At 44.2% G+C, this 54,715-nt stretch overlaps 1 protein-coding gene across 1 annotated transcript; it reads left to right on the top strand.

Annotated features, from left to right (window-relative positions):
* Window positions 1-17,797: 17,797 nt before the first annotated feature.
* ces2b (carboxylesterase 2b) lies at window positions 17,798-53,047 on the top strand. The gene is made up of 25 exons (XM_035789714.2): window positions 17,798-17,972; window positions 19,167-19,356; window positions 19,479-19,617; window positions 20,251-20,384; window positions 21,416-21,569; window positions 25,903-26,007; window positions 26,170-26,271; window positions 27,891-28,034; window positions 30,184-30,261; window positions 30,346-30,493; window positions 32,177-32,323; window positions 32,447-32,516; window positions 37,819-37,998; window positions 39,546-39,746; window positions 39,967-40,105; window positions 42,585-42,718; window positions 43,684-43,837; window positions 44,109-44,213; window positions 44,336-44,437; window positions 45,291-45,431; window positions 46,836-46,913; window positions 47,020-47,167; window positions 49,508-49,657; window positions 52,366-52,438; window positions 52,527-53,047. The coding sequence occupies exons 1-25, from the start codon at window positions 17,894-17,896 to the stop codon at window positions 52,708-52,710; spliced, it is 3,279 nt and encodes a 1,092-aa protein (XP_035645607.1). The 5' UTR covers window positions 17,798-17,893; the 3' UTR covers window positions 52,711-53,047.
* The last annotated feature ends 1,668 nt before the right edge of the window (window positions 53,048-54,715 follow it).

Below are 54,715 nucleotides of genomic sequence, written 5' to 3'. Positions count from 1 at the left end.
ACTGAGTCAGGTTTGTAGGATCCTTGATCGTACACACTTTTTCAGTTCTCCCCAAAAATTTTCAATAGGATGGAGGTCAGGGCTTTGTGACGGCAACTCCAATACCTTGACTTTGTTGTCCTGAAGCCATTTTGCCACAACGTTGGAAGTTTGCTTGGGGTCATTGTCCATTTGGAAGCCCCATTTGCGACCAAGCTGTGATGTACTGTTCCTGACTGATGTCTTGAGATGTTGCTTCAATATATCCACATCATTTTCCATCCTCTTGATGCCATCAATTTTGTGAAGTGCACCAGTCTCTCCTGCATCAAAGCACCCCAACAACATGATGCTGCCACCCCTGTGCTTCACGGTTTGGATGGTGTTCTTCTGCTTGCAAGCCTCCCCCTTTCTCCTCCAAACATAACAATGGTCACTATGCCAAACAGTTATTTTGTTGTTTCATCTGACCAGAGGACATTTCTCCAAAAAGTACAATCTTTGTCCCTATGTGCAGTTACAAATCGTAGTCTGGCTTTTTTATGGCGGTTTTGGAGCAGTGGCTTCTTCCTTGCTGAGCAGCCTTTCAGGTTATGTCGATATAGGACTCGTTTTACTGTGGATATAGATAATTTTGTACCCGTTTCCTCCAACATCTTCACAAGGTCCTTTGCTGTTGTTCTGAGATTCATTTGCACTTTTTGCACCAAAGTACATTCATCTCTAGGAGGCAGAACACATTTACATTACATTTACATTTAAGTCATTTAGCAGACGCTCTTATCCAGAGCGACTTACAAATTGGTGCATTCACCCTATGACATCCAGTAGAATAGTCACTTTACAATAGTGCATCTAAATCTTAAAGGGGGGGGGGGGTGAGAAGGATTACTTATCCTATCCTAGGTATTCCTTAAAGAGGTGGGGTTTCAGGTGTCTCCGGAAGGTGGTGATTGACTCCGCTGTCCTGGCGTCGTGAGGGAGTTTGTTCCACCATTGGGGGCCAGAGCAGCGAACAGTTTTGACTGGGCTGAGCGGGAACTGTACTTCCTCAGTGGTAGGGAGGCGAGCAGGCCAGAGGTGGATGAACGCAGTGCCCTTGTTTGGGTGTAGGGCCTGATCAGAGCCTGGAGGTACTGAGGTGCCGTTCCCCTCACAGCTCCGTAGGCAAGCACCATGGTCTTGTAGCAGATGCGAGCTTCAACTGGAAGCCAGTGGAGAGAGCGGAGGAGCGGGGTGACGTGAGAGAACTTGGGAAGGTTGAACACCAGACGGGCTGCGGCGTTCTGGATGAGTTGTAGGGGTTTAATGGCACAGGCAGGGAGCCCAGCCAACAGCGAGTTGCAGTAGTCCAGACAGGAGATGACAAGTGCCTGGATTAGGACCTGCGCCGCTTCCTATGTGAGGCAGGGTCGTACTCTGCGGATGTTGTAGAGCATGAACCTACAGGAACGGGCCACCGCCTTGATGTTAGTTGAGAACGACAGGGTGTTGTCCAGGATCACGCCAAGGTTCTTAGCGCTCTGGGAGGAGGACACAATGGAGTTGTCAACCGTGATGGCGAGATCATGGAACGGGCAGTCCTTCCCCGGGAGGAAGAGCAGCTCCGTCTTGCCGAGGTTCAGCTTGAGGTGGTGATCCGTCATCCACACTGATATGTCTGCCAGACATGCAGAGATGCGATTCGCCACCTGGTCATCAGAAGGGGGAAAGGAGAAGATTAATTGTGTGTCGTCTGCATAGTAATGATAGGAGAGACCATGTGAGGTTATGACAGAGCCAAGTGACTTGGTGTATAGGGAGAATAGGAGAGGGCCTAGAACAGAGCCCTGGGGGACACCAGTGGTGAGAGCGCGTGGTGAGGAGACAGATTCTCGCCACGCCACCTGGTATGAGCGACCTGTCAGGTAGGACGCAATCCAAGCGTGGGCCGCGCCGGAGATGCCCAACTCGGAGAGGGTGGAGAGGAGGATCTGATGGTTCACAGTATCGAAGGCAGCCGATAGGTCTAGAAGGATGAGAGCAGAGGAGAGAGAGTTAGCTTTAGCGGTGCGGAGCGCCTCCGTGATACAGAGAAGAGCAGTCTCAGTTGAATGACTAGTCTTGAAACCTGACTGATTTGGATCAAGAAGGTCATTCAGAGAGAGAGCACGTCTCCTTCCTGAGTGGTATGACGGCTGCATGGTGTTTATACTTGCGTACTATTGTTTATACAGATGAACGTGGTACCTAATGGCGTTTGAAAATTGCTCCTAAGGATGAACCAGACTTGGATTCCAAGAACACAGGATGAGATGTTACTATCCTTTGTGCAAGCACTTCCAAGAGTTAATGAACAGTGAGCGTGGTGAAATTTGGGGAGCGCATCGTCAGTAGTGTACTGAGGTGAGAATGTGCCTGAGGTTGGCTGGCATGGAACAGAGGGCATAGTCCGGATCTTCACCATACCAATGGTGAAGATTAACTGGTGTTGGAAGGACGTCATATGTTGCTCTGATGGAAAAGCTCAACCGCCTCGCTTCCATGGCCCACAGATCCTTCTAGCTGATCTTCCTCTTCTCCACACTGTCCCATCGAGTCCACTGTCCCTGTTTGGCAAGAGAGACTGCCTTGGCCCACCTTGCAGCCTCCTCCTGATGGCTTACTTCCTGCACTACCATCTTCCGCCGCTCTGGTGCAGTGGCCTTACTCCAAGCAGCACGGCTAGTTAGCCCAAGGCCTCCTCTCCCTTGCTGAACATGACCCACAATGTCAGCATGTCTGAGGGCTGCTGTTGCCTCCTGGACTGCTTTTCCTGGCCTCCATTTGCGCCCAGTTGCCAAGGTCGGCGCGTTGTTGCTCACCACTGGGTCTTGAGATTCATTCAGTGTCATCTGGAGCCAGGTTTTTGCACACTTGAATTCCTCTGTTAGACTGGTGAGGGGCAGCTTGAGGACACCATCTCCATAGAGTCCTATGGTGGTAAGGCATCGTGGAACTCCGAGCCACTTCTTTAAGTAGCCTGTGACTCCTCTTTCCATCTTCTCCACTGTTGAGATTGGAACCTCATACAGTGCTAAGGGCCATAACACCCGGGGTAGGAGACCAAACTGCAGACACCAGGCCTTTCACTTTCCAGGTAGCTGGGTGTTGTCGATGGACTGTAGGCTACTACTGATGTCTTTGTGCAGCTGTTGCACCTGGTCTTTATCCTTCAGGCTTGCATCATACCACCTTCCAAGGCTTTTTACCGGCTGCTCAGACACTGTTGGGATTTGGTCATCTCCGATGAAGAATTTCAGGTCAGAGAGTACTCCCTTCACAATCGAGATGCTGCGTGACTTGGATGGTTTAATCTTCATACGGGCCCAGCTGATGTTCTCCTCGAGTTTTCTGAGCAGTCTCCTGGTGCATCGGACAGTGGTGGTCAATGTTGTAATGTCGTCCATGTAGGCTCTGAGTGGAGGGAGGCGGAAACCAGAGTCGACTCGCTGTCCACCAACAACCCATTTTGAGGATCTGATGATAACCTCCATTGCCATTGTGAATGCCAACGGAGAAATGGTACATCCCGCCATTATACCTACATTCAGGCACTGCCATGAGGTGGTGAACTCTGAGGTGGTGAAGCAGAACTGCAGATCCTGGAAGTACGACTTCACCAGGTTTGTGATGGTGTCCGGTATGTGGAAAAATCTGAAGGCAGACCACAGGAGTTCATGGGGCACAGAGCCAAATGCATTGGCGAGGTCGAGGAAGACTACATGGAGGTCCCTTTTCTCCACCTTGGCCATTTGGATCTGGTGCCAGATCATGCTGGAATGTTCCAAGCAACCAGAGAACCCTAATATTCCCTGAACCCTGAGATGTTTATTATGAGTCTGGAAGGAGAGTTACCGTCTAGCCAGACACCTAGGTATTTGTAGTTGTGTCACGACTTCCGCCGAAGTTGGTCCCACTCCTTGTTCGGGTGGCATTTGGCGGTCGATGTCACCGGTCTTTTAGCCATCGCCGCTCCACCTTTCAATTTTCCATTTGTTTTGTTTTGTTTTCCACACACCTGGTTTACATCTCCTCATGACTACTATGTGTATTTAGCCCTCTGTTCCCTCCATGTCTGTGTGGGGTATTGTTTATTGTCTAGGTCGGCATGCTTCCGGATGGGTTGCGCCGGGTTTTATTTGTACCCGTGATTTGTGGCAACTGGTACTTTGTACTTGGTTGTTGTACTTTGTGCTGCCTCACTCGTTCTTTGGGCATTTGTTTTTGTGACACAGTTCTGTTCTGTTCTTACTAATGCCTCAGTAAAGCACTTCTTTGTCCACTCATCTCTGCTCTCCTCCGCCCTCGTCTCGTGCCTCTCGGGGAAAGCCCTGGAGTGGGCCATTGCCGTGTGGGTGGAAGACGGTGCTGGACCACTTCGAGGAGTTCAACCGTTGACCGCCCGCCAGAGGGTAGAGTGGTGGGTGAACGTCTCTTCCACCTGCGGCAGGGGACGAGGAGTGCCCAGGAGTTCGCTATGGACTTTCGAACCCTGGCAGCCGGAGCTGTATGGAACAACAGGGCCCTGATCGACCACTATCACTGCAGCTTGCGCTGGGATGTCCGTCGAGATATGGCCTGCAGGGACACCACCCTCACATTTGACCAGCTGGTGGACCTGTCCATCCGACTGGATAACCTGCTGGCCACCCGCCATCCAGATCGGGCTCTGTTGGTTCGATCCTCCAGCACCAACGCTCCGATACCTATGGAGCTTGGAGGTGCTTCATGTAGGGAGGCCGGAGGAGGGGCCTTCGCCTGCATCATCTGTGGCCTCAGAGGTCACACTGCCAGCCGGTGTCGAGTTGGTTCCTCTGGGGGTCGAGGCAGCAGGCAGGGCACTCTAGCTTCATCACAGGTAAGTTCTCCCCTCATTCCCAGCATAAGGCGCTAGTCGATTCAGGCGCGGCAGGGAATTTTATAGACAGAGCATTCGCTCATAGTTTAGGGATCCCTATTGTTCTAGTGGCTGTTCCCTTCCCAGTTCACACTCTAGATAGCCGACCCTTAGGGTCCGGGTTTATTAGGGAGGCCACCGCTCCCCTGGGTATGGTGACACAGGGGGGTCACAAGGAGAGAATCAGTCTCTTCCTCATTGACTCTCCTGCATTTCCTGTGGTGCTAGGCCTTCCCTGGTTAGCCTGTCATGACCCCACTGTCTCATGGCAGCGGAGGGCTCTTACGGGGTGGTCGCGTGAGTGCTCGGGGAGGTGTTTAGGGGTTTCCGTTGGTGCTACTAAGGTGGAAAGTCCAGACCAGGTCTCCACCGTGAGCATTCCCCCCTGAATATTCCGATTTGGTTCAAGTAAGACAACTTGTCCACATATTCTAGGTCAGAACTGTCCAGAGTAGTAATGCTAGTCAGGCGGGCAGGCGGGTGTGGGCAGCGAACGGTTGAAAAGCATGCATTTGGTTTTACTAGCGTTTAAGAGCAGTTGGAAGCCAAAGAAGGAGTGTTGTATGGCATTGAAGCTCGTTTGGAGGTTAGTTAACACAGTGTTCAAAGAAGGGCCAGATGTATACAGAATGGTGTCGTTTGCGTAGAGGTGGATCAGGGAATCGCCCGCAGCAAGAGCAACATCGTTGATATATACAGAGAAAAGAGTCTGCCCGAGAATTTAACCTTGTGGTACCCCCATAGAGACTGCCAGAGGTCGGGACAACAGGCCCTCTGATTTGACACACTGAACTCTGTCTGAGAAGTAGTTAGTGAACCAGAAGAGGCAGTCATTTGAGAAACCAAGGCCATTGAGTCTGCCGATAAGAATTCGGTGATTGACAGAGTCGATGAAGACGGCTGCACAGTACTGTCTTTTATCGATGGCGGTTATGATATCGTTTAGTACCTTGAGCGTGGCTGACGTGCACCCGTGACCAGCTCGGAAACCGTGACCAGCGGAGAAGGTACGGTGGGAATCGAAATGCTCAGTGATCTGTTTATTAACTTGGCTTTTGAAGACTTTAGAAAAGCAGGGCAGGGTGGATATAGGTCTATAACAATTTGGGTCTAGAGTGTCACCCCCTTTGACGAGGGGGATGACCGAGGCAGCTTTCCAATCTTTAGGGATCTCGGACAATACGAAAGAGACTTGTAATAGGGGTTGCAAAAATGGCAGCGGATAATTTTAGAAAGAGAGGGTCCAGATTGTCTAGCCCAGCTGATTTGTACGGGTCCAGGTTTTGCAGCTCTTTCAGAACATCTGCTATCTGCATTTGGGTGAAGGAGAAGCTGGGAGGCTTGGGCAAGTCGCTGCGGGGGGTGCGGAGCTATTGGCCAGGGTTGGGGTAGCCAGGAGGAAAGCATGGCCAGCCGTAGAGAAATGTTTATTGAAATTCTCGATTATCGTGGATTCATCGGTGGTGACAGTGTTGCTCTAATTCTCCATGGACTTTACAATGTCCCAAAACATTTTGGAGTTAGAGCTACAGGTTGCAAATTTCTGTTTGAAAAAGCTATTCTTTGCTTTCCTGACTGACTCCATGTATTGGTTCTAAACTTCCCTGAAAAGTTGCATATTGTGGGGACTATTCAATGCTAGTGCAGTCCACCACAGGATGTTTTTGTGCTGGTCGGGGGGAGTCAGGTCTGGAGTAAACCAAGGGCTGTATCTGTTCTTAGTTCTACATTCTTTGAAAGGGGCATGCTTATTTAAGATGGTGAGGAAATTACTTTAAAAGAACAACCAGGCATCCTCGACTGACGATACCCCAACACGATACCCCAACGCGCACTGGAAAGGAGTGAGGTTAGTGTAGGAGTGGCAGAGGGAATTCTGCGAGTAGTAAGCCCAAGGTAGAAAATCCACCCACCCCCCTGGTCGGTCCTGACAGTAACACCTCAGAAACCTGCCCACTTCCTGATTGACCCTCTCCACCTGCCCATTAGCTTGAGGACGGTACACAGAGGTGAGATTGACTGTGACCCTCCAGGCGTTCCATGAACACTTTCCATACGCGTGAGGTGAAGATGGCCACGGTCTGACACAATGTCAGTCTGACGGGAGCCCAGGCAAAGGAGGCGACAAGCATTGGAAAACCGGTTCACAACAACGAGAACGATTGTGTTCCCCTGGGAGGGGGGAAGGTCAGTGACAAAGTCCACCGAGCGGGGAGACCAGGGTCATTGTGAAATCGGCAGGGGAAGGAGCATTCCATAAGGGTGGTGTTCTGGGTGTCTTTGACTGGGCCCAGATGGAGCAGGAAGAGAAGTAAACCCGGGCGTCCCTTGCTTTCCGTCAATAAAAATTTAATAAAAAAATAATTGTGCCGTCTGGTTTAATATAAGGAGTTTGAAATGATTTATACTTTTACTCAAGTATGACAATTTAGTCATTTTTCCACCACTGGATGTGGCTGGGTTTAAAGCATTTATTTCAGATTACCCATCAATTTCTATAATTGTGTCTGGGTAAGCATCATCTAAAATGTATAAAATATTTTTTTCTGGACACTTTGTTTACCTGGAATTTTTCCTTATTGTGGGCTACCACCACTTTTAGTATTAATCTTTACTACACTACTCACATGACCTCGTGTGAATCTTTAAATATAACTGTGAAGGACCTCGGCGTTACTCTGGACCCGGATCTCTCTTTTGACGAACATATCAAGACTGTTTCAAGGACAGCTTTTTTCCATCTATGTAACATTGCAAAAATCAGAAACTTTCTGTCCAAAAATTATGCAGAAAAATTAATCCATGCTTTTATTACTTCTAGGTTAGACTACTGCAATGCTCTACTTTCCGACTACCCGGATAAAGCACTAAATAAACTTCAGTTAGTGTTAAATACGGCTGCTAGAATCCTGACTAGAACAAAGTTTGATCATATTTCTCCAGTGCTAGCCTCCCTACACTGGCTTCCTGTTAAGGCAAGGGCTGATTTCAAGGTTTTACTGCTAACCTACAAAGCATTACATGGGCTTGCTTCTACCTATCTTTACGATTTGGTCCTGCCGTACATACCTACACGTACGCTACGGTCACAAGACGCAGGCCTCCTAATTGTCCCTAGAATTTCATTTCTAAGAAAACAGCTGGAGGCAGGGCTTTCTCCTATAGAGCTACATTTTTATGGAATGGTCTGCCTACCCATGTCAGAGACGCAGACTCGTTCTCAACCTTTAAGTCCTTACTGAAGACTCATCTCTTCAGTGGGTCATATAATTAATTGAGTGTAGTCTGGCCCAGGAGTGTGAAGGTGAACGGAAAGGCTCTGGAGCAACGAACCGCCCTTGCTGTCTCTGCCTGGCTGGTTCCCCTCTTTCCACTGGGATTCTCTGCCTCTAACCCTATTACAGGGGCTGAGTCACTGGCTTACTGGTGCTCTTCCATGCCGTCCCTAGGAGGGGTGCGTTACTTGAGTGGGTTGAGTTGCTGATGTGGTCTTCCTGTCTGGGTTGGCGCCCCCCTTGGGTTGTACCGTGGCGAAGATCTTTGTGGGCTATACTCGGCCTTGTCTCAGGATGGTAAGTTGTTGGTTGAAGATATCCCTCTAGTGGTGTGGGGACTGTGCTTTGGCAAAGTGGGCGGGGTTATATCCTGCCTGTTTGGCCCTGTCCGGGGATATCATCGAATGGGGCCACAGTGTCTCCTGACCCCTCCTGTCTCAGCCTCCAGTATTTATGCTGCAGTAGTTTATGTGTCGGGGGGCTAGGGTCAGTTTGTTATATCTGGAGTATTTCTCCTGTCTTATCCTGTGTCCTGTGTGAATTTAAGTATGCTCTCTTTAATTCTCTCTTTCTTTCACTCTCTCGGAGGACCTGAGCCCTAGGACCATGCCTCAGGACTACCTGGCATGATGACTCCTTGCTGTCCCCAGTCCACATGGCCGTGCTGCTGCTCCAGTTTCAACTGTTCTGCCTGCGGCAATGGAACACTGACCTGTTCACCGGATGTGCTACCTGTCCCAGACCTGCTGTTTTCAACTCTCTAGAGACAGGAGGAGCGGTGGAGATACTCTCAATGACCGGCGATGAAAAGCCAACTGACATTTACTCCTGAGGTGCTGACTTGTTGCACCCTCGACAACTACTGTGATTATTATTATTTGACCATGCTGGTAATTTATGAACATTTGAACATCTTGGCCATTTTCTGTTATAATCTCCACCCGGCACAACAAGACGAGGACTGGCCACCCCTCATAGCCTGGTTCCTCTCTAGGTTTCTTCCTAGGCTATGGCCTTTCTAGGGAGTTTTTCCTAGCCACCGTGCTTCTACACCTGGATTGCTTGCTGTTTGGGGTTTTACGCTGGGTTTCTGTACAGCACTTTGATATATCAGCTGATGTAAGAAGGGCTATATAAATACATTTGATTTGATTTGATTTAATGAGAGGGGTGGAGCTGGCTTCAGAGGGTGTGAACAATGCTGAATGGGTGTAGACAAAGGTGAGCTCTTCAGTAGGTATCAAATCATTCAAAGGCCCTTTTCTCAAAAGTGAGTTTACAAGTGTATCATCTTTCAAGTAGAAATACTTTCCTATTGTTCCTCAAATAGCTTTGTATGATATACCATTTTGTGACTCGGAATCTCTACTTTTATCCAATGTAATAAAAAATAAAAAATAACATTTTGCTACATAAGACAGAATCCAGTCACAAATCGTGTAAACCTAAATGGCGCCCAATCAACAACAAAAAATATGCTAACTTCTGCAGCTAAAATCCATTAAATTTAAAATGTTATTAAATACAAAAATGTGAAATTGCTCCATAATTCTTGGTTGCTAAAATTGTAATAGTTCACCTAATTTCAGTTTATGTGACAAAACAATAATGCATTGTGAAGATAATCATTGTACCATCTAAACTGCTGTGAAATATATTTTCCATAACCAAAGCTATTGTATTTTCAGCTGTTTGTATATGGTGTTCAAAAGTAAAAGACAAAAACGAAACTTAAGAACAGGAAGCATAGAAATAGTGCACCGAGATCAGATCTATCACTTCTTAGACTTGCTTTCAAGGAGAATGACAGACCTATAACACTTATTTCTATGTGAATTTGGTCACGTCATTCAAAAAGTTAAATATTGCAGCTTTAAGGAGATTTCTCATTTAATTAAATTAAAATTCATATAAAAAATTACAAAGTCAAAAAACATTTGCCATGGATTGGAGGGAAGAAGTCCCTGAACCAATAACAGTTGGGTGTATTTATGCAAGTCAAATGGAATGGAAGCAATTTAAGTTAAGGAAGTATTTTTTAAATGTAAAGTCAATTAAAATGAATAGAAAATAGACTAAGTCAAAAGATACAAAAGGAATTGCAGTGGATTGTAGGCGAGGTCAGTATCAGTACGACCAAGAATATGTTTTCCGCGACGCGGATCCTGTGTTTTGCCTTACAAACAGGTCAACGGAATTGATTCCATGCAGCGACCCCAAAAAACGACTTCGTAAAAGAGGGAAACGTAGCGGTCTTCTGGTCAGACTCCGGACACGGGCACATCGTGCACCACTCCCAAGCATTCTTCTTGCCAATATCCAGTCTCTTGACAACAAGGGTGATGAAATCCGAGAAAGGGTAGCATTCCAGAGGGACATCAGAGACTGTAACGTTCTCTGCTTCACGGAAACATGGCTCACTGGAGAGACGCTATCCGGGGCGGTACAGCCAACGGGTTTCTCCACGCATCGCGCCGACAGAAACAAACATCTTTCTGGTAAGAAGAGTGGCGGGGGCGTATGCCTCATGACTAACGAGACATGGTGTGATGAAAGAAACATACAGGAACTCAAATCCTTCTGTTCACCTGATTTAGAATTCCTCACAATCAAATGTAGACCGCATTATCTACCAAGAGAATTCTCTTCGATTATAATCACAGCCGTATATATCCCCCAAGCAGACACATCGATGGCTCTGAACAAACTTTATTTAACTCTTTGCAAACTGGAAACCATTTATCCGGAGGCTGCATTCATTGTAGCTGGGGATTTTAACAAAGCTAATCTGAAAACAAGACTCCCTAAATTTTATCAGCATATCGATTGCGCAACCAGGGGTGGTAAAACCTTGGATCATTGTTACTCTAACTTCCGCGACGCATATAAGGCCCTGCCCCGCCCCCCTTTCGGAAAAGCTGACCACGACTCCATTTTGTTGATCCCTGCCTACAGACAGAAACTTAAACAAGAGGCTACCACGCTGAGGTCTGTCCAACGCTGGTCCGACCAAGCTGACTCCACACTCCAAGACTGCTTCCATCACGTGGACTGGGACATGTTTCGTATTGCGTCAGATAACAATATTGACCAATACGCTGATTCGGTGTGCGAGTTCATTAGAACGTGCGTTGAAGATGTCGTTCCCATAGCAACGATAAAAACATTCCCTAACCAGAAACCGTGGATTGATGGCAGCATTCGCGTGAAACTGAAAGCGCGAACCACTGCTTTTAATCAGGGCAAGGTGTCTGGTAACATGACCGAATACAAACAGTGCAGCTATTCCCTCCGCAAGGCTATCAAACAAGCTAAGCGTCAGTACAGAGACAAAGTAGAATCTCAATTCAACGGCTCAGACACAAGAGGCATGTGGCAGGGTCTACAGTCAATCACGGACTACAAGAAGAAACCCAGCCCAGTCACGGACCAGGATGTCTTGCTCCCAGGCAGACTAAATAACTTTTTGCCCGCTTTGAGGACAATACAGTGCCACTGACACGGCCTGCAACGAAAACATGCGGTCTCTCCTTCACTGCAGCCGAGGTGAGTAAGACATTTAAACGTGTTAACCCTCGCAAGGCTGCAGGCCCAGACGGCATCCCCAGCCGCGCCCTCAGAGCATGCGCAGACCAGCTGGCCGGTGTGTTTACGGACATATTCAATCAATCCCTATACCAGTCTGCTGTTCCCACATGCTTCAAGAGGGCCACCATTGTTCCTGTTCCCAAGAAAGCTAAGGTAACTGAGCTAAACGACACTCACTTCCGTCATCATGAAGTGCTTTGAGAGACTAGTCAAGGACCATATCACCTCCACCCTACCTGACACCCTAGACCCACTCCAATTTGCTTACCGCCCAAATAGGTCCACAGACGATGCAATCTCAACCACACTGCACACTGCCCTAACCCATCTGGACAAGAGGAATACCTCTCCTGTACTCCCTGTTCACCCACGACTGCGTGGCCACGCACGCCTCCAACTCAATCATCAAGTTTGCGGACGACACAACAGTGGTAGGCTTGATTACCAAAAACGACGAGACGGCCTACAGGGAGGAGGTGAGGGCCCTCGGAGTGTGGTGTCAGGAAAATAACCTCCCACTCAACGTCAACAAAACTAAGGAGATGATTGTGGACTTCAGGAAACAGCAGAGGGAACACCCCCCTATCCACATCGATGGAACAGTAGTGGAGAGGGTAGCAAGTTTTAAGTTCCTCGGCATACACATCACAGACAAACTGAATTGGTCCACTCACACAGACAGCGTCGTGAAGAAGGCGCAGCAGCGCCTCTTCAACCTCAGGAGGCTGAAGAAATTTGGCTTGTCACCAAAAGCACTCACAAACTTCTACAGATGCACAATCGAGAGCATCCTGGCGGGCTGTATCACCACCTGGTACGGCAACTGCTCCGCCCTCAACCGTAAGGCTCTCCAGAGGGTAGTGAGGTCTGCACAACGCATCACCGGGGGCAAACTACCTGCCCTCCAGGACACCTACACCACCCGATGTTACAGGAAGGCCATAAAGATCATCAAGGACATCAACCACCCGAGCCACTGCCTGTTCACCCCGCTATCATCCAGATGGCGAGGTCAGTACAGGTGCATCAAAGCTGGGACCGAGAGACTGAAAAACAGCTTCTATCCCAAGGCCATCAGACTGTTAAACAGCCACCACTAACATTGAGTGGCTGCTGCCAACACACTGACAATGACACTGACCCAACTCCAGCCACTTTAATAATGGGAATTGATGGGAAATGATGTAAATATATCGCTAGCCACTTTAAACAATGCTACCTTATATAATGTTACTTACCCTACATTATTCAGAACAGAACAGGGCTCCGGGCAGCCGAGCGGAAATGGAGGAAAACTCGCCTCCCTGCGGACCTGGCATCCTTTCACTCCCTCCTCTCTACATTTTCCTCCTCCGTCTCTGCTGCTAAAGCCACTTTCTACCACTCTAAATTCCAAGCATCTGCCTCTAACCCTAGGAAGCTCTTTGCCACCTTCTCCTCCCTCCTGAATCCTCCCCCCTCCTCCCTCTCTGCAGATGACTTCGTCAACCATTTTGAAAAGAAGGTCGACGACATCCGATCCTCGTTTGCTAAGTCAAACGACACCGCTGGTTCTGCTCACACTGCCCTACCCTGTGCTCTGACCTCTTTCTCCCCTCTCTCTCCAGATGAAATCTCGCGTCTTGTGACGGCCGGCTGCCCAACAACCTGCCCGCTCGACCCTATCCCCTCCTCTCTTCTCCAGACCATTTCCGGAGACCTTCTCCCTTACCTCACCTCGCTCATCAACTCATCCCTGACCGCTGGCTACGTCCCTTCCGTCTTCAAGAGAGCGAGAGTTGCACCCCTTCTGAAAAAACCTACACTCGATCCCTCTGATGTCAACAACTACAGACCAGTATCCCTTCTTTCTTTTCTCTCCAAAACTCTTGAACGTGCCGTCCTTGGCCAGCTCTCCCGCTATCTCTCTCAGAATGACCTTCTTGATCCAAATCAGTCAGGTTTCAAGACTAGTCATTCAACTGAGACTGCTCTTCTCTGTATCTCGGAGGCGCTCCGCACTGCTAAAGCTAACTCTCTCTCCTCTGCTCTCATCCTTCTAGACCTATCGGCTGCCTTCGATACTGTGAACCATCAGATCCTCCTCTCCACCCTCTCCGAGTTGGGCATCTCCGGCGCGGCCCACGCTTGGATTGCGTCCTACCTGACAGGTCGCTCCTACCAGGTGGCGTGGCGAGAATCTGTCTCCTCACCACGGGCTCTCACCACTGGTGTCCCCCAGGGCTGTTCTAGGCCCTCTCCTATTCTCGCTATACACCAAGTCACTTGGGTCTGTCATAACCTCACATGGTCTCTCCTATCATTGCTATGCAGACGACACACAATTAATCTTCTCCTTTCCCCCTTCTGATGACCAGGTGGCGAATCGCATCTCTGCATGTCTGGCAGACATATCAGTGTGGATGACGGATCACCACCTCAAGCTGAACCTCGGCAAGACGGAGCTGCTCTTCCTCCTGGGGAAGGACTGCCCGTTCCATGATCTCGCCATCACGGTTGACAACTCCATTGTGTCCTCCTCCCAGAGCGCTAAGAACCTTGGCGTGATCCTGGACAACACCCTGTCGTTCTCAACTAACATCAAGGCGGTGGCCCGTTCCTGTAGGTTCATGCTCTACAACATCCGCAGAGTACGACTCTGCCTCACACAGGAAGCGGCGCAGGTCCTAATCCAGGCACTTGTCATCTCCCGTCTGGATTACTGCAACTCGCTGTTGGCTGGGCTCCCTGCCTGTGCCATTAAACCCCTACAACTCATCCAGAACGCCGCAGCCCGTCTGGTGTTCAACCTTCCCAAGTTCTCTCACGTCACCCCGCTCCTCCGCTCTCTCCACTGGCTTCCAGTTGAAGCTCGCATCCGCTACAAGACCATGGTGCTTGCCTACGGAGCTGTGAGGGGAACGGCACCTCAGTACCTCCAGGCTCTGATCAGGCCCTACACCCAAACAAGGGCACTGCGTTCATCCACCTCTGGCCTGCTCGCCTCCCTACCACTGAGGAAGTACAGTTCCCGCTCAGCCCAGTCAAAACTGTTCGCTGCTCTGGCCCCCAATGGTGGAACAAACTCCCTCACGACGCCAGGACAGCGGAGTCAATCACCACCTTCCGGAGACACCTGAAACCCCACCTCTTTAAGGAATACCTAGGATAGGATAAAGTAATCCTTCTCACCCCCCCCCTTAAAAGATTTAGATGCACTATTGTAAAGTGGCTGTTCCACTGGATGTCATAAGGTGAATGCACCAATTTGTAAGTCGCTCTGGATAAGAGCGTCTGCTAAATGACTTAAATGTAATGTAAAATGTTATTCATCTCATATGCATACGTATATACTGTACTCTATATCATCGACTGCATCCTTGTATAATACATGTATCACTAGCCACTTTAACTTTGCCACTTTGTTTACTTTGTCTACATACTCATCTCATATGTATATACTGTACTCGATACCATCTACTGTATGCTGCCCTGTACCATCACTCATTCATATATCCTTATGTACATATTCTTTATCCCCTTACACTGTGTATAAGACAGTAGTTTTGGAATTGTTAGTTAGATTACTTGTTGGTTATTACTGCATTGTCGGAACTAGAAGCACAAGCATTTCGCTACACTCACATTAACATCTGCTAACCATGTGTATGTGACAAATAAAATTTTGATTTGATTTGATTTGATTTGAGGTCCATGAACAGTTGGTTGTATTCATGCAAGTCATATGGGGTGGAAGCTATGAATTTCCCTCAAAGAATTTCAGTTGACTGAATTTACATTGAAATGACACATAATGCAGTCATTTCAAGCAATGCATAGCCCATGTGAAGTTTCATGTAGTCTACATTAATTTCAAAACATCACAATTTTTGTTGTGGTGTGACATAGGCCTACCTGTTACAATGCAGGCCAAAGGTGCAAGGCAGGCTAATGATGGATCATTAACTGATAGACAAACAATGACAAGTAGTCTATGTACCCTTTTGCATAATAGGGCATAGTACAAAGGTTTAGTTAAGTAAGTGAGTGACAGGTAATCAGCCAGATGGTGTCAGAGCCATCTACAGTGGGGCAAAAAAGTATTTAGTCAGCCACCAATTGTGCAAGTTCTCCCACTTAAAAAGATGAGAGAGGCCTGTAATTTCCATCATAGGTACACTTCAACTATGACAGACAAAATGAGAAAAAAAAATCCAGAAAATCACATTGTAGGATTTTTAAATGAATTTATTTGCAAATTATGGTGGAAAATAAGTATTTGGTCACCTACAAACAAGCAAGATTTCTGGCTCTCGCAGACCTGTAACTTCTTCTTTAAGAGGCTTCTCTGTCCTCGACTCGTTACCTGTATTAATGGCACCTGTTTAAACTTGTTATCAGTATAAAAGACACCTGTCCACAACCTCAAACAGTCACACTCCAAACTCCACTATGGCCAAGACCAGAGAGCTGTCAAAGGACACCAGAAACAAAATTGTAGACCTGCACCAGGCTGGGAAGACTGAATCTGCAATAGGTAAGCAGCTTGGTTTGAAGAAATCAACTGTGGGAGCAATTATTAGGAAATGGAAGACAAACAAGACCACTGATAATCTCCCTCGATCTGGGGCTCCACGCAAGATCTCACCCTGTGGGGTCAAAACGATCACAAGAACGGTGAGCAAAAATCCTGACATTCCTGTCTTTCAGGAAATCACGCACAGAACGAGCAGTATGGCTGGTGGCATTGTCATGCTGGAGGGTCATGTCAGGATGAGCCTGCAGGAAGGGTACCACATTAGGCGGATGTCTTCCCTGTAGAGCACAGCGTTGAGATTGCCTGCAATGACAACAAGCTCAGTCCGATGATGCTGTGACACACCGCCCCAGACCATGACGGACTCTCCACCTCCAAATCGATCCCCCTCCAGAATACATGCCTCGGTGTAACGCTCATTCCTTCGACGATAAACACGAATCCGACAATCACCCCTGGTGAGAAAAAAACACGACTCTTCAGTCAAGAGCACTTTTTGCCAGTCCTGTCTGGTCCATTGATGGTGGGTTTGTGCCCATAGGCAACGTTGTTGCTGGTGATGTCTGGTGAGGACCTGTGTGCCCACATGCTACAAGCCCTCAGTCCAGCCTCTCTCAGCCTATTGCGGACAGTCTGAGCACTGATGGAGGGATTGTGGGTTCCTGGTGTAACTAGGGCAGTTGTTGTTGCCATACTGTACCTGTCCCACAGGTGTGATGTTCGGGTGTAGCTATCCTGTGCAGGCAATGTTACATGTGGTCTGCCACTGCGAGGACGATCAGCTGTCCGTCCTGTCTCCCTGTAGCGCTGTTTTAGGCGTCTCACAGTACTGACATTGCAATTTATTGCCCTGGACAGATCTGCAGTCCTCATGCCTCCTTGTAGCATTCCTAAGGCATGTTCACGAAGATGAGCAGGGACCCTGGGCATCTTTCTTTTGGTGTTTTTCAGAGTCAGTAGGAAGGCCTTTTTAGTGTCCTAAGTTTTCATAACTGTGACCTTAATTGCCTACCGTCTGTAAGCTGTTAGTGTCTTAACGACTGTTCCACAGGTGCATGTTCATTAATTGTTTATGGTTCATTGAACATGTGGGGCTGCAGGGTAGCCTAGTGGTTAGAATGTTGGATTAGTAATCGAAAGGTTGCAAGTTCAAATCCCCAAGCTGACAAGGTACAAATCTGTCGTTCTGCCTCTGAACAGGCAGTTAACCCACTGTTCCTAGGCCGTCATTGAAAATAAGAATTTGTTCTTAACTGACTTGCCTTGTAAAATAAAGGTAAAATAAAATGTGAAACAGTGTTGAAACCCTTTACAGTGAAGTTATTTGGATTTTTATGAATTATCTTTGAAAGACGTTTCTTTTTTTGCTGAGTGTACATGCAATTGACATGACCTCAAAGTCATGGCTTTGGTCATTTAAGGACAGCAGCTCACACCAACAATAAATTTCCCCACCTTCCCTATTAGGGACAAAGGTAAAGGGCACACCTGTAAGGGTAACTCTATAAAGCCTAAGCAAATACTTTCAGTACTACTCTTTCCCGCATTCTGTTGAGGTCTGGGGTTGCATAACAATAGGTGTGTCGCTGAGCACTCAAATCATTGAATGTTGCGGCCATGAAGGAACCGTCAGGCTTACTGAGACTTTCCCTGTCAATTGGCCTACTATTTCTGTATACTTTGGCCGAATCCAATGGTAAGTAAGCTGATAACAGTCGTCGAAACATTACATAGGCCAACAACTGTGGTCAGGAAATATAGAAGATACAGGATGTTGCCTAACTACCGTAGGCTGTGTAGCAGATTGATAGTTAAGTTTACACATTATAGGCTAGGGCTGGCACAATTACCGTATAACCGTGTAACCGATGGTTATGGATGAAGACTCCATGAAAATAAAATAACCGGAAAAATATACTTTGGGGGGGTCGAATGAACAGCTGACTGAATGACCACTATGCAGCAGCAGCACACATAAAAATAGCATGAATAGAACAGGCTTGGAACCTCTAACCATGGCAATTTGACTGGTAAACTCATTTATACACTCGCAATGACTGCAATAATTTCCATGGTAATGTAGAATGTTAATAAAAATTGTGTTAACTGATGTGACTCCTGCATTATATGCATTAGTGTCTCATCTGAATGCTGATTGGTTAAAAGTGCATTCCCGCCGGTGTCTATTCCAAAAGTTAGTTTAATAACACATTTATAATGGGATAGAAATAAGCACAAGGTTTTTGGAGACTTGATTTAGGTAATTCCTGAAATGCCACTCCTATCGTTTTTAAATGGATGGTATTCAAGATAACATTTCTGACGTAATAAATGTGATCATTAATATGGGTAAATATCATATACATTCAACTGGAAAGGCATTTTAGAATCATTATTAATTAACAAAACATCTGAGAAGTAATTGCTGTCAGTCAATGTCTCACTACTTTTTATTTTCATGTGACCATTCTCTGCTCCAATGGAAATTCTGTATCCCTTGAAATATAACCCCCCTTATCGTTATTTATGTGTTTTCTTTGTCTAATAATCCCTAGTTTGACCTGGATTGTTTTCCTCATGCAATAATGTACTTTGTGTTCATGCAATAAAAAAACACATTTTATGCTAGTGCTATGGGAGAGGTACTTTCGACATACTGTGGCATATTGCTATAGCACAGATATACAGTATAGACAGAGGGTTACATTCAAAGCTGTTGACATGAGTTGTCCACAAGAATGGTATAAAGAGCTGGATAAACATACTTAATTATACACTTTTAAAGGGTGTTCTGAAACCAATTTTTACTCAATGAAAAGGAGTAACCATACATCCCCCCCTGTTTTTCGAAAGTAACACACCTATAACTAACTGCTTAACATCTCAACAGCACCTGTGGTCCAGACCAAACTGGGGGGACTGAGAGGGCAATATGTGAGCGTAAAGGGGAAGGAGACGGTGGTTCAGGCCTACCTGGGTGTTCCGTTTGCCAAACCACCTGTCGGCCCCCTGAGACTGGCCCCGCCCCAGCCTGTGGAGGGATGGGAGGGAGTGAGGGACGCCATCCAGCAGCCTCTCATGTAAGACCCAGCAAGGTCACAAACAAACCATACATCTCAAGTTTCTGGCTATTTGAACAAGGGTTAGACAAACAATGAGATTTAATAAAATCAGACTTCTCAATAAGTTTTATGTTTTTCAGGTGTTTTCAAGACAGACAAATTACAAAAGACCTTTACTCCAATGTGTCCATGACAGTGGAAATCCCAGAGGTGTCAGAAGATTGTCTTTATCTCAACATTTACACTCCAGTTAAACCTGCTGAGAAAACAAGGCTTAATGTAAGTAATATCAGACACATATAGTCAACAGTTGATTGACTTCCCAGTGATGCTGTTGAAACAATATAGAGTTGCGGGCTCCAGAAAGTTAGGGCACACCGCGGTAGTGGCAGAATTTAATAATAAAGATGATATTTCCTGTATTACGGTAGGCCTCCTGGGTTTAAAAAAAATAATTGTGCTTTAATGTTATTCTCATCAGCGACACACTTTTTCAATCCAAATTTGTCAGGTGTGTGTAGGCTACTGAAATGTATTATGTTTGTGAATTGTATTATGATAAATAATCATACTTTTTCAGTCAGTTATCGTAGTGAATGACTCATGCTAAGTGGAATACTTGTCAATGTGCAGTGAAGCTGTGCAGGAAATATGTTTTCATCATTAGTCAAAGTTAACGATAACTGCTATAAACTTCCAGATTATCAAAGGCTACTAGGCCACACATAAGCATAGTTCAGCTCAGTAAATATTTATTGTCCATGAAGGGCAATTTGAGTTCAACATAAGATAAGTTAAAAAATACAAAAAACCTGAAATCATATAATACAACATATGTTGTATTAAGTGCAAAGTGAATCTAAATGCAGCTGGTATTTACTTTTTTCAGCATGTATTGCTTGTGTTTCTCAGGTCATGGTTTGGATCCATGGTGGCGCATTCACCATGGGTTCTGTATCAACATATGATGGTTCTGCTTTGGCTGCATACCAGGATGTGGTTGTAGTGCTGATCCAATACCGCTTGGGATGGCTGGGGTTCTTCAGGTAAGACTGAACTACTACAGAACCACACAATATTTTAAAGGGGTATTCCTTGTATATAGCCTCGTTATTGTTTTTGTTGCGTTACGATTTGCTTATTTATTTTTTTGTCTTAATTGTTTAAACTCTGCACCACTGTTTGGGGAATGTGCTCGTAAGTAAGCATTTCGCTGTGAAGTGTACACCTGTTGAATTTGGCACAAAATTTGGTTTGATTTGGATGTGCAGTATTTCACAACTGGTTCCTCATCCTGAAAGTAGTCTATGAACCAGGAGAAACTGTAATCCATGGTTCGCTTTTCTTTAAACAGCCACAACAAATGTCAGCTAACTTTAGCCTCCGCTAGCTAGAAATCAATGGAACTGATATGGACAACCGTGCAATTTTCTAAATGTCATGGTCAAATCAACTTCATTATTTGGTTTGACATTCCGTAATGGTGATTTGGCCTTTAACATTGCACGGTTGCCCCTATACAAGTGTTGGATTTGTCTCCACTTGAGGTGCTGAACTGATATTTTTGCCATGGCGCAACTGGCTAAGAACATACTGTAGTGTGATTTTGCGAGGCAGGGGATCCAAGTTCAAGTGCCAGTAAGGACTTGTGAGGAAAGAAGCTATACTGTTAAAGGCCCAGTGCAGTCCAAAATGTGTTTTTCTTGTGTTTTGTATCATATTGAATATCAGCTGATGAAACTAACACTGCCAAAGTGTGATCAGTGTTATTTCCTGATAGTTAGTGGTTGAAAATAGGGATCCTGAGTGGTGCAGTGGTCTAAGGCACTGCATCTCAGTGCTAGAGGTGTCACTACAGACCCTGGTTTGATCCTGGTTCGATCCTGGGCTGTATCACAACTGGCCGTGATCGGGAGTCCCATAGGGCGGCGCACAATTGGCCCAGCATCGTCCGGGTTAGGGGAGGGTTTGGCAGGGGGAGGCTGTCATTGAAAATAAGAATTTGTTCTTAACTGACTTGTCTAGTTAAATAAAACATGTCACTGTTTTGGGCTTGTTTTCCATCTTTTCCATACAGCACAGGAGACAAGTATGCCCCAGGGAACATGGGACTACTTGACCAGGTGGAAGCCTTGCGGTGGGTCCAGGAGCACATCCACAACTTTGGGGGCGACTCCAAGTCGGTCACCATATTTGGAGAGTCTGCTGGTGGAGTGAGTGTATCGTTACTGGTGAGGGCACACGCGCGCACACACACACACACACACACGCACAAACATACATAAGCGCACACACACACACACACACACACACACACACACACACACACACACACACACACACACACACACACACACCCAAAATATATGACATATTTAGCCATTTATGTGAACTGTAAAATATAATGCATCAAACATTTTGTCTATAATTTATATATTGTAACTTATTTTACCAAATCATTTTGTATGAAAACATATTTCCATCAATACAGTATATTGCATAATATTTTGAGTGAAATATCAGCCTGGTCTCATAGACTAGACATAGTAAAAGTAAATCCGGGACACTCAAATTAGTATGATATGTTCCATTTGGAATGGTTACATAGGACAGAAGGTTACTTCAGGCAAAATTTGTAACATATCATTTTGCAAATCGTAACATATTTTACAAATTGCAATTCCAATCATACAGTATCATACAAATTCAAATTTGTAACACAGGGGTTGCCAAACTTATTTGGCCCATGACCCCATTTTGATATCTGAAAATTATCGTGTCCCCACCCATGTGAAAAAATATCAACAACCGATGTTTACTTTTTTATTTGGGGATATGGATACGGACCGTCTCAATGTCAGTGAGCATGGTCGACAGTACGCAACTCATCTCTGCTGTCACATCCAACCTGGATCAATATTTGGTTTGATGCAGGCAAAAGCACTGAATCCAGCTTCACAGATATGAGCTGGTGAAGGGTAGCCTACAATGAATATTATGGAGCTTTCAAGACAACTGGGAACTCTGAAAAATATGAGGTCAAATCATGACGTCAATAATCTTTAGGTTGGAAAGTCGGAGCTCTAGACAGAGTCCCGAGTTCCCTAGTTGGAATTCCAAGTTGGATGTCCGTTCAAAATATTTTTTCCCACCCGGAGCTCATTTCTTTCCAAGTTCCCAGTTGTATTGAAGGCACTGATGTCTGAGATTTCCGAGTTTCCAGTTGTTTTGAACGCATCATTAATGCTCAGAGGGAGACTCCTGGCTGTTCCCTTTGAGTCAGGAACAAAAAGTCCTCTGTAGTGGCCCGTGAATGCTTTGTCTGCAGCAATCGGTCACATGACAGCTCGATCAGCTGTTTGATTTAAATTACTGGAATGTCAAATGAGCCAGGATCACAGTCAAACGGATTGTGAAGTAGGTCCATCCCAAAGTGCTCTTCCAAGCGTTGGAGGTGAGCAGTTATCACTCGTGTGGGACACTTACTGATGATGTTTTCTGTTATTTCATTTTCTATTACACAGAACGTCAACCAAGTCTGTTTTTTTTTACATCCGATGTGAATTGCAAAAGTTCCTCTCTCAATGAGAAAAATCTTTCCAACTCTCCCCCTCGATAACCACCAAGCCTTGGTGTGAAATAGAACATTATCATGCTCTGATCCTATATCTGCACAATTGTTTGCGAACAGACCTGCGTGCAGTGAATGTGGTTTTGATGTAGTTTACAATCGAAGATACCTGCTGCACACTTTTTCTGCCAGTTGCTCTCAGTGTATCATACAATGCGTACATATGGCAGAGGGAAACACATTCATAACTAGAGTGCAGAGGCCTGCCTGCCATCCCATGATAGTTGTAGCCGCATCTGTGCAAAAGACCAAAATTCAATCCCATATGTGACTCACCACCTGGATTTGGTCTTATGTAGCAAAATTTGAAAAGGTGTTTTTTTACATTGGATAAAAGTAGAGACTCAGAGCTACAAAATGGAATATCATATTGCATTGTTGAGGAACAATGGGAAAGTAATTCTGCTTTGAAATATGATAAACTTGTAAACTCACTTATGAGAAAATCACCTTTGAATGTTTTGGTATCTAGTGAAGAGCTCTTCTTTGTCTATACCCATTCAGCATCGTTCACACCCTCTTAAGCTTTAGCCCCACCCATCTGGTTTCGACCTCGGAGCGTTAAGAGCGCACACTTGATGCTCTGGCCGATGATTTGTTTACCTATGAACAACATGAAAACAGCCTGCAACAATTTCATTACGCTTCTTTGCAGATCTTTACTGACATCGGCCATATTCAACGCGTGATGTAAACTTTAGCTTAAGACATGTAGCTAGCTAGGTAAACAATTAACCTAGCTAGGTAAACAACTTGTAAAATAACACACGTCACGCAACGTTAGTTAATGAGACAGCCAGCTAAAGTTAGCTAGTTAATTAAACAACATTGAACATAGTGCCAAATCATGTTGTTACTACAGTACACTGCATGAATATGCTGGGAGCTAACCACCCAGATTCAATGTTAGCTAGGTAAAGTTAGGCTCTAACTAGTGAAGCAAACAGCTGTGGGATATGAATAACAACATCAGCTAGGGAGCCACCATCTAACGTTAGCTAGCTAGCTAACATTACACTTTAGCTTAAGACATGTAGCTAGCTAGCTAGGTAAACAATTAACCTAGCTAGGTAAACAACGTGTAACATCACAGGTCACTTAACGTTAGCTAACGAGCCAGCCAGCTAACGCCAGGAAGTTAAATACCAATGAACATAGTGACAAATCATGTCGTCCTACACTGCATGAATATGGTGAGAGCTAACCAACCAGGTTCAATGTTTGCTAGCTAACATTAGGCTGTAACTAGTAAAGCAAACAGCTCTGGGATACGAATAACAACATCAGCTAGGGAGCCAGCCAGCTAACTTTAGCTAGCTAACATTACAATTTAGCTTAATACATGTAGCTAGCTAGGTAAACAATGAACCTAGCTTGGCAAACAACGTGTAAAATCACACGTCACGTAACATTTGCTAACGAGCCAGCTATAGTTAGCCAGTTAAAACAACAATGAATATAGTGCCAAATCATGTCGTTACTATACTGCATGAATATGCTGGGAGCTAACCAACCAGGTTCAATGTTAGCTAGCTAACATTAGGCTCTATCTGGCAAAGCAAACAGATCTGGGATACGAATAATAACGTCAGCAAGGGAGCCAGCCAGCTAACTTTACCGAGCTAGCTAACAGTACACTTTAGCTTGAAATGAAACCACATTCTGTGAAACATTTAATATCTGAAAATGTAGCTAGCTAACGCTAGACTATCTTACCTGTGTACATCATCATGCATGATGGACTCGTCTCCCTGTCTTTGATGCCATGCCACAGTTGCCCTTAGTTTGAAGATGTAATCTGGAGACAGGTGTTTTATCCATCTCATACTCTAATTCCACAGCTCAAATAGACAGAAGCCTTCTATATGGCTGACCAATCCGAACTCTTCTCTTGGCATGTTCAGCCCACTCATAATCTCAGCAAGTCATGGCTAGTGGGAAGGTTTCTGTCGTATTTACAGATGTCATGCAAGTTTGTTGTTAATGCACATGAAAGTTCACATGTTCGAGAAGGCATTACTGCCAAAAAACGCATTTAGATTAAAAAACATTTTTTACGTTCAAACAGCTCTCCTGTCGTGACTTGCAACATATGCCGAGTTTCATGAATTGGGTCACATAGACAATCTGTTTTTCGTTAATATAACCACGCAGCACACTGAACATCCCTTCTGCCGTTTCATGCTCGGGAATCGTGAGACAAGACAATATGTCCTCGTGAATAGCATCCACCGACATGTATAGTGAACAAAAGTCAATGCATGGGCATTCCGGCCCTCACAGCTAACAGGAGTTTGAGTCGTTCAGTCAGTTTGCTCTTGATTGCTAGTGATAGTATTAATTATTTGTTTAACGGTGCTATCTGACAATTGTATTGATGTGAGTTTCTGTACCTCTGCCTCTCCACACATTGTTTTCACCATATCAATTGCGGTAATATCAAAGTCCCTACTATAGTATGTGGTTTCATAGCGAAGAGGACCTAGACATTCATGGTGGGAATGATTCAAGTGCAACGGTCAAGCGCAGCCTTTTCCCATGAGCTAAGGGTGCTCTCTGGTTGAATTGTATCTTTTAGATTTGAATAATTTTCATTTCAATTTTTGAGGCTAACCACGTTACAATGATTTTGAGATACAACGACAATATTATATATATTTTTTGCATGTATTTTTTTTCTTCAGGAATTTGGAAATTCTCCCATGACCCCATTTTCATATCAGGCAACCACACATGGGTTCTCGGCCCCTAGTTTGCAAACCGCTGTCGTAACATATCATGCGAAATGGATTATGGACATTCCCAAATTAATACATACCATATGAAACGTAACATATCATACTAATTGGAGTGTCCCTGAAATATAGGTTTTATGTTTTGAGACATCACTATCTTGATTAGCTTCTTGATTCTTGTTTTTTTTCCATCGCTAGCTTCTCTCTCCATTGTCTATTGGTCTGTTCCATGGCGCGATAGCCGAGAGTGGTACCGCAGCAATTCAAATGCTCTTCACTCCCAATCCCCTGCTTGTTGCACAGGTATTTTCAAACTTTCTCTCCACCAAACTCAGTACTCTGAGAGACATACATAGCATTGCACATATTTAAACAAATGTACTGCCCACTCAATAGTTGTCATCCAGCAATGTCCTGATAGTCATTACAACCATGACGATTTATTCTATTGGTCTTGTCTCATAGACAGTGGCAAACCTGATTGGCTGTGAAAGCACCAACACAGTGAAGATGGCAGACTGTGTGAAGAAGTTGACTGCTGATCACATTATGAACATTCAGAAACAGGTGGGATATCCCGGACAGTATCATAACTTGCCAGGGTTCTAGCTATGTCTTTGGGAATGACACCAATCTTAACATTTGGTTATACTTAGCATCATGTATGAATTGTAATGAATTGTAATGAGGACATGAGAATTGAGAGTACAATTTACAGTGTGAAAATATACTGAGTGTACAAAACATTCAGAACACCATCCTAATATTGAGTTGCACCCCCCTCCCTTTTGCCCTCAGAACAGCCTCAATTCATCAGGGCATGAACTCTACAAGGTGTAAAAAGCGTTCCACAGGGATGCTGGCCCATGTTGACTTTAATGCTTCCCACAGTTGTGTCAAGTTGGCTGGATGTCCTTTGGACGGAGGACCATTCTTGATATACACAGGAAACTGTTGAGCATGAAAAACCCAGCAGCGTTGCTGTTCTTGATACAAACCGGTGCGCCTGGTACCCATTACCATACCCCATTCAAAGGCACTTCAATCTTTTGTCTTGCCCATTCATCCTCTAAATGTAACACATACACAATCCATGTCTCAATTGTCTCAAGGCTTAAAAATCCTTCTTTAACTTGTCTCCTCCCCTTCATCTACACGGATTGAAGTGGATTTAATAAGTGCCACCAATTAGGGATCATAGCTTTCGCCTGGATTCACCTGGAAAGTCTGTCATGGAAAGAGCAGGTGTTCTTAATGTTTTGTATGATTTTATATGATACTAAAACCCAATAAACTAAATATATAAGCTGTTAAGCAGTTGACTTGAAAGAAGCTGTTGGACAGGCTTGAGTGGAACTGTTGGACAAGGCTTGAGCAGAGGGGGAATTGATGTTACGGCCAGGGGAAAGACGGTCAGTCTGACAGACAGGTCAGACAGACAGGTTCCTTAGCAATAGCCACTCCTCTGAAGGTATCTAGTCCTCCGTGGATGAAAGCATAACACCCACCTGGGTGAGGCCTTAGCAGCTGAAGTGCCAAAGCACACCATACCTCAGCCAGGGTCCGGAGAAGTCCCCACTATGAGCCTCATCAGCCTCCCATCTCCACACACAGTCCCTATCCTTACAGGAACTGGCAGGTGAAACAAAAACTGTTAGGTGAAACAAAAAAGCCAACACATTACAACACATTAGCTAGCAAGCTACACATTAGCCACTGTTGCAGGACTGTGATGGCAGCTATCTATCCAAGCCCAACAAACAGACCTGCCATCACAGTCCTTCAACAGTGAGTCAGCATGCATGTTGTATGTGGTCAAAACTCAGATATGAAAAATAAAAAGTTAAATAAAAAATGCAATGAAAACCAAACTTAATTAATATATACATACAAAACAACCAGCATATTAACATATTCTGCTGTTCTGCATTGGGAGGTAGATGAACGAAAACACTGAGCCTAGAAATGTGCATATTGTGACAGGAAATAGGTATGATGTGGATAGAGATTGCATAATAGACTATTATTGTTTCATGAGCATTAGAAGGTAATACCAAAGATTATGATAACCAACTCCCTTTCATTTGGTAATATTTTGCAGCCACATTTTCTAGAGGGCCTTTGCTTGTTTGTAATGTCTTGTTGACATGTTTTTCTCACTTTTGATCAATCTTGTCTTTTTAAAGAATCAAATGCTATACTTTGGTGTGACTGCTGACGGGCTGTTCTTGTCCAAATCGCCGATGGAGATTTCTCAAAACCATGAGATGCACAAGGTGCCGTTTATGACTGGAGCCAATGACAACGAAGGTGGCTGGCTTTTAGCAAAGGTGAGTTGATTTTGAAAGACGATTTAAATTTGTTTCAACAATCAATGCTAGATGTTAGGCTGATGAAAACGGTCTCTCAGTAATTTTTTTCTCAAAGTTTTATGGAAAATGTGATTTAGTGACACAGGAGAAACAATAGTAGTTACAAATAGCCTAAGATTAATAGCATTTATATTGTCAAAGTGAAAGCATTCAATGAACCCTAATGGTGAGGAGTGGATATAATCCTGTGACATCCTCAGCTTTAGTGCTATGCTACATATACTGAACAAAAATATAAACCAATATGTAAAGTGTTGGTCCCATGTTTCATGAGCTGAAATAAAATTTCACAGATATTTTCCATATGCACAAAAAGCTTATTTCTCTCATATTCTGTGCACAAATTTGTTTACATCCCTGTTAGTGAATATTTCTCCATTGCCAAGATAATCCATCCACCTGACGAGTGTGGTATATCAAGAAGCATGATCATTACACAGGTGCACCGTGTACTGGGCTCAATAAAAAGCCACTCTAAAATGTGCAGTTTTGTCACACAACACAATGCCACATATGTCTCATGTTTTGAGGGAGCATGCAATTGGCATGCTGTTATGACTTCTATGAAGGGTGGGTGGAGGTACGTGGATCTTTTATTCCAATGACAGCGGACAAACGGACATGCAAAACACAAGGGCGCATGAAACAACCGGTCCAAATAAACAGGACAAAACTGTCCGGAAAAATAGAGATCACAATAATCAACCAACACCATAAAACAGAGAACAAGCCCGCACAATAACCAGCGGGCCTAGTGCCCTTAAATAGCCTACAAACAAAACTACACTCAAAACAGGTGTAACCAATTAGACCCAACTAACAGAAACAAAAGGAAAGGGAATCGATGGCAGCTAGTAGGCCGGTGACGACGACCATCTTCGGCGGGATTCGTGACACATGCTGAGTGCAGGAATGTCCACCAGAGCTGTTACCAGAGAATTGAATATTCATTTCCATGTCCAATCAGCCACATGTAACCACACAGACCACATGTAACCACGCCAGCCTAGGACCTCCATATCCGGCTTCTTCAACTGCGGGATCATCTGAGACCAGCCACCCGGCAGCTGAGGAAACTGTGGGTTAGTTCAACCAAATAATTTCTGCACAAACTGTCAGAAATCATCTCAGGGAAGCTCATCTGCATGCTACTCATCCTCACCAGGTTCTTGACCTGACTGCAGTTTGGCATCATAACCGACTTCAGTGGGCAAATGCTCACCTTCAATGGCCACTGGCACGCTGGAGAAGTGTGCTCTTCACGGATGAATCCCGGTTTCCACTTTACAGGGCAGATGGCAGACAGCGTGTATGGCGTTGTGTGGGTGAGCGGTTTGCTGATGTCAACATTGCAAACAGAGTGCCCCATGGTGGTGGTGGGATTATGGTATGGGCAGGCATAAACTATGGACAACAAACACAATTGGTATCTGTGACCAACAGATGCATATCTGTATTCCCAGTCATGTGAAATACATAGATTAGGGCCTAATGAATTTAATTCAATTAACAGATTTCCATATAAACTGTAACTCAGTAAAATCATTGAAATTGTTGCATGTTGCATTTATATTTTTGTTCAGTGCAGTTTGACTCTGGTTTAGACACATTGTTTGCTCAATGCTTGCACAACCCAGATTTTATTTTATCTTCCATTTACACTATTGCATGATTTACGCATCAAGTGTATGTACCATATTAAGATCATACTGGATAAATTCACAACTTGAAATGGTGCTATTGAATCAGATCATTTTCAGCGGTGCGACTGGTATGTACATTGTCAAGCAGGTGGTCACATGTGTTCACGAGGCAGAGTACCCTAGTTCAAGCCCAGTCAGAGGCAAGTTGAGGGAGGAAGCAAAGCTGTTAAACTAGAACAGTGACGCCAGTTACACTCACGCATCTCAGGGTTAGGATTACGCTCATGGTGGAGATATTAGATTAAAGAATAAAATGACTAAATGACTAACTATCTGAATGAAATTCCCCCTTAATGTATTATTGCCAAAGATGACATGATTTATTAAATTGTAAGGCTTTGCACTCCTCTTTTTCTCTTTAAAGAGTGATTTTTAGAAAAGTAGTAACGTGTTTTCTCCCATAGTTCTTTGCTCCTCCAGGTTGGGAGGATGGAGTGGACCGGGTGAAGGTCATACCCATGATGGCCATGTTCTACCCAGATGTAAGAAAAAAGCACACCAGATGATATTGTCTACTGATGACAATACATGCTGTAGCTACACTGAATGGTTGTTGTCTCCTTCAGCCCAAGGATCAGTGGATAACTGAGCTAATAGCAGATGAATACCTGGGAACCTCTGGAAATCGGGTGAAAAACCGTGATGGGTTCACTGAGCTGCTTGGGGACATTATGTTCACCATTCCTGCCCTCCAAACGGCAAACTTCCACAGAGGTAAGAGCACTAGGGCCCATAGAGTTCAGGATTAGAACTGGTACAGTGCATTCGGAAAGTATTCAGACCCCTTGACTTTTTCCACATTTGTTACGTTACAGCCTTATTCTAAATGGATTAAATATCAATCTACACACAATATTATAACACATTTTTTTGTTGTTGCAAATTTCTTTTAAAAAAAAAATGAACTGGGGGTATCCTGAGTGGTGCAGCGGTCTAAGGCACTCCACCGCAGTGCTTGAGGCGTCACTACAGACCCAGGATCAATCCTGGACTGTGTCACAACCGGCCGTGACCAAGAGTCCCATAGGGCGGCACATAATTGGCACAGTGTCGTCGGGGTTAGGGGAGGGTTTGGCCGGGGAGCTTTACTTGACCCATCGAGCTCTTGCGACTCCTTGTGGCAGGCCAGGCGCCTGCAGGCTGTCTTCGGTCGTCAGTTTAATGGTTTTTCCTCCGACACATTGGTGTGGCTGGCTTCCGGGTTAAGCGGGCGAGTATTAAAAAGCTTGGTTTGGCGGGTCATGTTTCAAAAGACGCATGACTCCGACATGCTTAAATGGAAGAAGTTTGGAACCACCAAGACTCTTCCAAGAGCTGGCCGCCCGGCCAAACTGAGCAATCGGGGGAGATGGGCCTTGGTCAGGGCGGTGACCAAGAACCCAATGGTCACTCAGACAGAGCTCCTGAGTTCCTCTGTGGAGATGGGAGAACCTTCCAGAAGGACAACCATCTCTGCAGCACTCCACTAATCAGGCCTTTATGGTAGAGTGGTCAGATGGAAGCCACTTCTCCGTAAAAGGCACATGACAGCCTGCTTGGAGTTTGCCAAAAGGCACCTAGAGGACTCTCAGACCATGAGAAACAAGATTCTCTGGTCTGATGCAACCAAGATTGAAATCTTTGGCCTGAATGCCAAGTGTCACGTCTGGAGGAAACCTGGCACCATCCCTACGGTGAAACATGGTGGTGGCAGCATCAAGATGTGGGGAAGACACTGGGAGACTAGTCAGGATCAAGAGACATAGGAACAAAGCAAAGTACAGAGAGATCCTTGACGAAAACCTGCTCCAGAGTGCACAGGACCTCAGACTGGGGCAAAGGTTCACCTTCCAACAGAACAATGACCCTACGCACACAGCCAAGACAAGGCAGGAGTGTCTTCGGGACAAGTCTCTGAATGCCCTTGAGTGGCCCAGCCAGAGCCCGGACTTGAACCCGATTGAACATCTCATCCCCTGAAAGTAGTTGTGCAGCGACGCTCCCCTTCCTACCTGACAGAGCTTGAGAGAGTCTGCAGACAAGAATGGGAGAAATTCAGGTGTGCCAAGCTTGTAGCATCATACCTAAGAAGACTCGAGGCTGTAATCGCTGCCAAAGTTGCTTCAATGTTTTTTTCATTAATTTTTATTTTTATACATTTACCTACAAAAATTATTAAAAACTGCTTTTGTTTCGTCAGTGTGGGGTATTGTGTGTAAATTGATGAGGGGGAAAAATCATTTTAATCCATTTTAGAATAAGGCTGCAATGTAGCAACATGTCAAAAAGTGAGCGGGTCTGAATACTTTTCGAATGCACTGTATATCAGAAATCACATTCTGAGGTCTCCGTACAGAATTCAAGTCTATTTCCAGAGGCCAATTAACCTAAATGTTACTGTCTTATTCCACACAACAGATGCAGGTGTGCCTGTGTACCTGTATGAGTTCCAGCAAACTCCCAGCATGCTTAAGAAGATGAGGCCGAGTTTTGTTGGGTCTGACCACGGAGATGAGCTCATGTTTGTTTTTGGAATCTGCTTCACATCATATTTTATAATGGATGGTAAAGGAATTAACCTCAACCTTGAATCTAATCTGCATGTCATCAATCCAGTTCCCCAAGTTCTCCATAAATACTCTATTTCATACAATCACTCACCACTCAACTACTCACTCTTTTTCTCAGGTTGTGCAGAGAAAGATGAACAACTAAGCAGAATCATGATGAGTTACTGGGGTAACTTTGCTCGTACAGGGTAAAGAACTGTTTTTCATCAGTTTCCAGAACATAAAGTGGCGGCTAAATATATTTGCACTCGTTCACTTTTCTTAAATAATTCTCAATTTCTTCTAAAATAAGTAGAAATTAAAGGACAGAATTGGATCTCCACACATTGTTATTGGATTTTCAACATTGCAGAACCAATTTAGTTTTGAGGAACTTAAGTTTAAACTTAAAATTGAGTAAGGAAACCAAAAGGCAAGGACAAAATTATTTGCATCCAATAGCTTATACTTGGTTGCGCAGCCTTTGGCCATGTTTACTGCTGACAAACACTTTTGTAACCACAGTCGCGTCAGTTCAGCTAAACCTGGGTATGGCAAAGGGGGGTGTGAGGGAAGTTGAAGCTCAGTGACTGCATTTCGACACAATTTAAAAATGAAAAAATGCTATTTGGGGAACAGCAAAAACTTAATTGACCCCAGCCATTAATTATCACCGCAATATTAGGTTTAAGGTCTGTGGAACGGCATATACAATATAAAGCACTGCTCAACCTCATCATAAATTGGCTCATTTACTTGTGGAACGTCACATAAAATGCAACGTGTAATAAATACACGCTGTCACAAGAACGCTGACTTCAAATGCTGACATCTACCACTGTTTACCAAGAGAGTTTTCATCTATATTTTTCGTAGCTGTCTATTTACCACCACAAACCGATGCTGGCACGAAGACCGCACTCAACGAGCTGTATAAAGCCATAAGCAAACAAGGAAATGCTCATCCAAAGGTGGTGCATTTTACCTCATTTCTACCACCATGTTACACGTGCACTCTAGACCACCTTTACTCCACACACAGAGATGGGTACATAGCTCCCCCTCACCCTCCATTTGGCATATCTGACCATATCCTCCTGATTCCTGCTTACACTCATCAGATGTGTCAGGGCTTGCAAACTATTACAGACTCCAAAGGGAAGTGCAGCAGTGAGCTGCCCAGTGTCACGAGCCTACTAGATGAGCTAAATTACTTCTATGTGCGCTTCAAGGAAAGCAACACTGAAGCATGCATGAGAGCACCAGCTGTTCCGGACATCTGTGTGATCACGCACTCCGTAGTCGATGTGAGCAAGACCTTTAAACAGGCCAACATTCACAAAGCTGCAGGGCCAGACGGATTACCAGGACATGTACTCCGAGCATGCGCTGACCAACTGTGTCTTCAAGTGTCTTCACTGACATTTTCAATCTGTCCCTGACCGAGTCTGTAATACCAACATGTTTCAAGCAGGCCACCATAGTTCCTGTGCCCAAGAACACTAAGGTAACCTGCATAAATGACTACCGACCCGTAGCACTCACATCTGTAGTCATGAAGTGCTTTGAAAGGTTTGTCATTGCTCACAACACGTATGGCCCAGTAAAATCACCAAAGACTCCAGCCACCCTAGTCATAGACTGTTCTCTCTGCTACCGCACGGCAATCGGTACCAGAGCACCAAGTCTAGGTCTAAGAGGCTTCTAAACAGCCTCTACCCCCAAACCATAAGACTCCTGGACAGCTAACCAAATAGCTACCCTGACTATTTGCATTGACCCCCCCCCACACACACACACATTTTGACGCTGCTTCTACTCTCTGTTTATTATCTATGCATAGTCACTTTAACTCTACCTACATGTACCTCAATTACCTCGACTAACCTGTGCCCATTATCCCAGTTTACTGTTTACTTCAGTTTATTTAGTAAATACTTTCTTAACACTTATTTTTTCTAAAAACTGCATTGTTGGTTAAGGGCTTCTAAGTAAGCATTTCACTGTAAGGTTTACACCTGTTGTATTCAGCGCATATGACAATTACAATTTGATTTGATTGCTCGTCTTAATATTTATATATTTCTTAATTCCATTATTTTACTTTTTTAGATTTGTGTGTATTGTTGTGTATTGTTTGACATTACTGCACTGTTGGAGCTTGGAACACAAGCATTTTGCTACACCCGCAATAACATCTGATAAATATGTGTAAGTAAACATGAATATTTTATTTTATTTGACCTTTCTAATGGAAGTTTGTCCCACTCTTCAGCATCAAACTGCACCAGGTGTTTCAAGTAGGTTTGCCAACAGGTGGCACAAGAGAGGTTCGATAATGCTTTAGGGTGGATTTTCTGCCTCTGGTACTGGGGCCTTGAACGTGTGCAAGGCATCATGAAATCAACAGATTATCAATGTATTTTGGAGTCCAATATTCAACCCAGTGTCCACAAAACCTGGACTCTGTCAAATGTTTTGGGTCTTCCAGCAGGACAAGGACCCCAAACATTTCAAAAAGTACCCAAGAATGGTTCAAGATGAAATGCTAGACTGTTCTGGAGTGGCCAGCGCTGAGTCCAGATCTGAATCCCATTGAAAACCAATGACAAGATCTGAAAACGGCAGATGTTAGAGGGTACCCCTGAAACATTGCAGAATTGGAGCAGTTTGCAGCTGAAGAACGAGGCAAACATCCATTAGAAAGGTGCAGCGAGCTCATTGATGGCTACAAGAAGTGTTTGTCAGCAGTTATCTTGGCCAAAGACTGAGCCACCAGGTATTAGTTTTTCTTTCTTTTCTAAATGAAAATTGTGAACTTAAGTTTCAAAAACCGAAATTGATTCTGCAATGTTGAAAATCCAAGATGCAATGTGTAGAGACCAAATTATTGTCATGGTTTCTCCGGGAACCAGAGGGCGGCAGAGACTGCCCTAGAGACTTTTTTGTTACTCTGGTGTTGCTTATGATTTCGTTATGATTTCCCTTTTAGAAGAGGTGTGTTTTCTGTCCTTGTTTGCAGAAGCTTGATTTTGGTTGCCCCGTGTGTTTGTCGCCTGAGTAAGTTTTCTAGTCCTTGTCCTGCTATTTTTAAAGAATTTTTGTGATCCTTCTGTTACCTTTTTCAGTAACGTATTTACCTTTATCCTAAACCATTGGTTCCTCATCTGGTCCAGTCTCTGCACCTGGGTCCAACTTCACCATGTCACTGCAAGATTCTGCTCCAACATGGACCCAGTGGAGATCAACCATATTAAAGAGGTCATAACCCACCAAGGAGCACTGTTGAGAAGACAACAAGAACAACTCTCCCAGATCTCTGAGACCCTCCGGGCACTCACCGATTCCTTCCGTCCACGGCACACCCCCAACCCAGGAGGAGCCAATGCACAAGTCTCATCGCCCAGTGCTACAGGCGTTGCGGTAGTTCCTCCAAGGAACCTGCACCGGGATCCCAAGATCCCAGCCCCTGAGCAGTATGACGGCCACCCAGGAAGATGTAAGAGTTTCCTCACTCAGTGCTCTCTGGTGTTCGAGCTACAGTCCTCCTTGTTCCACACTGATCGGGCCATGATTGCCTACATCCTCTTTCTGCTCTCGGGCAGGGCCCTGCCATGAGCAATGGCCATGTGGGAACAGCAACCACCATCCTGCAGCTCCATATTAGCCTTAAATGCTGAGCTGCGTCAAGTCTTCAACCACCCAGTCGGCGGAAGAGAAGCAGCAAGCCGACTGTTCAGACTCCGCCAAGGGGCCAGACCAGCGGCTGCCCCCCCGGACTCAGCATTGAGGAAAGGGAAAGTTGTTCAACTGAATGCCTTCAACTGAAATGTGTGTTCCGCATTTAACCCAACCCCTCTGAATCAGAGAGGTGCGGGGGGCTGCCATAATTGATATCCACGTCCTCAGCGCCCGGGGAACAGTGGGTTAACTGCCTTGCTCAGGGGCAGAATGACAGATTTGTACCTTGTCAGCTCAGGGATTCAATCCCGCAACATTTCGGTTACTGGCCCAAAGCTCTAACCACTAAGCTACCTGCCGAGCCAATGCAACTGGGACGCAAATGCCTGAGCACACAAGAGCATGACAGGTGCGTGCACGAAGGCTGCTGCCTCTACTGCAGAGGTCGCGGTCAACTCCGTGCTACATGCCCAGAGCTGACAGGAAACGTCAGGGCTCGCCAGGACAAGGGGAGACCCTGACTAGCTGTTCAGTTACTTCCCGGTTACCCAGTCACCGTCTGTTACTTTCTGCAATCCTCCACTGGGGCAACCGTCAGCAACAGATTCAAGCTTTCGTGGACTCCGGGGTCACAGATAACTTCCTTGATCAATACTTCGAATTACAAATCTCCTGAGTGAAATGTCCCATCCCTCTGCAGAGCCCTCAATGGATGCCCCATTGCCTCCGGCCAGGTGGAATATCAGAGTCCATTCTACTGCAAGTTGGGGTGAATCACTCAGAGACTCTTAGTTTTATTTTGATAACGGCTTCCAAGAACCCCCTTATCCTAGGGTACCCCCTGGCTAACGCTACATAACCCACTATTTTCCTGGTCCACGGGTCACCTACTAGACTGGGGTAAGGACTGCCAAGACTAAATGTCTCAGACCTCCACCAACAGCCTCACTGTGTTCTCCTGCATCCATTGAAGACCAATACTTCTCCTCTCTCCCTCCTGAATAAGAGGCAAGTGGCCACAATTACAATCAAGAATCGTTACCCCCTACCCCTGATGTCCGCTGCCTTGGAGTTGGCCCAATTGGCCCAATTCTTCACCAAACTGGACCTCCAGCATGCTTACAATCTGGTGAGAATCACCCCTAGTGGCCACTATGATTATTTAGTCATGCCCTTCGGATTATCAAACTCACCGGCAGTCTTTCAAGCATTGGTCAATGACACTCTTAGGGATATGTTGAATCGGTTTGTTTTTGTTTACCTCGATGAGATCCTGATCTTCTCCAAGACCCTTCTGGAACACATACTGCATGTTCGCCAAGTCCTGAGATGCCTGCTGCAGAGTCAACTATATGTCAAGATACAGAAGCATGAGTTCCACATATCCCAAGTTTCCTTCCTGGGTCACATTATCTCTACTGCAGGCATCCAAATAGATCCCGTTAAGATTGAGGCGGCCGCCGACTGGTCCCCTGCCATCTCACTCAAGCAGGTCCAGCGGTTCCTCAGGTTTGCCTATTTTTACAGGCATTTTATACACAACTTTGGTGCGGTGGCAGCGCCTCTCAAGGTCCTAACCCGTAAGTCCCAGACTAAACCATATCCTAAACCATTGATTCCTCATCTGGTCCATTCTCTGCACCTGGGTCCAACTCCAAAACGTCACAATAATTTTTTTCAAATTCTAACTTATTTGACAAGAACTATGGAACTATTTAAGAAAAGTGTAAGGGTGCTAATATATTTTGCTGCCACTGTATCTGTAGAACCAAATGAATTTGTGTGTGTGTGTGTGTGTGTGTGTGTGTGTGTGTGTGTGTGTGTGTGTAGGTCTCCTAATGGGGCCGGCCTGGTTCAGTGGCCACAGTATGGACTAGAAGGACATTACCTGGGGATAGGGCTGGAGCAGGTACCTGGTCAACACCTGAAGAGGGACCGCTTCACCTTCCTGACACAGACTGTTCCTGAGAAACTACGTTTGGGTCGAGAGAAGATGGAGCAAAGTGATCTGTAGGGTGCCATTATTTTATTTATGTTAATTTACGGTGGATTCAGAAAGTATTCAGACCCCTTCCCTTTTTCCACCTGTTGTTATGTTACAACCTTATTCTAAAATGCATTAAATAAAAAAATGTCCTCATCAATCTACACACAATACCTCATAATGACAAAGCGAAAACAGGATTAAAAAAAAGTTTGGTAGAGAAATATCTTATTTACATAAGTATTCAGACCCTTTGCTATGAGACTCGAAATTGAGCCCAAGTAAATTCTGTTTCCATTGATCATTCTTGAGATGTTTCTACAACTTGATTGGAGACCACCTGTGGTAAATTCAGGTGATTGGACATGATTTGGAAAGACACACCTGTCTATATAAGATCCCACAATTGACAGTGCATGTCAGAGCAAAAACCAAGCCATGAGGTCAAATGAATTTTGCTAGAGCTCAGAGAGATCTTGATGAAAACCTGTTCCACAGCACTCAGGACCTCAGACTGGGGTGAATGTTCACATTCCAACAGGATAATGACCCTAAGCACACAGCCAAGACAACGCAGGAGTGGCCTCGGGACAAGTCTCAGAATGTCCTTGAGTGGCCCAGCCAGAGCCTGGATTTTAACCCGATCGAACATCTCTGAAAAGACCTGTAAATAGCTGTGCAGTGACGCTCCCCATCCAACTCTGCAGAGACGAATAGGAGAAAATACAGGTGTGCCAAGCTTGTAGCGTCAAAGCCCAGACTTGAGGCTGTAATCGCTGCCAAAGGTGCTTCAACAAAGTACTGAGTAAAGGGTCTGAATACTTATGTAAATGTGATATTTTTTATGTTTTCTTTTTTATAAATGTGCAAAAATGTCAACCTGTTCTTTGCATTGTCATTATGGGTTATTGTGTGTAGGTTTTAATCCATTTTAGAATACAACTGTAATGTAACAAAATGGGGAAAAAGTCAAGTGGTCTGAATATGCACTGTATATCAGGGAGACGTGGGACAACTGAGTACCATTTCTTTCTTTGTGATTTAGAGTTTTGAGCAATCTGACCTTGTCGGATGCCGTTTCATCCAGTACTTCCTCTTCATCCGATTTGTAATCGCATCGGTATAATTTATGTGTGGGGAAAAACTTCAAGGTGTCAAGAGCTGGGGCCTTTGTTTTGGACAAGGGTGTACTCCTTTTATTCCCTTTCATTACCCCTGATCCAAACAGATACCATTTCCTTACTGGAATGAAACATTTGATTGACGAAATTCCTTGAGTTAAAACAGTGACTACTTGACATACTTGAGTTAATTCTCTTGGTCCCCTTAGGATCTTAGGGCATCCACCAGGGCTCTTAAGCCTACTATTTTTGTTCTTGTAAAGTGGAGCATTTCTAGTTGTTTTATGGCCTTCCCTGCTTTCTCTGTCCTTGTAGTTGCAATCCAATGCATGTTTTGTTATATTTGTTGTGTGTTTTCTGAATGTATCCTTACCTCCGACATTGTCATTGTCCACTGAAGAACATCATTCAGAGTTCTTGTAAAGCAATGTCAACTGGGGATTTCTCAACAGGCCAAAAACTGGGCCGGTGGTCCAGACCAAACTGGGGGGTCTGAGAGGGCAGTATGTGAGCGTAAAGGGGAAGGAGACTGTGGTACAGGCCTACCTGGGTGTGCCGTTTGCCAACCCACCTGTTGGCCCACTGAGACTGACCCCGCCCCAGCCTGTGGAGGGATGGGAGAGAGTAAGGGACGCCACCCAGCAGCCTCTCATGTAAGATCAGCAAGGTCATGAACAAACAATTAATCTCAAGGAAGTTCTTAGTTGAAGAAAGGTTAGATCAATAATCAGTAAATAATTTGAAAAATCAACAAATCAAGCACAGTCAATGTACACAGTGAGACAAGCAGAATGTGAAAACCACTACCTGGCTTATACAACGCGCACAGACCTGGTGAAACTTGGATATTAAAAGGTGTTCCGTGTTTTACAGGTGTCTTCAAGACAGACAGCGTACAGTAGACTTTGAGTCCAACTGGTCAATCAAAGTGGAAATCCCAGCAGTGTCAGAAGATTGTCTTTACCTCAACATATACACCCCGGCTAAACCTGCTGAGAATACCAAGCTTCCTGTAACTTTAATAGCAGACACACACATATTATAACTTCTCAAGTTATCAAGTATTGGTCCTGGGTACCCAAAGAGATGCACATATTTGTTCTAGCCATGCACTACCACACAGGATTCAACTAGGCCATAGATGGGCAACTTTGATGGGGCTGGGGGCCACAAGTAAATCGGAACTTATCATGAGGGGCCGCAGTGGCTGGGGGGTCTGCTTACCCTTGTCATGTCTTTGGCTATGCCGGATTAAGTGATATGACATGCTATTCTATAAAATAGTTTCTCTGTAATTCATATTACCTGATTAAGCTAATCAGGTGAATGTAATTAACTAGAAAAAAAAGTTGGGGCACCACGAAATAATGTTTATAGAGCTGTTATCTTCTGAATAACCTCTTAAAGACCTAGTAATCTTTTACATCAATAGCAGTCAATATTTAATTGTCACCTTGTTTAGTGTCATCTGAAAGTTGTAAATTCTTCACAAACCCTGGCTAACAAGTTGAATCAGCAATACAAAATTTCGTTTAATTATTTATTTACTAAATACCTAAATAATCACACAGAATTACATATACACAGAATGTTGATTACAAATGATGTCATAAAGGAAAACGTCCTTAGCGGACAGAACAGATATGACAGCTGGTTACACAAAGAAAGAGGTGGGATTTTGAATGAAAGAGCGGGAAGACTGAGGAACAAAGGGAGAAGCTATGTCTCTATCGGGCCGTAGGCAGCTACTCTATTGTAAATACAGTATCTTATGCATTCTAAATTACCACCCATTTGAAAAAGGAAAATGCAATAAATATTTACTCTGAGCTGCGCTTCGATCGGTTGGTCGTAGATGGGATGCCGGGTTGTCCTTTGAAGAATGTATGTTGGCAGAATGGATACTTGGTAGTACCGTCGTGTTGTGGTAGAAAATATACTCTGTCCGTCCTCTCCGAGCCCACGTCTACAGATGCTCCGCTAACGCGACGGCGAGGAGGTATCACATTTAAGTCATTTAGCAGACGCTCTTATCCAGAGCGACTTACAAATTGGACTTAGTGAATAAGAGTTCAAAGTTCCTACCAAGTTGCCATGCTATATGCCCATGTTATATTCTGGCTGGTATAGTCGAAATTCATCCTTCCGGCGTGTAGGTTGTCACCTTCACATTGAAAGGTTGGCTTAGTTCTGTAGATGGTCTTTGTCCTTTCAACGTGGGGATCTCAAGTCCACACGTCCTTGGAACAGGTTATTATTATCTGAGCCCTTTTAACATGGGACCGTCGCCCTAACATCCTCGGAACAGAAAGTTACATTTTCGTCAAGGGGCTTATATAGGATTGGGAGAGAGGGCCGTGTTTCATAGTTTACACCCAGTGTCTGTTCATATGGGCGGGGCCTCTGAGTGAGCAAGAGTGGTGTTCTTCTGACAAACCGTTCTCTCATTAAGAAGCTAAAATTACATTTAATCTTTTCACAAATAGTTTCATATTTAAACATTTAAATTGCACAAATTGCATTCCATGTGAATCTGATAACTAGAATGTGTCGACTTTCCAAGATACAGTTTCTGTCATCCTGTCATTAGTAATAATGTCTCAGACAACAACTGATCTCATATTCCTTAAGTACCAACCGAAATATGGTTCTGTTTCCCATCTTTTGATGTCACCAGACTCTCCCTGTTAACAAAGGGATTTTCAATAGTCACATCGGTAGAGTGGAGAGAGGAAAAGGGGAAAGGTATTTATGGGGGTCATAAACCTCCCCCATCAAGCCAAGGTCATGACACCCTCATCCATACCCATACATGCAGTCAGAACTGCCGCTAGCATTTTGGGGCCCTAAGCAAAAGTTTGTTGAGGGGCACCTCCATCTTGCATAGCAAAATACTCTTGACAGCGAAAAGAAGATTTAGCAATTCGTTTCATGCAATTCTACTACATTTTGCCATGGGGTGGAGAGAAATGTTCATAGTTTTGAATATACTATATGAGTGAGGGTGACTAACAAAATCAATGGGTGCAACCCAGTTGGTAATTCAACCATGATTGCTACAAATTTAGATAGCTGGCTGCTAGACTAATTTTCCAATCTAATAATTATTTTTTTGATTGTCATTCAATCAATCAAATGTATTTATTGAGCCCTTTTTACATCAGCAGATGTCATGAAGTGCTTATACAGAAACCCAGCCTATAACCCCCAAAAGTGAGCAATGCAGATATAAAGTCAGTGACTGACCTAACAAGAGAAAAACTGCTGATGCACAACAGAAGTTTGAAATTGCACATTGTGTATTTTACTATTCTAACTCTTAACAGTAAGTTGAGACCCAGACTGAGTTCCTAAAAAAACAACAACAAAATGTTTTTTGGGGGAAATTGATGCCCGGGCCTACAAAAGGTAGGCCACTAATCAATTAATCATCAATCACTCTGGTACAGCTTGTGTTCAGATGATCAGCATGTATTGCTTGTGTTTCTCAGGTCATGGTTTGGATCCATGGTGGCGGATTCGCCATGGGTTCTGCATCAACATATGATGGTTCTGCTTTGGCTGCATACCAGGATGTGGTTGTGGTGGTGATCCAATACCGTTTGGGACTGCTGGGGTTCTTCAGGTAAGACTGAACCATTACTGAACTACACACAATTGGAACCAACTTTTCTGCAGCCGTCATGGACAAACATTTGGCACAACAACTTTAAAAGAGAAATCTACCTCTGCCGATAATTTTTGACTTTATAGCACTCTCAGAAGGCATGAATCATTGATTCACTGTTAGTTTTATACTTAAGACATGACTCTGCTCTTGTGCTTTAGAATTCGTGAATTTTGTCTCTTGTATGTCAGTTGGATAGGCTTTCATTCTTAATGACCAATGGGTTTTCAGGATCAACACCAGTGGTGTAAAGTACTTAAGTAAAAATACTTTAAAGTACTACATAAGTCGTTTTTGGGGTATCTGTACTTTGCTATTTATATTTTTGACAACTTTTACTTTGACTTTACTTTTACATTTTCCCTGACACTCAAAAGTACTAATTACATTTGGAATGCTTAACAGGACAGGAAAAGGGTCTAATTCACGCACTTAAAGAGAATATCCCTGGTCATATCTACTGTATCTGATCTGACTGAGTCAGTAAACACAAATGCTTTGTTTGTAAATTATGTCTGAGTGTTGGAGTGTGCCCCTGTCTATCTGTAAATACAAAAATAAATACAAATTGTGCCATCTGGTTTGCTTAATATAAGGAATTTGAAATGATTTATTTCTACTTTTAATACTTAAGTATATTTTAGCAATTACATTTACTTTTGCTACTTAAGTATATTCAAAACCAAATACTTTTAAACTTTTACTCAAGTAGGGTTTTACTGGGTGACTTTCACTTGAGTCATTTTCTATTAAGGTATCTTTACTTTTACTCAAGTATAACAATTGAGTACTTTTTCCACCACTGATCAACATTGTAAAGTTTAGGTGACATAGTTAATGAGTGTATTTGATGTCTATTTCACCTGTTTTGGGTCTATGTTGAAGACATTATTTGACTTAAGTTTCCCATCTCTTCCATACAGCACAGGAGACAAGTATGCCCCAGGGAACATGGGACTACTTGACCAGGTGGAAGCCTTGCGGTGGGTCCAGGAGCACATCCACAACTTTGGGGGCGACTCCAAGTCGGTCACCATATTTGGAGAGTCTGCTGGTGGAGTGAGTGTATCGTTACTGGTGAGGGCACACGCGCGCACACACACACACACGCACAAACATACATAAGCGCACACACACACACACACACACACACACACACACACACACACACACACACACACACACACACACACACACACACACACACACACACACACACACACACACACACACACACACACACACACACACACAGAAACGCACCTACACAGAAGCGCACACACACATATACACACACAGATTGTTTGTGCTGTTGAACAGGCTCTAAACATGTTTTATTTTTCGCTAGCTTCATTCACCGTTGTCTGCTGGTCTGTTCCATCGTGCGATAGCTGAGAGTGGTACTGCAGCTATGGACGCTATCATACATTCCGACCCCCTGTCTGTGGCCCAGGTATTTTCAAACTCTTTCTCGCCACAAAAAAAAGGTAAACACTGTCATAGGTATACATCACACCATCAATTTCCTATTTTTCATCACAACCATGGCAAGTGATTATTTTGTTTGTGTCATAGATGGTGGCAACCATTTTGGGCTGTAACAGCAGCAACACAGAGCAGATTGCAGACTGTGTTGAGAAGTTGACTGCTGATGACATAGTTAATGTTCATAAACAGGTGAGATGTCCTGGACACCAGAATTATTTGAGCACTGTTCTCTGATATAAAAGCCACAACAAACTTTTAGACTCAGTTATATTAGCTTTTTCTTTTTTTGTAACTCAGTCGGGGTCTCTGCTTACTATTGAGAGTAAGAATAGTAGAATACACCAGGTGCCATTTTCTCTTGTTAACATTTTTAGATTAGTAGTTAGTCTAGCCAGTTTTCTAAACTTGTAGTAATCATGGCTGAATATCGACAAGGATTTTGTTAGTCATTTTCACTCAGATATCACATTAACATGGCATAAGTCATTACAAAATGTGTAGAATTGCAGGAAATTAGCTTTAAGACTGCACAAATGGATTTCCACCCAATGGCAAAATGGGTAGAATTGCAGAAAATTTGCTGTAAACCTACATTTTGTCTCTTTGACCCATGGCAAAATGAATATATTTGCTTGACTGTTCTAAAATTACAATGTTTTCTCTCCACCCCATGGCAAAATGGGTAGAATTGCAGAAATTGTTCTTTAAAACTGCAGTATTTTCTCTACACCTTATGGCATAATGTGTAGAATTGCTGGAAATGTACTTTAAAAATAAAATATTTATCTCCACCATCAAGAGGGAGGCCACCAACATATTTTGCCACAAGGTGTGAAGCCCCACAACCAAATCTCGTTTAGGGCATCCAAAAGGCTAAAGCCGGCCCAACATAGCCTACAGTGTTTTCCAGCGAGCCATATTTGTGAGCGAGTACTGAGCTTAAACTTTCCCCAGAGGCATACTGCTTGAATGCAGTGTGATTTTGCACTTTTTATCTGGCAGCCCCTGAATAATTATGTTCTCAACATTTGTCTTTTTAAAGAACCAAATGTTGCGAATAGGTGTGACTGTTGGTGGGCATTTCCTGCCCAAGTTGTTGACTGAGACTTTCCATAACCACGAGATGCACAAGGTGCCGTTTCTGACGGGCACCAATACTGATGAAGGTTGGCTACTGGCGAACGTAAGTCAGCTTTGAACATGTATTTTAATATGCATAACAACTGAATATTGGATGTGACTTGGATAACACTTTAAGTTAAGAACATTAAGTTAACAACAGAAAGTTGTTCTTTCTGCTAATTAGGGACGGTTTCATCAACTATAGTAACAGCTTTAGGCCATATTAACATGTTATATCATTCTTTAGCAATTGTTTTTCAAATGCATAGGAATGTAGTAATGTTTTTATTAATATACAAGTGGTATGAGGGGAAAGTCACTTTCACTTTTGTAATAACAAAAAACGTTCCACTCGTACTGTGTAAAATGTTAATACAATGTCGTTACATTGAGCGACGCATGTTTAAAGGGATAGTTTGGGATTTTTGCAATGCCCTTTATCTACTTCCCTAGAGCCAGATGAACTCGTGGATACCATTTTATGTAGTTGTATCTCTGCTTGAGTCTTTTTGTTGTGGGTTTGCTCTGCTATATTGAAGTTTTTGAAATATGTATCTGAGGGCCATTTTTACTTTACGTCTAGCGCTCGATATTCACATGCAAGTAATATATATATATATACATGAAATATTCCTGTTTTCTATCTGAACTAGTAGGTTCTTGTAATTGAATGTAGTGCATTATCTTTAACATCCTCTGTAGGATAGAAATGTTTAAATGTGACTCTGGACCAAAGTAAACCACAGGGTGTGGACTGATCCGTTTCTGGCCTGTTGACTTGCAGTTTAATGATTTGATTTGACAATTTAAAATCAATTTTTTTTTTTTTTTGACCTGGCAACAGATACACATACCAAACTGAGGATATAAACACAAAGTCCAAATGCTTGTTTCCATTATGGTCCTCTTGTAACTAAGGAAATGTACTGCGTTCTGTTTTTTACTTTTGTGTTGTGTGCTGTTTTATCAAAAACATGTAAAGCCAGAAGTTTTCACAATGTGTACTTTTCATGCCTTTATGTTTACATCACAAGGGAGAAAATGTTTTATTTTGTGGCCTTAATGGATGGGATATGGTATCTGCAGACTACTACTTGTTAATGCAGGTCCGATTTGTAAGTCGCTCTGGATAAGAGCGTCTGCTAAATGACTTAAATGTAAATGTAAATGTATCTGCATCCAATATGAAGGTACATAAAGGTAGTTTCGCAAGTAAATTCTAACTAGCATGTGAGCTGTTCCTATAGACTTCCAGTCATTGACTAGAGCTAATTAGCAACTTCTTTCAAACTGCATTGAGATGCATAAAAATGGTATCGACGAGTTCATCTGAATTTGGGGAAGTAGATAAAAGGCCTCATTGCAAAAATCCAGAACTATCCCTTTAAGAGTGACAAAGTGTCACTGACTTGATTTTCATTTTCCAATTGCAATGGTTGAATGTTGTACTCCTTGTACTCCCTAGATGATGGCACCTCCTGGTTGGGTGGATGGAATAGACCGGGAGCAGGTCATGCCTCTTTTGGCATTATGTTACCCTGATGTAAATATATGCAGTCACACCTGCCAAGAAATTGCTAAGATGAAATGCCTCATTACTGATTACAATGCATGATGTGGCTACGCTGAATGGCCTTTGTCTCATTCAGCCTAAGGATCAGTGGATAACTGAGCTGATAGCAGATGAATACCTGGGAACCTCTGGAGATCGGATTAAAAACCGTGATGGGTTCATTGAGCTGGTTGGGGATGCTTTGTTTACCATTCCTGCTCTTAAAACAGCAGGCTTCCACAGAGGTAAGCTCAGGAGTCAAGGACATTAAAGTGGATGTAGATGTTTCCTCATCCTGAAAGTAGTCAATGGGCCAGGAGAAACTCTAATTCAAGCCGCTACAAATTTAAACTAACTTCAGTCACTGCTAGATAAAATCAATGGGGGATAGGGGGATCCGTCCAATATTCAAAATTTCATCATGACCAAATCAACTCCATCTGACATCAAATTCAAATACATTTTTATTGGTCACATAGACATATTTAGCAAATGTTATTGCGGGCGTAGTGAAACTCTTGTAAATCAAGTTGGAAAATCCTGAATGTCCCTTTTAATCAATTAATTATTAGAGGTTCAAGGAGCTAAGCTGGGTGAAACCCTATTGTATTTGATTGTTATTAATTAATTTGGTGAAAAAATACAAATTCCTGTGAGATAATAAGGCCTAGGAGGATGCAACCCTGCATGATGGTAAAGAGTCATGGGCCACAACCCTCTCACGCAATGCCATGCCAATTGGCCACATGGTGGCGCTATAACAAGCAATTGAAAATTCACTTTTGTTTGGGGGGGGACTCCCGGGTGGCGCAGTGGTCTTAGGTACTGCATTGTGGTGCTAGCTGTGCCACCAGAGATTCTGGGTTCGAACCCAGGCTCTGTCGCAGCGGGCCACGACCGGGAGCTCCATGGGGCGACGCACAATTGGCCCAGCGTCAGGGAGGGTTTGGCCGGCAGGAATATTCCTTCATAGCACACCAGCGACTCCTGTGGCGGACCGGACACAGTGCACGCTGACCAGGTCGCCAGGTGTATGGTGTTTCCTCCGACACATTGGTGCAGCTGGCTTCCAGGTTGGATGTGCGTTGTGTCAACAAGAAGCAGTGCGGCTAGGTTGGGTTGTATTTCGGAGGACGCATGGCTCTCGAGCTTCGCCTCTCCCAAGTCCATACGGGAGTTGCAGCGATGAGACAAGATTGTAACTACTACCAATTGGATACCACGAAATTGGGGAGAAAAAAGGGGTAAAAAAAATAAGAAAATGCACATTTTTGAAAGGTCAAGCCCAGTGTGACCTAGAGTCCTGAAATTTGGTACATTGATCCGTCTCATAACATGAAACAAATTTGCCGCAAGAACCCAATATGATGGAGTTTCCGCCATGTTGAATTATTTTTAAACACTTAACACTAATACTCTGGCACCAAATGACCGATCTGCACGAAACTTGATATATAGCATCTATGGACCAAGGTTAGTCAAACAACATGGCCGCTACTTTCCAATAAACATTAACAAGGACGTTGTCTGGCACATAAATGCATATAAATCAGACACAAATATTTGTATTGTAACAACTTGATACACACTATTAAGACTCAACATTAGCACGCACATTGAGATCCACCATACAGTGGTGCTATATCTCTTGATCTATTTGACCCGGTGATTCCATTTTTCAAACATGCTCAGGGATGTGAGTCTAGGTTTGACCTTATGATGGCGCTGTTGGGACAGGAAAGAACAATTATGCAAGCTCATTTGCTTATAGTGGCCATGTTGTTTAAGGTAGAGTCTATATACCAAAAGTATATACCAAATTTGGTACAAATTGGTCCAGTAGTTCTGGAGAAGAAGATGTTTAAAGTACTCAACATCATAAAAAATTGTCCAAAATACAGGTAACTGCAGCAATAAAGGAAACACCAACGTAAACTGACTTAATAACGTGTTGGGCCATCACAAGCCACCAGAACAGCTTCAATGCGCCTTGGCATAGATTCTACAAATGTCTGGAACTCTAATGGAAGGATTCCTCCACGAAAAATTCCATCATCGTTTTGTTTGAAAACGCTGTCTCAGGCGCCGCTGTTCAATTGGGTTGAGATCTGGTGACTGAGACACACACACACACACTTTAAACCCCCCTATGCTCCTGTGAGACCCTTCTTTCAAAGTCTAGCCATGGTAGCCAAAAGAACGGCCAACTGGACATTTTGATACATGACCCTAAGCTTGACGGGATGTTAATAAACTCAGGAACCACACCTGTTTGGAAGCATCTGCATTCAATATACTTTGTGTCACTCATTTACTCAAGTGTTTCCTTTATTTTGGCAGTAACCTGTACATCAAAAGCATATTGCATGATCTGTTAGATTTTGAGTTCTGATATTCGGCATGCATGGTAAGAGTACAGAAGCAGCTCATCCTAGAGTGATGTGTCCAATTTCTCTTGATTGTGGGGCCATAGTTCGAAACCCTGTCATGGCTGCTTGCAGTTATGTTTCATCAATGTTCTTAGTTTGTCGAGATGGTTGTGTGCAATCTTTGCATAATTGTTATTTTCTTATCCCACACAACAGATGCAGGTGTGCCTATGTACCTGTATGAGTTCCAGCAAACTCCCAGCATGCTTAAGAAGATGAGGCCGAGTTTCGTTGGGTCTGACCATGGAGATGAGCTTATGTTTGTTTTTGGATACTGCTTCACAACATCACATGTTACAGTTGATGGTAAAGAAATACTCTACCAACTCTACCTGCAATACCCCTGATCTTTGCCATTCATAATGTACACTATATATACAAAAGTATGTGGACACTCCTTCAAATTTGTGGATTCAGCTATTTCAGCCACACCCGTTGCTGACAGGTATATCAAATTGAGCACACAGCCATGCAATCTCCATATACAAATATTGGCAGTAGAACGGCCATACGGAAGAGCTCAGTGACTTTCAACACGGCACCGTCATAGGTTGCCACCTTTCCAACAAGTCAGTTTGTCAAATTTCTGCCCTGCTAGAGTTGCCCCGGTCAACTGTAAGAGCTGTTTTTGTGAAGTGGAAACGTCTAGGAGCAACAGTGGTAGGACACACAAGCTTACAAAACAGGACTGCCGAGTGCTGAAGTGCGTAAAAAAGCATCTGTCCTCAGTTACAATACTCACTACCGAGTTCCAAACTGCCTCTGGAAGCAGCTTCATGAAATTGTTTCCATGGCCGAGCAGCCTAAGACATGCACAATGCCAAGTGCCGGCTGGAGTGGTGTAAAGCTCGCCGCTATTGGACTCTGGAGCAGTGGAAATGCATTCTCTGGAGTGATGAATGACCCTGGCAGTCCGACCGACGAATCTGGGTTTGGCGGATCCCGAATTCATAGTGACAACTGTAAAGTTTGGTGGAGGAGGAATAATGGTTTGAGGCTATTTTTCATTCTAGGCCCCTTAGTTCAAGTGAAGGGAAATCTTAACACTACAGCATACAATGACATTCTAGACGATTCTCTGCTTCCAACTTTGTGACAACAGTTTGGGGATGGCCCTTTCCTGATTCAACATTGCAATGCCCCCGTGCACAAAGCGAGGTCCATACAGAAATGGTTTGTCGAGATTGGTGTGGAAGAACTTGACTGGCCTGCACAGAATACTGGCCTCAACCCCATTGAACACCTTTTGGATTAATTGACTGCGAGCCAGGCATAATCGCCCAAAATAAGTGTCGACCTCACTAATGCTCTTGTGGCTGAATGGAAGCAAGTCCCCTCAGCAATTTTCCAACATCTAGTGGAAAGCCTTCCCAGAAGAGTGGACGCTGTTTGTAGCAGCAAAGGGGAGACCAACTACATATTAATGCCCATGATTTTGGAATGACATATTTGGCGAACAGGTGTCCACATAGTTTTGGTCATGTAGTCTATGTCACAAGCACTCACCACTAACTAGCTAAACTCAGCAAAAAAATAAACGTCATCTCACTGTCAACTGCGTTTATTTTCAGCAAACTTGACATGTGTAAATATTTGTATGAACATAAGTTTCAACAACTGAGACATAAACTGAACAAGTTACACAGACATGTGACTCACATAAATGGAATAATGTGTCCCTGAACAAAGGGGGGGTCAAATTCAAAAGTAACAGTCAGTGTCTGGTGTGGCCACCAGCTGCATTAAGTACCACAGTGCATCTCCTCCTCATTCACTGCACCAGATTTGCCAGTTCTTGCTGTGAGATGTTACCACACTCTTCCACCAATGCACCTGCAAGTTCCTGGACATTTCTGGGGGGAATGGCCCTAGCTCTCATTCTCCGATCCAACAGCTCCCAGACGTGCTCAATGGGATAGAGATTCGGGCTCTTTGCTGGCCATGGCAGAACACTGACATTCCTGTCTTGCAGGAAATCACACATAGAACGAGCAGTATGGCTGGTGGCATTGTCATGCTGGATGGTCATGTCAGGATGAGCCTGCAGGAAGGGTACCACATGAGGGAGGAGGATGTCTTCCCTGTAACGCACAGCGTTGAGATTGCCTGCAATGACAACAAGCTCAGTCCAATGATGCTGTGACACACCGCCCCAGACCATGACGGACCCTTATCTCCAAATCGATCCCGCTCCAGAATACAGGCCTCAGTGTAACGCTCATTCCTTTGACGATAAACGCGAATCCGACGATCACCCCTGGTGAGACAAAACCGCGACTCTTCAGTGATGAGCACTTTTTGCCAGTCCTGTCTGGTACAGCGACGGTGGGTTTGTGCCCATAGGCGACGTTGTTGCCGGTGATGTCTGGTGAGGACCTGCCTTACAACAGGCCGACAAGCTCTCAGTCCAACCTCTCTCAGCCTATTGCGGACAGTCTGAGCACCGATGGAGAGATTGTGCATTCCTGGTATAACTCAAGCCATTGTTGTTGCCATCCTGTACCTGTCCCGTGATTTTCGGCTGTAGCGATCCTGTACAGGTGTTGTTTCACGTGGTCTGCCGCTGCCAGGATGATCAGCTGTCCGCCCTGTCTCCCTGTAGCGCTGTCTTTCACAGTACTGACATTATAATTTATTTCCCTGGCCACATCTGAAGTCCTCGTGCCTCCTTGCAGCATGCCTAAGGCACGTTCACGCAGATGAACAGGGACCCTGGGCATCTGTCTTTTGGTGTCAGTAGAAAGGCCTCTTTAGTGTCCTAAGTTTTCATAACTGTGACCTTAATTGCCTACCGTCTGTAAGCTGTTAGTGTCTTAACAACATTTCCACAGGTGCATGTTCATTAATTGTTTATGGTTCATTGAACAAGCATGGGAAACAGTGTTTAAACCCTTTACAATGAAGATCTGTGAAGATATTTGGATTTAGAATAATTATCTTTGAAAGACAGGGTTCTGAAAAAGGGACGTTTATTTTTTTGCTGAGTTTACTAACTCTGAATTTTTTTCTTTCAGCCTTATGTACAGAGGAAGATGAACAGCTAAGCAAAATCATGATGAGTTACTGGGGCAACTTTGCTCGTACAGGGTAGGAGCTTGTTCTATGTTTTTAAAACACATAGTTTAAACAAAAATAATAGGTAACAGTTATATGTTATTAACTTCACTGTGTTTAGGTCTCCCAACGGGGTCGGCCTGGTACAGTGGCCACAGTACGGACCAGAAGGAGATTACCTGGGGATAGGGCTGGAGCAGGTACCTGGTCAACACCTGAAGAGGGACCGCTTCACCTTCATGACAAAGATCCTCCCTGAGAAAGTGCATTTGGTTCAAGAGAAGATTATGCACAGCGAGCTGTAAGGCTCGTCATCGCAAACGTTTTTCATTTATCAACTCAGACTGTTAACTGAAATCAAACTTCAAATGTACAGTATTATTGCTAACAATTTAAATCTGCAGGCATTGCATGATCATGAATGAGCACAGTGTACATGACCTAGAGCACAATTTAACAATAATTTGGATGCACTGAATGTACTGTATGAATAGAATCTCAGATTCAAAAATTTAAGGAAACACTATTCTACAGTGAGATACCCCATTGATTCTTACTAATCCAAGTTGATTTTATAGCATTTACATGGAGAATTTCCAAATTGTACTGTTCATTGAATAAAACTGACTGTTCATTTTCCAACCCATTGCTATTCACTGGAATTATTTGAGGGGGCTCTACTCATAGCGAGCATGACATGCCTTGGATATTTTCTGTGAAAATAAAAACTCAGCAATCTACAAACTAAGCCCCAAAATGACGAAGTGAAAACAGGTTTTTATCAAAAAAAAATTGCACATTTATAAAACAACTGAAATTCCTTATCTACCTACATAAGTATTCAGACACGAAATTGAGGTCAGGTGCATCCTGTTTCCATTGATCATCCTTGAGATGTTTCTACAACTTGATTGGAGTCCACCTTGGGGGGCATTTGATTAGATGTTCAGGAGTCTTATGGCTTGGGGAAAGTAGCTGTTTGGAAACCTCTTGGACCTAGATGTGGCACTCTGATACTGCTTGCCATGCAGTAGCAGAGAGAACAGTCTCTGACTATGGTGGCTGGAGACTTTGACAATTTTTAGGGCCTTCTTCTGACACCAGCTGGTGTAGAGGTCCTGGATGGCAGGAAGCTTGGTTGCAGTGATGTACTGGGCCGTACGCACTACCCTCTGTAGTGCCTTTCGGTCAGAGGCCGAGCATTTGCCATACCAGGCAGTGATGCAACCAGTCAGGATGGTCTTGATGGTGCCGCTGTAGAACCTTTTCAGGGTCTGAGGACCCATGCCAAATGTTTTCAGTGTCCTGAGGGGGACCCTAGACCCACTAGGTTTCGTCGTGCCCTCTTCATGACTGTCTTGTTGTGCATGGACCACTCCAACGCTCTAACCACTAGGCTACCCTGCCGCCCCATGTTGGTATTACAGACTTAGACAGGGAGAGGTTGAAAATGTCAGTGAAGACACTTGCCAGTTGGTCAGCACATGCTCGGGGTACATCTGGCCCTGAGGCCTTGTGAATGTTGACCTGTTTAAAGGTCTTAATCACATCTGCTGTAGAGAGTGTGATCACACAGTCGCCCGGAACAGCTGATGCTCTCATGCATGTTTCAGTGTTACTTGCCTCGAATCGAGCATAGAAGTAATTTAGCTCGTCTGGTAGGCTTGTGTCACTGGGCAGCTCTCGGCTGTGCTTCCCTTTGTAGTCTGTAATAGTTTGCAAGCCCTGCCACATCCGACGAGCATCGGAGCCGGTGTAGTACAATTTTAGTCCTGTTTTGACGCTTTGCCTGTTTGATGGTTCATCGGAGGGCATAGCGGGATTTCTTATAAGCTTCCAGGTTAGAGTACCACTCCTTGAAAGTGACAGCTCTACCCTTTAGCTCAGTGCGGATGTTGCCTGTAATCCATGGCTCTTGGTTGGGGTATGTACGTACAATCATTGATGCACTTATTGATGAAGTTGGTGACTGATGTCGTGTACTCCTCAATGCCATCGGAAGAATCCCGGAACATATTCCAGTCTGTGCAAAACAGTAGCTTAGCATCTGCTTCATCTGACCACTGTTTTATTGACCGAGTCACTGGTGCTTCCTGCTTTAATTTTTGCTTCTAAACAGAAATCAGGAGGACAGAATTATTGTCAGATATGCCAAATGGAGGGAAAGGGAGAGCTTTGTACGCGTCCCTTTGTGTGGAGTAAAGGTGGTCTAGAGTTTCTTTCCCCTCTGGTTGCACATTTAACATGCTGGTGGAAATTTGGTAAAACGGATTTGTTTTCTTGCGTTAAAGTCCCCAGCCACTAGGAGCA

Source organism: Oncorhynchus keta, chromosome 17, assembly GCF_023373465.1.
Source record: "Oncorhynchus keta strain PuntledgeMale-10-30-2019 chromosome 17, Oket_V2, whole genome shotgun sequence".
NCBI lineage: Eukaryota > Metazoa > Chordata > Actinopteri > Salmoniformes > Salmonidae > Oncorhynchus > Oncorhynchus keta.
This window is presented reverse-complemented; position numbering and strand designations above follow the sequence as displayed.

What these genes read in the sequence shown, in the direction of transcription:
- ces2b (XM_035789714.2), top strand. Translation starts at nt 17,894, where the DNA reads ATGAAGGAACCGTCAGGCTTACTGAGACTTTCCCTGTCAATTGGCCTA. An exon ending in GAGTGAGTGTATCGTTACTG is followed by an intron (nt 21,570 to 25,902) that starts GTGAGGGCACAC and finishes TTCCATCGCTAG; the next exon opens with CTTCTCTCTCCATTGTCTAT. An exon ending in AACAGCAGGCTTCCACAGAG is followed by an intron (nt 47,168 to 49,507) that starts GTAAGCTCAGGA and finishes CCCACACAACAG; the next exon opens with ATGCAGGTGTGCCTATGTAC.